Consider the following 72,089-nt stretch of genomic DNA (forward strand, 5'->3'; position numbering starts at 1 on the left):
GTGGAGAATACGGCTGGGAAGCCTGCTAATATCTCTCTCATCATAAACATTAACTTTGCAACCACACAGAAAGGATGAGAAGTCAGTTTACACCAGATAAAGCAAAGACAGCTAGAATCTGGTAAAGTGAATTTATAGAGTGAATATATACAAAAGGAATGTCCAGAGATGTTTTTTTTTTTTTTTCCTTCAGGGAGATTATATAAATATTTTCTAGAATTTCTTCATTATCATGCAGTTTAATGTGAGGGTCTTTCAAAATGTTCACTGAAAATGGAATTAAAAGATGAGTTTATTTTGCTGCAAAACATTTTGAAGTCCATGTGCAGTGTTTATATAATATGTATTTTGCATGAAATTTCTGAAAAATCCTTATGAATGAATTCAAATGCCTTTGCACTAAAATAAAGTTATATTTAAATTTCATTTCCCATAAACTTTCTGATGTGTATGTATAAAAGTAGTCATGATATAGAGAATAAAGAGTTATCACTAATGGGAAGAGTTATGCATCTGATTAGTTTCAGTTAGGCTAAGGCAGGATGGAAAAGGGATGGTCAGCATCCCATGGAGCTTTCATATAACTGATTTCATAAAAGCTTCTTACCTACTGTGCAATAATAACCTAAAAAATTTGTCATTTTTTATTTTTAATATCTTGGAGAAAAACAAGATTAAATAACTTAAAGATCTTGATTTGGAGTAAAGAAACCTTAGTTTTAGTTTCAGATTGCTAATTAAAGTCACAAACCACACAAGGACAATTCAGTCATTGAGGGAATGTATATTTGATTGGTCCCATAATATGCTGCTCCGTGTGGCTGGAGGCGTCTTAATTTGTGTAAATATACCCCATAATGCTCTCTCTTAAGGACCCAATCAACTATGATGCATTTCTCAGAAGATATCCCTGTCATTAAGCAATGCCTGACTAAGTTTCTTGGACAAGGGAGAGGGTGCAAATAATTGGGAAGAAACAATACAACTTGGCTGGCACCGCAGCTCAACAGGCTAATCCTCCACCTAGCAGCGCCGGCACACGGGTTCTAGTCCCGGTCGGGGCGCCGGATTCTGTCCCGGTTTTCCCTCTTCCAGGCCAGCTCTCTGCTGTGGCCCAGGAGTGCAGTGGAGGATGGCCCAAGTGCCTGGGCTCTGCACCCAGTGGGAGACCAGGATAAGTACCTGACTCCTGCCTTCGGATCAGCGTGGTGTGCCGGCCACAGTGCGGTGCACCGGCAGCAGCGCGCCGGCCGCAGTGGCCATTGGAGGGTGAACCAAAGGCAAAGGAAGACCTTTCTCTCTGTCTCTCTCTCTCACTGTCCACTCTGCCTGTCAAAAAAAAAAAAAAAAAAAAAAAAAAAAAAAAAAAAAAGAAAGAAACAGTACAACTTGGAAGCTGAGGCTTTGTCTAAGGCAACCGGGGAAAAAATGGCCATGCACAAAGTACAAAAATATTAAGTAATTTTATGAAGCTTAGCTACTTTGAAAAGTCAATCTATAGGGCAAGAATCAGATCACAAATGAAGATTTTAATATATCAAAGGTATTTACTTTCATGTGGTTTTCTTCCCACATAAAGGCGTATTTGGTGGTAGGGGAAGGGGTGGAGGTTGGGGAGCTACATGTATCGAGGGCAATTATATAGATTCACAAGCTTTCTGTGTTACGATGCTCAGTTATTTTGGATAAATGTGGCTTTTATTAACTTTTTGCACTGTTAAAAAGGATTATATTTTATTAGAAACTAACTGTTAAGCAGAGATCTTTCCAAATAAGGGGTATTCATATGTGATAGGATAAAGGTCAAGTTGAGAGAATTTGAACACAAAAGAAGATGAGAAAATCTGTTTTAGAAATGGGATAGGTTCAAGAACTGTTGGACCCTTGGTGTTTTGGAGCATCAGTTCCAGGACCCCACACTGTCACCAACATCTGCAGATGTTGAAGTCCCTTATATAAAATGGAATAATGTTGACATATAACCTTCACATATCCTCCTATAAGCTTTAAATCATCTTTAGATTATTTGTAGTATTAATACAATTTAAGTACTATATAAATAATTGTGTTGGTAGGGAAATGACAAAGTAAAATCACATACATGTCCAGTACAGGTGCAGTGATAAAAAAATATTTTATATACGGGGCTGGCACTGTGGGGTAGCAGGTAAAGCCACTACCTGCAGTGCCAGCAACCCATATGGGCCCGGATCAAGTTTTGGTTGCTCCACTTCCAATCCAGCTCTCCGCTTTGGCCTGGAAAAGCAGTAGAAGATGACCCAAGTCTTTGGGCCCCTGCACCCATGTGGAAAGACCTGGAAGAAGATCCTGGCTCCTGGCTTCGGGTTGGCACAGCTCTGGTTGTTGTGGTCAGCTGGGGAGTGAACTAGCGGGTGGAAGACCTCTCTATATATCTGCCTCTCCTTCTCTCTCTGTATAACTCTTTCAAACAAACAAATAAATCTTTAAAAAAAGGATTTTATATCCAAGGTAGTTGAGTCCATGGATGTAGACCTATGGGTGTAGAGGATCAAATATGTATCTGTTGACTCCAAGGACATCTAATTTTCTGGATTTTTTTTAAATTTACTTATTTGAAAGGCAGAGTGATAGAAAGAGAGAGAGAGAGAGAGAGAGAGAGAGGAGAGGAGAGGAGAGAGAGAGAGAGAGACTCTTACATTAATTGGTTCACTTCCCAAATGCCTGCAATGTCTGAGGATTAGCCAGGAACCTGGAACTCCATCTAGGTCTCTTCCATGAGTGCCTATAATCTGCTGCCTTCCCATGTGCATAGTGGAAACCTGGGTCAGAAGCATGGAGAAGCCGGGATTGGAACCTGCACTCCAATACAGAGTGCAGGTATCCAGGCAGCAGTTTAGCCTGCTGAATCACAATGCCTGCAGCGATTTTCTGGTTTTAAATCTTGATGTTCAGTGACTTATGAGGGGCTTTAGGAAACCTTGTAACTGAGCTAACTTGATAGTCTCTAATTTGGTAAAATTTTAGAACTAGAACTTTGGAGAAGGAAAATAATTACTCAGCTCATACTAAATTGGGTGGTGGGCATGCTTTGGTGTAGGGCATGGAGTATATTTCAAAATTTTCTACTCCTTATCCAAACAACTAAACAACAAATGAAAATGTCTTTGGTTAGAGTGCTGGTGAAAATATAAAACGACTTCAGATAATCACAAATTTAGTGTTAAAAATTTTGCAGAGCAAGTGGTCTAATGGATAGCCAAGGGTTTCACTTAATTCAAGCTTGTTTTTTTCACCCTGTCATGCCAGTTGGTTGCTCTGCTAGACCCTTGTTGCCAACTACTGCCATAAACCCTCTCTCTCTCTCACACACACACACATACACACACACAAACACATACATACACATTTTCTATCATTCTAGTTGTCTATTGTAGGTAATTTAGATAGAATACTTACCAGGCCACCCTGTCATTTAAGGGAAGGAGATGTAGGCCTGCCCAGAGTTTATAGTTAAGAAAGCACAGTGCATTTATGGAAGTTGTTCAAATTCCACTGCAATAATTGTTAAGATGCTTTCCTCCTGACTCCAAAGTCCAGGAATATTATGACCCAGAACCCTTCACCTGAGTAAATTTCAAATTTACAAAAATGGAAATTACTAAAGTTATGTGGGTTATGAGCAGCACATTTGAATAGAATTGTGCAAGACTGGTAGCTTTCATCCTACGTTATATTCTTGTGTTTTGTGATGTGTGGGACTATGAATTGATATTATTGAATCTAGAGTAAAGACAGCATGTTAAAATATTAGCTTATATTTTAATTTGAACAATGATGCACTTTGTTTAAACTCCAGTCTTTCAAATGGACAGAAATCTGAATGCTTTGAGGAGGGAGTTAGTGGATGTGCAGGGGGTCCCCCTCTTCTGGGGCATTGCCGAGGAGTGGGCTCAGGTGGAGTCATTTGAGGCCCGCCCAGATGACCTGCTGATCTCCACCTACCCCAAGTCTGGTAAGCTATTTTCATTTGCTTGAATTTGATGATTAGAGAATGATTCATACACATGAACCCACTGATCTTCAGGTAACTAGTCGTGTCTAATTTGAATTCATTAAACATTTGTTGAGAAAACATTACAGTAGTTACTGGATTATGTTTGTCTTAAATTAGACAAATTCACTTCCTATTCTGAAATGCTTGCGATTTGATAGAGATTACATTTGAGAGAAAAATTAATGTTTTCTTCCTTTTTAAAATTCAAATAAAAATGTTTGAAACCATATAATTTAATGCTTTGGATACATTACAATATATAAAAATAGTGAAAATGAAATTAAAACATAAGTTTACATTGGTGCAAAGAATTTTGAAATCCATACATAGCATTTTTCTCTAATATTTATTTTCATGAATTTTTTGCATACCCCTTGCATATATTCTAGGGTGTGATCATAACATTGGGTATACTAAGTATATATAAGTATGTGAATATATACACCTTCTCTATGTTTTAAAGTCTAAATATTTTGTATATATTTATATATATATAAGTAAATATTTTCTGACTTCAATATGCAATCTTTGGAAAATATAAAATGCCTCAATATGAATCAGGAGTTTTCCTTTCTTCTTATTTACTTAGGAGTGAGTTTTCTAATTCATCCACAGATAGATGTAGAGATACAGAAGAAAGACAATGCTCTCTCTCAATTAACTTTCTTGATTCTGTAATAGTTCAACTGTTTTAATTACTAAATGATTTAAAGTTGGCTTTCCTTTATATTTCTACTTCATTCTTTAATGGAATAAGTTCTTAATAAGTTCACTGACTACAGGTCTTCTTTTTAGACTAAAAGTAACAAAATTATTTCAAAGTAAAGTGTAACAATTTCTAGGAAGAAAGCCCTAAATGTGGGTTATTTTATTTTGGCAAAATTACTGTATAAGAAATGGCTCCTTAAACCAGAAAATAAACACATTCGCTATACAGACCTTTGTAGATATTTTTAAAAAAGCTTGTTTTGGCAAAACATCTTTCTTTTTTTTTAACTTCTTCATATAGCTCTCTGAACAGTTCACCAGTTCCACATTATTTAAGACCAAAACCATTTTGCATTTTCTTGTTGAAATAGGGAAGGGAAGACAGAAACACATGCTCTTTTGTTTTGCTTTGGGGAATGTTATCAAAAACAGGAAATCATTAAGGTAATCTTTGGAAATTGCCATTATATATATAGCTCAGCTACAAAGATGCTCTTTGAAGTTTATTTTTTTGGACATAATAAAAGCTAGATAGTCACACATAGATTTTTTATTACTTATTTGGAAAACAAAAACACAGAGAGGGAGGGAGCCAGAGAGACAGAGATCTCCCATTTGTTGTTTCAGTTCTCAAATGCCCAAAACAGCTATGGCAGGGCCAGGCAGAAGCCAGGAGCTGAGAACTCAATCTGTATCTCCCATGATACACATAGCTTAATCCCATGCTTTTTGATACTTTAAAAAAAATTCCCTTTACAAGCTACTGAAAACATATCTAAAAGTTATCACATTGATTGATTTGTGACATTCAACCATCCCTGCATACCAGGGATAAATCCCACTTGGTCTGGGTGGATGATCTTTCTGATGTGCTGTTGCATTCTATTGGCCAGACTTTTATTGAGGATTTTTTCGTCTATGTTCTTCAGGGATATTGGTCTGTAATTTTCTTTCTTTGCTGCATCTTTCTCCGGCTTAGGGATTAAGGTGATGCTGGCTTCATAGAAAGAATTTGGGAGGATTCCCTCTTTTTTTGACTGTTCTGAATAGTTTGAGAAGAATTGGAGTTAGTTCTTCTTTAAATGTCTGGTAGAATTCAGCAGTGAATCCATCTGGTCCTGGGCTTTTCTTTGTTGGGAGGGCCTTTATTACTGTTTCAATGTCTGTCTCAGTTATGGGTCTGTTTAGGTTCTCTATGTCTTCCTGGTTCAATTTAGGTAGATTGCATGTATTCAGGAATCTGTCCATTTCTGATAGATTTCCCTGCTTGTTGGCATACAACTCTGTAGTAATTTCTGATGATTCGTTTTATTTCTGTGGTGTCTGTTGTTACATTTCCTTTTTTCATCTCTGATTTTATTGATTTGGGACTTTTCTCTTCCTTTTTAGTTAGTTGAGCCAATGGGGTGTCAATTTTGTTTATTTCTTCAAAAAAACCAGGTCTTCCTTTGGCTGATCTTTTGTAATTTTTTTTGGATTCAATCCTGTTGATTTCTTCTCTGATTTTAATTATTTCTCTTCTCCTACTAGATTTGGGTCTGGTTTGCTGCAGTTTTTCTAGATCCTTGAGATGCGTTGAAAGCTCACTTATTTAGCGCATTTCCAATTTCTTGATGTAGGCACCTATTGCGATAAACTTCCCTCTCAACATTGCTTTTACTGTATCCCATAAGTTTTGATATGTTGTGTTGTTATCCTAATTTACTTCCAGAAAGTTTTGGATTTCTCTTTTGATTTCTTCTATAACCCAGTGTTCATTCAGGAGCATGTTATTCAGTCTCCATGTGTTTGCATACTCTCTAGGGATTCCTGAGTTGCTAATTTCCAACTTCATTCTGCTGTGGTCTGAGAAGCTGCATGGTATGATTCTAATTCTTTTCAATTTGCTGAGACTTGCTTTATGGCCTAGTATGTGGTCGATTCTAGAGAAGGTTCCATGCACTGCTGAGAAGAATGTAAATTCTTTAAATGCAGGATTGAAAGTTCTGTAGATATCTGTTAGATCAATTTGGGCAATGGTGTTGATTAAATCTGCGGTTTCCTTGTTGATAATCTACGGGGTGGGGGGGGTGTATCAATCAATGTGATGTACCACATTAACAAACTGCAGAAGAAAAACCATATGATTATCTCAATAGATGCAGAGAAAGCATTCGATAAAAATCAGCACCCTTCCATGATGAAAACTCTAAGCAAATTGTGTACAGAAGGCACTGGCAAAGACTTCTTGGAAAAGAACCCGGTGGCACAGGCAGTCAAAGCCAAAATTAACTATTGGGATTGCATCAAATTGAGAAGTTTCTGTACTGAAAAAGAAACAGTCAAGAAAGTGAAGAGGCAACCGACAGAATGGGAAAAAAATATTTGCAAACTATGCAACAGATAAAGGATTAATAACCAGAATCTACAAAGAGATCAAGAAACTCTACAACAACAAAACAAACAACCCACTTAAACCCACTTAGGAGATGGGCCAAGGACCTTAATAGATATTTTTCAAAAGAGGAAATCCAAATGACCAACAGGCACATGAAAAAATCTTCAAGATCACTAGCCATCAGGGAAATGCAAATCAAAAAAAAAAAAAAAGAAAGAAAACATATCTAAAAGTTATATCAATACCTTGTTAATTTTGTTATAAGAGACCCAAATTATCTCTTATATGAACTAAATCACAATCTGGTGTTTTTTTCTTTCACAAATGATGGCAAACAAACTGTTCTAATTCAGAGCATACAGTAGCTGAATCAGTATCTTTTTCAATCAAATTTCATGTGCCACATTTTGAACTACTCAATGATAGGAAAGAAATATGCTACAATTTATTTGGAATTTTGTGTGTTCTCTCTCTCTTTATCTCTCCTCTTTGTGAATCATTGTTTGAGATGCAGCCAGATTAGAAAGTAAAAATTTCAAGAATAGTTTTGGTTTGGCTCAACTTTTTAAAAAAATACTATAATTGTCTATGATAGGATAGAGGAGATTACCTAAAACTCATGATTAGGGACAAGAAGGAGAAAGAGATGACCACAAGAAAAGACTAAACAGGAGCTGAAGGTACTTTAGCATCTGGAGCTAATCCAAACATGCATCCATGTGTATATCGTTCTTCAAAAACGTCGCTATATATATGAATTAATTGATTAGTTGATTAGCTAAACTTTTGGTTGCCAGTCATAATTGTTCAACTTAGAGACTATAATTACACATTTGCTAGGAAGGAAAAAAATGCTGAAAGTTAAAGATATTTTTCTCCTGTACTTCATAATTAGTTTTTAAAAAGATTTATTTATTAATGTGAAAACAAGAGCAAAAGAGAAAGAGAGGGCAGAGGAGAGAGGGAAGAGGGGAGGGGGAGAGGGAGAGGGAGAGGGAGAGATATTTTAGATGTACTTATTCACTCCCCAAGTGACTGCAACAGCCAAGATTGGACCAGCTCTTCAACTAGTTGAAGAGGTCTAAGTACTTGGACCTTCTTCCACTACCTTCCAAGGCACTTTAGTAGGAAGATGAATTTAGCAGGAAGTAGAGTGGCTGGGACTTGAACTGGCACTCTGATATGGGATCAGACATCACAAGCAGTTGCTTAACATCACTATGCCACAACACCTGTGCTTCCTAATTATTTTTAGCATTGCCTCAATAAACTGAATGTCATATGTAATTAAGTACCCTAAATCTTCATATCCTTTAGATCAAAAGGCTGGTGAGACACAATATCATAAAGGTCAGAGACTTGATCCACTCTAGGCAATCAGGATGTACTATCTTTATAAGTGACACACTGATTGCCATATACGAAATCTCAACATTTCTTCATTTTCCTTTTTCACATTTTCAGCCATTCTACCAAGTGTTAAACTTTTCCATCTGAAGCATTCATTGCCAATGTCCAATTACTTTTCCATATAATTAATCGGTCTCACTGAAGTTGACTGCTTCCCCCAATCCTGTGTCATTTCAATCAGAAATGTGCTCTGTCATTATTTATACGCTGGATCCTTATTTGCCCCCTTTTCAGTTTTTTTTTTCATGTATTATTTGCTTTAGATTTTACATACACACACGCACACACACACACAAGATGTATTTTTATATTCAAGATATTTAAGGATATCTCCTAGGAAAGGAGACAAGAGATAAAGGGAGTAGAAATTAACTGCACATGTGTTTTAGGTGTTGCAAAGTTTCTCAACATCTACAAGATGCCATTTCATTTCTCTTATGCTCTTTTCAACAGAAAATTTAGAATTTCTCCCACTTTTGCCTACAGGAACAACCTGGATCAGTGAAATACTGGATTTGATCTATAACAATGGGGATGTAGAAAAATGTAAAAAGGATGCAATATATAAACGAGTGCCTTTCATGGAATTTATAATCCCAGGAATCTCAAATGGTATTTTCTTTGCATGTTTCTTTTCACTATAAGAGCACATCTCCCTATCTTTTTGTGATGTCTGGAGGAGTTGTGTTGGACTATGATACAGACAGAGACAGTTGTATCATAAGCATCTATTAAAATAAGAACTGTCATTTGATTATGCCAATAATCTGGTACCCAAAGGTATTATCTGTATAACAGAAGATTTTGATGTAGCATAATTTTCTGAATGAGAATGTGGAAATATTTAAGATTTAAGTATTCTGTGATCATAATATGAAAAATTCAGCATTTGATTCCATCTAGACTTCTATATGTTACTCTTCACAAACTCAGGGTAGTGGATTATAAGAATATATGGTCATGCATTATCAATTTTTTTTTAAAATGAAACACCTCATGGCTTTATTTGGTCTTTGAATTTGAATATGAGAGAGCTGGAAAGGGATTTTGAAGTCTTCTAGTTAAATTTGGTGATCTCATAAATGAAAAAAGGAAGATAACTGAAAAAAATCTGCCCCTCTTGACTCTTGACCAATTTATGAAGCTAATAATGCCATTCTGTACATTGTCAATAAAATAGTTTAACTAAACAAAATTTTTTTATCTCATTATAGATTTCAGGAATATATGAAGCAATAAAACTATGTAACTACATGGCTACATCAAGCCATATAGTGGATTTAGTGTTGAGAAAGACTTAGATTGTGTTATAGATAATCCTTATGATTCCCCATTTCGTATGTAGTTTGCTAATTTTTCTCTTTGTAGGTGTGGAGCAGTTGAACAAAATGCAGTCTCCCCGGTTGGTAAAAACACATCTACCCGTTGATCTTCTCCCTTCTTCATTTTGGAAGAATGATTGCAAGGTAGTAAACTTTGATGGAAAAAGATCCATTGTGTGGTAAACTCTTTTACTGACTGTGCAGAAAGATAACATGAGGGCTTGAATCCCTTGGATAAGCCACTGCACGATTAGTAATGTGTCTCCTTTATTTCAAACATCAAAATAACACCAATGGATTACAATCAGTGCCCAAACTCTTGAGACCCTGTCAGATTTTCTGTCATTTTATCCAAATCTGTCAATCACTCTTCTACTAGTTTTAAAGATAGATATTAACGTAACACTAAAACTGCTTCTCTATATTTCAGCATAATTTTGATCTGGAAATATGGGTTTATTATATTTATTGATAGCTATGTATTAATGCATTCATGGGCTGACTATAAGCTTTTTAATATGCATTTTTATTTGAGCATTACATTTAGGAATAAAAGTGAGTAAGTCCTAAATTTAAGCTTGGTGGCTTTTTGCAAGATGAATATGCCCATGAAACCAGCATACAGATCAATAAAGAGAGCACTACCAGCACTCTAAAAGCTCTGCTCCTGAACACTGCAGTCAATAACGTTTACCTCTATTCATAACCACTATCTTGAATGTTTTCATCATGATTTTGTCTGTAATTATAAAGCATATTCTGTTGAACATTCAATTTATTTCAGTTGACATAATATTTGTGAGAGCTATTCTTTTTTTATTAAACTTTTATTTAATGAATATAAATTTCTAAAGTACAGCTTATGGATTACAATGGCTTACCCCTCCCAAAACTTCCCTCCCACCCACAACCTCTCCCCTTCCAATCACATCATGATTCATTTTCAATTCTCTTTATATACAGAAGATCAGTTTAGTATATATTAGGTAACGATTTCAACAGTTTGCCCCCATATAGCAACACAAAATGAAAAAAAATACTGTTGGAGTACTAGTTATAGCATTAAATAAGAGTGTACAGCACATTAAAGACAGAGATCCTACATAATATTTTTTTAAAAAATTAATTTTCTATGCCATTTCCAATTTAACACCAGGTTTTTTTTTCATTTCCAATTATCTTATATACAGAAGATTGATTCAGCACATAATTAGTAAAGATCTCATCAGTTTGCACCCACGCAGAAACACAAAGTGCAAAAATACTGTTTCAGTACCAGTCATAGCATCACTGCACATTAGACAACACATTAAGGACAGATCCCACATGGGATCTAAGTACACAGTGACTTCTGTTGCTGACTTAACAATTTGACACTCCTGTTCATGGCGTCAGTAATCTCCCTAGGCTCTAGTCATGAGTTGCCAGGGCTATGGAAGCCTTTAGAGTTCACTGACTTTGATCTTATTCCGATAGGGTCATAGTCAAAGTGGAAGTTCTCTCCTCCCTTCAGAGAAAGGTACCTCCTTCTTTGATGGCCCCGTTCTTTCCACTGGGATCTCACTCACAGAGATCTTTCATTTAGGTCTTCTTCTTCTTTTTTTTTTTTTTCTCTTCCATGGTATCTTGGCTTTCCATGCCTACAATACTCTCATGGGTTATTCTTATAGTGTTATTTATTTGTTTGATGCAACTTGCTGGGTCACAAAATGTGAGCAAAATTAGATTGTTAGATATATATTCTCTGTCTCCATTCGTATCTGCTATATCAGAGATTATGGAGGTATGGTCTAGAAAACTGGTTTTTAACAAGACACCTAGAGTTTGAGAATCATTGATATAAGACATTCTTCTATGTGTATGTTAAATTTCACAACTTTCTGATTTGTAGTACTATCAATTGTCAGTTGAATTATTGCCAGTTGTTGGTCATTAAAATAGTGTTACTATGCACATTATTATACAAGTCTTTTATTGTTTATAGGTACAAATTTCTCCAGGTTGTGTATCTTTGGATAGTACTGCTGGATCCTTTTTTTAAAAACTTCTATTTAATAAATATAAATTTCCAAAGTACAACTTTTCAATTACAGCAGCTTTTCCCCCCCATAACCTCCCTCCCACCCACAACCATCCCATCTCCCACTCCCTCTCCCATCCCATTCTTCAGCAATCGATTCATTTTCAATTATCTTTATATACAGAAGATCATCTTAGTATTTGCTAAGTAAATATTTCAACAGACTGCACCCACAAAGACACACAAAGTATAGAGTACTCTCCAACTTTAGTAGATATTTTCTAATAGTTTTTTAAAACATATGCACCAATTTGTAATTTGATCAGCATTGTTTAACAGTTGAGATTAACATGACATATAGCTAAAATATTTAATTTTAGCCCCATTGGGAGAAGTCTTGTGGTATCTTATGGCTGTATTTTGTATTACCCTAATGGTTAAGAAGGTGAAGCCCCTCTGTATGTCTTGTTGATCAGTTAGCTATCTTGACTTCTGAATTACTTTTTTAAGACTTTTGCTTCCTTTTACTATTAAAGTAGATATTTTCTCTATATATTTTCTGGACATAAGTTATTTGATGATATAAATGCACTTCTTCATAACTTGACTCACTCTTTTATTTTTCCTTTGTCACTTTTTTCATAGTGTATTTTAAAGAAGTTCTTAATTTGGAGGTAGGTCATTTTGTCAGCTTTTCTGTTTATGATTAGGACTTTTTGTGTCAGTTTTAAGAGGTGATTTCTCCAAAGTCATGAAGATATTCTATCTTTTGTTTACTGCTAGGGGCTTTACTATTTCAGTCATCACATTTAAACCTAAGTATCTATAACATGAATAGTGCTAGTTATTTTCTTCTGTTAAAATTCCTAATAGAATAGTAACACTGTCTCTCTCATATATACATACACAAACGCATTATTTTCCAAATTTTTGTTGCTCATATATAGGCATGAAATATATTTTATATTTTCATCTTTATCATTCAACTTCGCTAAATTCAATAGAACTGTTAGTTTTTTTGTATATTCCATTCAATCTTCCATATAAATGTTCAATGTTGTCAACAAATGAAAATATTTTTATTTCCTTTTCCCAAAATTGATGCATTTTACTTCTTTAGCTTGCTGTGTTGAATGGACAGAACCACTAATATATTACTAGATAGAAGGGTCTAGAACAGATATATCGCCCTTGATGTTAGGAAAAGTCCATTCAGTACTTTTATTATTTTGCCTTATTAACATGATGGATTTCATTGATTTTCAAATGTTAAAACAAGAGCCAGCGCCTTGGCTCAACAGGCTAATCCTCTGCCTTGTGGCGTCGGCACACTGGATTCTAGTCCTGGTCTGGGCACCGGATCCTATCCCGGTTGCCCCTCTTCCAGGCCAGCTCTCTGCTGTGGCCAGGGAGTGCAGTGGAGGATGGACCAAGTGCTTGGGCCCTGCACCCCATGGGAGACCAGGAGAAGCACCTGGCTCCTGCCTTCGGATCAGCGTGGTGCGCCGGCTGCAGCATGCAAGCCGCGGCGGCCATTGGAGGGTGAACCAATGGCAAAAGGAAGACCTTTCTTTCTGTCTCTCTCTCTCTCACTGTCCACTCTGCCTGTCAAAAAAAAAAAAAAAAAAAAAAAGTTAAAACAAACTTGAACACCTTGCATTTAGTTATGATACACTGCATTTTATATACTTTGAGATTCAATTTAGATTTTTAAAAAAGTTGCATCTTTGCTCATGAAAGATGCTGGAATGCAGTTTTCTTTTGCTGTAATATCTGTGTTATTAGATATAATATCTTTGGAATCTGGATAATGCTGGTCACACTAAGTGATTGGGAAATTATATTAGTCAGCTTTTTAAAATTATTTTTTCTATAATGAAATACCCATGACAAACTACTTATGAAGGAGGGGTTTCATTTAGGCTCATGGTGTTGGAGATTCATTGTCCATGATGAGGCACCTTCATTTTTTTGATACCTGGTGATGGTGTTCTTGTTAGAACACACATCTAGAGGGAGAGTCATGTCAATGTCAATCCTTATAAAAACACCATGATTTGACCTTGGGGATTCCACTGCAACAACCTAGTTATTTCCCAAAATTCCCCATCTCAACATTAGAATTCGATTGAGTTTCTACCCTTCTGGCATTATTAACATAAATTTTTGAGACCATACTTTTTTTTTTTTTTTTAGTTTTTTAGTTTTTTTTTCTTTTTATTTAGTAAATATAAAGTTTCCAAAGTACAGTTTATGGATTACATTGGCTTTCCCCTCCCCCCATAATTTCCCTCCCACTCGCACCCCTCCCATCTCCTGCTCCCTCTCCCATTCTATTCTCATCAAGATTCATTTTCAATTATCTTTATATACAGAAGATCAATTCAGTATATATTAAGTAAAGATTTCATCAATTTGCACCCACACAGAAACACAAAGTATAAAACACTGTTTTCAGTACTACTTATAGCATTACTTCACATTGGACAACACATTAAGGACAGATCCCACATGAGAAGTAAGTGCACAGTGACTCCTGTTGTTGACTTAACAATTTGACACTCTTATGGCATCAGTAATCTCCCTGGGCTTTAGTCATGAGTTGCCAAGGCTATGGAAACCTTTTGGGTTCGCCGACTTTGATCTTATTCCGACAGGGTCATATTCAAAGTGGAAGTTCTCTCCTCACTTCAGAGAAAGGTACCTCCTTCTTTGATGGCCCATTCTTTCCACTGGGATCTCACTCGCTGAGATATTTCATTTAGGTGTTTTTTTTTTTTTGATTGTTTGTTTTTTTTACCAGAGTAGAGACCATACTTTTAACATATGGATATTTGGGGACACCCAAACTAATATACAAACTATAGCAGAAATATTTACTCTTTCTCAATTTTCTGGAAGCATTTGGACAGAATTTTAATCATTTCATTCTTAAATATTGTGTATAATCCACCAGTGAAGGAACCTGAGCCTTCAATTTTCTTCGTCTGTAGTGCTTTCTTTATTGAAAATTACAAATTTAAAGTATTTAAAAAAAGAAGAATATTCATATTATATATTTTCCCTTGTGAGAGCTGTGGTAATTTATATTTTTCAAAAGCTAATTATTTCTTTTCAGTTGTCAATTTTTTGCAATAAAGTTGTTCATAATATTTTAATATATTTTAACATCTTTATACTCTGTACAGAATTATTTTTCTAATTTTTTACATTTTCTATTAGTTATTTGAAAAAGAGTGATGAATCTAACTATAATTTTTCCAATTCTTAATGGACTTTTATCTGCCTCAGCTTCTTATGAGCAAAATTATTGAATATCCATATAATCAAAACATTTATGGAAATGTGACAATTTATGTGCCAGATATTGTGATAAGCATTTAGATACAAACATAAATAGGACATTCTTGGCCATCTAACAGCAAATTTTTTTTGTTTAATATCTACAGATACTGTTGAATTTCTTCAGCACATCAATTACTTCCCTATTCTCATATTAGGCAATGATTTAAAACAACTAGTAACTTTCATCCCATATAGCTTAGACTACCTCAAATAGAATAAGAAAAATATGAGTTTATATGGAAAATAATTACATATCAGCAAAATAAGTGCTAGTAAGTAGATGAGATGAAGAAATTCTCTGAAGCAAATATGTCCAATCTACAAAGAAAAATGTGATCAGCATTGTAAAGAGAGAAGAAGTTTTTTGCTTTTTTTAAGGATCACAGGACATTTTGCAGCAAGAAAATGTTGTGTGCATGGAGTAAGGATTGTAAAACAACAAGGTCTGTCAGAGATCTACAAGTGGGTGCACAAGGCTAAGTACAATGTGTAAATGTAGAGTAGTGGAAATAAATCTGGGTTGCAGGCTGTCACCAAATTCCTAGGTCCAAGAAAAGTGATCAGATAATGTCTTCACTCAAAGAATATTAATAAAATAAGCTTAATAAAATAAGCAAAATGACTGTTGTCTTTTCTTTGAGAAGTTGGTGATTTTGCATTCACCCTTGCTGTAATTATGGAAGACATTTTTGTATATGTGTTTGTATAACTTTTTTTCCTTCCAAATCTAATAAGAATCAAAAGATGTAATGAAGTAGGGATATGACTTATTATTTGAATCTCAGAGGTAAAAAGCTACACAGGCCCCCAGAAATGCATGTCTTGCAATTAGCTGCACTGGAGGACATCATTTAAAATCCTCCTCTCTGCACTGAAAAAAGCCAAGATTTAGTAAACAAGTTGTAGGTGAGGATGATCAAAAAAGAAAATCATTGATTAGTTCATGGCTGTAGTCTCTTGACATTGAAATAGATAGCCGGCGCCCGTGGCTCACTAGGCTAATCCTCCGCCTTGCAGCGCCGGCACACCGGGTTCTAGTCCCGGTCGGGGCACCGGATTCTGTCCCGGTTGCCCCTCTTCCAGGCCAGCTCTCTGCTGTGGCCAGGGAGTGCAGTAGAGGATGGCCCAAGTGCTTGGGTCCTGCACCCCATGGGAGACCAGGAGAAGCACCTGGCTCCTGCCATCGGATCAGCGCGGTGCGCCGGCTGCAGTGCGCCAACCGCAGCGGCCATTGGAGGGTGAACCAACGGCAAAAGGAAGACCTTTCTCTCTGTCTCTCTCTCTCTCACTGTCCACTCTGCCTGTCAAAAAAAAAAAAAAAAAAAAAAAGAAAGAAAGAAAGAAATAGGAATAATCTAGGAATGTTTGTAGGATTTATTATTTTCTTAGAGGTTCACATCAACAAAAGTCTCCAAGTCTTACAACTCTATATTCAATCTTTTGAAAATATCTTTCCAGCCATTCTCTGTCTATTGCAATCTTAGCGAATATAACAGCTACTATGTCTTCTGCTTTTTAGTTGGAAGAGAAAGAAGATCTCTGATCCTACTTATACGAAAGAAGATTTTTCCTGAACACATTTTCCCTTAAAATTGTATTTTTGGCATAGGTGGCAGGGTCCTCAGTAGCAAGTGTGCTTCTTGGAAGAAGTAGGTGTCATGGATTTCACTGGATTTGTATGAAAACCTAATTCCCAACAGCTATAATAAAGCCAAATTAAAGGGCAAAACAATGGGGAAAATACCTCTATCGCATTTCTAAGATCTCCAGCTGTCCCTCCCATCATAGTCTCAGAAGCCTAGAACAGCAGAATTGTCTGCTACAACAGGAAATCCAGCTCTGAAAATCTTGCTGGTGAAATTATCAGAGGCCCCTGCAGCTAGAATTCAAGCAGGTCTAGGGTTGGCTCCTACTTGTGGCAAATCTTGGTATTATTCATCTGATGCTTGTCCTTTACAAGCGCAGATGGCAAAAGTTAAGGGATCATGGTAGCTTCTACTAAGATTTCAATGGTCAGCCTGGGAAGGCAGGTGGAGTTTTGCTGAAGGACTGCAGCACCTGCATGGAGTAATGTATAGTGGAGCTGTGAGAAAAGAGTGGCAGCGGAGACCCCAGGAAAGTAATTGTGCCAGCCAAGTGATGTAGTTACTGAGAAAAACCATAGGAAGTGTGCTGAGCTGGCTTGAGAAAGAAGACGATATCAGCAGGCATCCTTTGAAAGCAGCCATGTGGGCAGAGACCAGTAGAACTGTGGAGGCAGAGGAGCCTTCACCTAGATTTCAAAGGGGGCTCAGACAAGCATTGGAATCACTGGAAAGGATCCTCCAGTCGGGCAAGGCCAAGAGTGGAAATAGGATTGGAGTTGACACAGACAGTCTGCACCATGGCATTGCCAGGTGGAGCTGTACAGATGAAACTCCCACCTGTGGAAACTGACACCTGGACTGCCACCAGTAGAACTGTAGGAGTGGGGCTGCCCAATATTTGGGAGCCATGAACCCAGCACCGTGTGTGTGTCTGGGATTCTTGATGTGGAACTTTAGGGCTTAATGTCTGTCCTGCTAGTTTTTAGTCTTGCTTTTTCTCAGTCCTTTCCATTCCTTGTCTCTCCTGTTTGGAATGGAAAGGTATTCCCTGTGTCTGCGACACCATTGAATTTTGGAAGTAACATGCTCTTGATTGTACAGGTTTACAGTTAAGAAAGATTGCTTTGGGCCTAAGATGACAGGTGATTGAACCATAGACTTTTGAATTAATGAGGGGCTAAGTTAAGACATTGGACTTCATGGGATGGGATGAATGTATGTTAAATGTGAAGTAGACATGAGTTTTGGAGAGTCATGGGTGGAGTGCCATGGTTTAAACAGGATTTGGTTTCCCAGACTCAACAGATGTTTAAACCCCCAAAGCCTTATGTTAATTGCTAATGAATTAATGTTGATGGTTGATAAGGTGGGGACCTGATCTAATTATAGTGGCTAGTGGAAAGTCTTTAGGTGAGAGCCTGCCCTGTTTATTTAAGTCAAGTGCAGCCTAGTTTCTCTCTCTGCTTCCTGGTTCACCATGTAGTTGCTTGTCCATTTGATTTGAACTTGTCCACCTGAATTTGAACTCTGAAGCTCCAAAACATAAGCCAAAGTTAGCCTTTTCTTTCCCAAGAAGCTCCATTTGGATATTTAATTAATTAAAGCATTGAAAGGCTGACAAATGTAACCATAATTCTCATATACTTCATTTCTCAGGTTTCAGGAGATGTTCTCAAAGGCTAAAGAGAAATCAAGGATGTGAAGACAACTCATTGTGTTAAATCAATTAACAGCTATGCACATGCTCTATTGGTGCAGATATAAATGCCAAGATGAGTAATATTAAAAAGGAAATAAACATTTTATCAATGTAAGAGAAATTTACATATTATTAGAAAATAGAAATGAAATCTGATGTCTCTTGTCTCCCAACAGATGGTCTACATGGCACGGAATGCCAAAGATGTGGCTGTATCTTACTATTATTTCTACCAGATGGCAAAAATGCATCCAGACCCAGGCACCTGGGAGGAGTTCCTGGAGAAATTTATGGCTGGGAAGGGTGGGTCCAATTCCTCCCTTAATAGTGGAGTTCTATAATAAGATGTCTTTTATTCAGATATAAAGTTTAAATACAAAACTTGTATTTATTATAAACATCGTATGTACCCAGCACTCCACTAATGCATTGGGAGACTATAGAGGAAGCAAAATATATTGTCATCTCTTTCTATAAAGGACTGTTTGGGACTATGTGACCCTCAGATTTCTTAGTCCTTAGTCTCATTTTTCCATCATTACTGCTATTTATCTAAGTATTTTCCTTTCTTGCTGCCCTTGTTAGCTTTAATTTTATATGTATTTCTTGGACACTCTTTTCTCTACTTTCACTTTTATTAAACTGAAAATTCTGAGTGTAAGTTTTGTCCCTAAGATTCTGTTCCTCTATCCCTGGATTTTATTATTCAGGAAAACATTTTCATATCAATGGTATAACCCTATTAGCAATTCTTATGTAAATACTGTATTATAAAAACTTTCTTTGAGGTAAATGCATGTCAATGGAATCTGGGATAGATTTACTCCTGCCACTGCTTGAACTATCCTTTGTCAGTAAAATATCATCCTCATTGTTTTTATTATTAAAGGTGAATTATTCTTAGTTCCAAATACCCTCTACTTCCTCCATAGCACTTTAAAAAAAATATTTACTTTGATTTTATTTTTAAGACAAAAGGCAGAGAGACAGAGACAGAGAGACATCCTTCATTCTCTGATGTTCCCTAAATGCACACAGCAGCATTGGCTGGGCAAAGCTGAAACCATCAGTTGGGAGTACAATCCTGGCTTCCCATGTGGGTGGTAGGAACCCAACTACATGAGCTTTCCCCTGATGCCTCCAAGAGAATATATAGCAAGAAGCTGGAATTGAAAGTAGACCCAGTGTCTAAACCCATGTACTCTGAAATGGGATGCTGGCATCCCATGTGTAGTGGTAACTACTGCACCAAAAACCTGACGCCACTTCGCTTTCTTAACTTCTCCATTCTTATGACTTCCTGCTCCCTCTTTTCATAACATTCATTCTCTGCATTATTCAGTACCTGCCACATTTCTTTTACAGTTTTTATTTAATAGAAGATATATTGTATATAGGGGCTACTGTAACAAAATAGACTGAGTGACTCACATCTGAAGGCTGGAAGTTCAAGACCAAGGTGCCATAGGATTTCTTTCTTCAGAGGTCTTTCTCTTTGGCTTGTGCATGGTCATCTTTGACCTGTGTCCTCATGTGGTCTTCCCTTTGTGTGTGTGTCTATGTACTAATTTCATCACTTTTCAAATTGAATTTGTGCTCACCTTCATGACCTAATTTTAACTTACTTCCACAACGACTTAATTAGTCTTCAAATACAGTTGTAGGCTGAGGTTCTGGGATTTAGGATTTCAACATATTGAAATTTATAGGGACAGACTTCATCCACAGAACTCTGCCCTCTTCCTCCCACCCTAATTCCATGTTCTACTCACATGCAAAATACTTTCAGCTCATCCTAAAAGCCCTAAAATCTTAGCCCAATCTGACATCAGTGTCTTATCTAAATAACATTTATCTATGGGTGGTACTTAAAGTATGATTTATCCTGAGACAAAATCCCCCTCCAGCTGCAAATCTATGAAGCCAGATAACAAGTTATCTGTTCCCAAAATACAAGGATAAGACAGGCATAGGATACACATTCCCATGCTCCCCCACTCAATACTGTCTCTTCTGCCTGATGGGTCCATGGTGGTGGTGGTCCCACTCCATCAGCTTTGGAAAGCTGCCATGTCCATGTTCCTGAGCCTGGGCCCTGTGGGCCTACTGTGGCAATGACAGTGCTGATGGCTTATGACTCTTCTTCAGAGTCAATCTCTCTTTATTCTGATTGTTCAAGCGTGGTTGAAGCCAGGATGCTCTGCTGGCTTATTACCTGCATGTAGAATCCCAGTCTTCCCTCATTTCATTCTGCCTTTGCTCTCTTCATTCCAAGCTGGCAGAGTTTTTCCTGAGATGGCTGTTCGGATCTGCGGTTCACATCCCTAATCTCGTTAATAAAGATTTTCCACTTCCAGCTGCACCCTTGGTGTTCTCTGTAAAGTACACTTAATACAAGTATTTTCTGGTACTATGAATGAATGGAGAAATTTTCTTCTTCCAGTTCTGATTTTATATTAATAATGCCTTTTCTATTATATCTCTCATACTGCATTATACTATATAAGCAGCAAGGATAAACCAAAATAAACCTTCAACATTTTGCTTAAAATATACTCAACTGAATGCCCAAGTTCATCACTTATAAGCTCTACTTCCTAAGAAACACTAGAACACAGTTTGACCAGGTTTCTTTTTTCTCCACTTTGTAATAAGAATTTCTTCTTCTAATTTGCAAATAACATATTTTTCACTCAGTCTGAGACTTCACCAGCATCCATTTAATGTTCAAAGTATTTCACTTAATCTCTGTGTGTTTTTTTTACCAACATTCCGTTCAGGAGGAAATATGTATCAGATGATAGTAGAAGCTTTCTGTACAACTTTCTTTTCTTTTTGAGTCTTCACCACAAGGTTTAAAATCCGTATTTCTACCCACTATGTCTTAAAAGCAATATAGACCAGCATTTTGTCACAGTGACTTAAATCCCTGCCTACAATACTAGTTTCTCATTTGAGCTCCTATTCAAATCCTGGCTGCTCAATTTCCAATCCAGCTCCCTGCTAATGCACCTAGGAAAGTAGCAGCAGATAGTCCAAGTGCTGCCACCCACATGGAGACCTGGAGAGTTTCAGGCTCTTGGCTTTGGACTGCCCCAGTCCTGGCCATTGTAGTCATTTGGGGAGTTAATCAGCTAATGGAACATCTCCACCTCTTCCTTCTCTTTTTCTATCTCTGCCTTTCAAATAAATGAAATAAATCCTTAAAAAAAAAAAAAGAAATGTAGAGATTTTCTAGCTCACACATCAAAACTCTTCTAGACTCTCTCCATTATCCAATTTCAAAGCCACCTCCAAGTTTTTGGTATTTGTTACAGAAGAACCTCACTTTCCAATTTCAAAATCTATACCAATTTGCTAAAGGTGGCGTAACAAAATTCTATAAACTCAATATAAACAACATAAGTTATTTTCTCATAGTTCTGGAGGCTAGAAGTCCAAGATCAAGGTGTCATCATGCCTGATTTCTTCTGAGGCCTCTCTCCTGGGCTTGTAGATGGCTGTCTTTGTTCTGAATGTTTTCTTCTTACAGGGACACAAGTTGTATTGATTTAAGGCCCACTTTCAGGATCCAATTTCTAATTTATCTCTATTATGACCCTATCTCCAAATACAGTCACATTCTGAGATACTAGGAATTAGCAGCTCAACACAGTTAAAACCATAACAGTTAAAACTCATAACAGTTAAAACCATAACAGAAGTCTTTTTTTCTGTCCAAGTAGTTGTAATCCAATGAAAAAAAGATTATTCCACATTCTTCTGTGAGAGTTACCATTCCTCATTCTTGAAATACTATGTAGTCAATGTGTATTGATAATGATAACTTAAAGTGACATTTGTCGTCTTGCTTCCCATAAATAGTTGTGATTTTACAAACATTTTGTCTTCAATTTCAGTATGCTTTGGTTCCTGGTATGACCATGTGAAGGGCTGGTGGGAGAAAAGAAAAGATTATCGCATCCTTTACCTATTTTATGAAGATATGAAAGAGGTAAGAAGCAATTATGGAATTTTTTTTTATTTTTGAAAGACATCTGTGATTCAATTTTGTATCACACATTCCTTCCAGTTGGTCTATTCATATGGCTGATCTACTGCTTCATTAACTGTGTCTTAAAAATAGATTTTGTTTCCATTTACTCCTTCTACTACTGTTGCTTCCCACTCTAGTCCAGACATTTATCCCAGCTCACTTGGATGACTCAGATTGCTTCTATTATCCACTCAGAGATGATGTTTTAAAACCTAAATTAGAATGCTCATATATCCACTTCCTTTTACTATTTTTCAGTGGATTTGATCCATACTGTAATATGAAGCCATTTAGATAATTTACAGACTTTGACATTATTTAGTGTCATCTATCTCTCCAGCTTCTCCTTGTACTACCTTCCAATTCCTTATTGAGTCTACAGTAGACATATTCTTTTTACTATTTTCCCACTAACCTTTTCTCATGATGAAAGTATTTATCACCTAAATTCTGACTCTTACTGGCATTGAGATCAGTATTTAGGTTTTTATTTTATTGTTGTTACTACTGTGAATTACCTGAGGTTTGGTAAGTTCTGAAGAAAATAAGTTTATTTATGCTCTTGGTTCTAGAAATTCAAGGACAGAGAGCAAAGTCTTCTGATGCCCTTCTTTTTGGCAGAGTTGTGAGGTGATGCAGAATATTACATGACAAGAAACAGAGAGCACATATATGTGCTTGTGTCTGTTGGTTTTCTCTTTGTATTCTAATGAAGCCATCAGAATTGAATCTGGTGCTGGTTGGAATGGGGGAGGGGGGAGAATACACCCTAATGACTTCACCAAAACCTAACTACTTTCCAAACATACAATCTCAAAACATTATAGTTGGATCAAGTCCCTGCCCTCCTTAAAAACATTTATTTGTTTTCATTTGCTTGAAAGCCATAGAAGGAGAGAGGGAGGGAGGGAGGGAGGGCTGAGAGAAAGAGAGAAGGGAGAGTGTTTCCATCCATTGGTTCACTCCCCAACATCTGCAATAGCCAGGACTGGGTCGTTCTCTGATGTGTGTAACAGAATCATTTGAAACATCATGTACTGATTCCCAAAACACATTAGCAATTAGCTGGATGAGAAGTGGAGCAGCTAAGACTCAGACTGGCACTCCTACAAGGGATGTGGGCATTCTAAGCAGAAGCTTAACCCACTGGCCAAAACGCCTGCCCCTCCATCCTCTTAATACTTTACAATGAGGATTAAAATTTAACACATGAAGTTTTGGAAGACACTCAAATCATGTTTAAATCATAATTTTTTTTCTGGCCTCTAGGGTTTTATATCTTTCCCTTAAAGTAAAATGTAATCATTCATCTCCAAAACTCCTCACATCTTAATTCAGTCCAGCATTAATTCAAAGTCCAAAGTCATATCTGAGACTTCATATAAAATTTGTTTCATTTGTGAGCCAGGAAAATTAAAACACATTATCCATGTCCAGCATAAAAAGTAGGACTGTTTCTACAAAAAACTTTCCTATTCTCAAAGAGAGGAATATATAAGTAGGATGGAGTAGTTGGCCCCAAGAAAAGCCAAAGCCCAGAGGCAAAAAACTTAAACCCTAATCTTGCACATGGTGGCAAGGGGAAGGCTTGGAAGGCATCCAGCCTCCTGGCTTTGCTGGTTGCAGGCCAAATGGCTGCTCTCTGCAAACGCAAGCTGAGATCAGCAGCTTTCCCAGGTGGTTGGGGCACACTGCTGGATGCTCCACCTTTCTGGAGTCTCCACTGCAGCTACATTCCCACAGCTCTACCAAGATGACCCCATCAGCAGCCTTCTGAAGGACACAGCCCTGCATCAGCTTCTGGCTGGCTTCCCAGGCTCTCCTTTGAAATGCCAGTGAGAAGAGCCATGACCTACAGTCTCTGCATTCTGCATGCCTGTAAAATCAGTTCCTAATGGATTCCAAGATCTTCCACTGATATAAACTGTGCCTGGGCCTGCCTGAATGAGTGCTGCAGTGGCTGCAGGGAGCTCCACCAGAAAGCCAGAACAGCAAGGCAATCCTGGGCTCAGGCAGTGAGCATGTTTAGAGTGGTCTGGTGTCTTATGAAATGAACCTGTTCTGGTCAGTTTCTGGGTCTGTGATGGGAGGGTGACCTCTAATATTTCTGAGATGACTCCGAAGCCTTTTTTTCTGATTGCCCCGCTGCAAAGGCACTAACTCCCTTTTATCTGTAAAGATCTCTTAAGCAAGCAATTCTCAGCTAAACCCTTCCACACTTTTATTTTGCCCCTTCCCTGACCAGACTATGAATTTCCAAAATCTTTCTTCTTTGCTTGTTTTTGTTCCCAAGTCTTACTACAAATATAACTAAAAACATCCAATAATATCCACACCAAAATCTAAATGATTTGGTTTGAAATTTTGTCCAACAAATACATTAGCCTATCATTTTATAGTTTTTTTCTTCTACAACGTCTTTCAGTATGTATACGCAGTGCAGCCAGGTTCTTAGTTACAATATGACTTTAGTCCAATTCCCATTGGAATCTGCATTTTCATCATCATTCTGGCCATGTTCACTTATTCAGTCTCTCACATGTTCTAAAACCTATTCAGAATTTTCCATGATGCTCTATTTAACTTTATTCTAGACATTTATAGCCTGCTTCATCAAATTATTCCAACTTTTGCAATTCTCCATTTCCAAGGCTGCTTTCACATTGTTGGGCAGAGTTACAGCAACAGGCCCATGTTTCCATTATTATTATGACATGCTTGAGGCTGGCATTGCAGCTCACTAGGCTAATCCTCCACCTGCGGTGCCGGCACCCGGGTTCTAGTCCCGGTTGGGATGCAAAATTCTGTCCTGGTTGCTCCTCTTCCAGTCCAGCTCTCTGCTGTGGCCCGGGAGTGCAGTGGAGGATGGCCCAAGTGCTTGGGCCCTGCACCCACAAGGGAGACCAGGAGGAAGCACCTGGCTCCTGGCTTCGGATCGGCATAGCACGCCGGCCGTAGCAGCCATTTGGGGGGTGAACCAATGGAAAAAGAAGACCTTTCTCTCTGTCTCTCTTTCTCTCACTGTCTAACTCTGCCTGTCAAAAAATGCTTGAGTAGGTTTTTTTTTTTTAACTTTTATTTAATGAATATAAATTTCCAGTGTACAGCTTATGGATTACAATGGCTTCCCCCTCCCATAACTTCCCTCCCACCCGCAACCCTCCCCTCTCCCGCTCCCTCTCCCCTTCCAGTCACATCAAGATTAATTTTCAATTCTCTTTATATACAGAAGATCAATTTAGTATAAAGATTTCAACAGTTTGCACCCACATAGAAACACAAAGTGAAACATACTGTTTGAGTACTAGTTATAGCATTAAATCAAAATGTACAGCACATAGTAGGTTATTTTTACAAAAAGAAGTGTTTTATTTTTGACTCATGATTCTGGAGGTGCAGGGTCAAAAGGTCACTTCTGATGCTCTTGCTGGCAGAGATCTGAGGTGTGGCACATCATATGGCAAAAGACAGGGAGCACATGTGTATGTCTGTGTGTCAGTTTTGTCCTATTCCTTTATTTTTGTAAGTTAATTAATACTTAATCACCGGTATTCTATCCCAATGCACTTATTGATTGCTAATATCTCTCTGCAGGTCCCACTCCTAAACAACATAGAATTAGTTTCTATCCTTGAAGAGGGCCCTCAAATCATATTATTCAAATCATATCTATACACATAGTAAAAACTGAAGTCTGTGCAGGTGAAACCTTATTTATCTTTGTACATTTGGTCAGGGATCTGTAGCCTTGAATCACCCATATCTTGATAGCTTAGGTTTTGTAAATTCTTTTAAGAAAGAAATCTCTCCTATCCATATCTGAGTTGAGAAATCTATTCCGAGTGTAGGGAAATCACATCACTCAGCTAAAATAACTCTTTAGCTAGATTCTCAATTTCTTATACATCTTTAAAATTAAAAAAAATATATATATATATTTATTTATTTATTTGAGTTACAGAGAGAGGGAGAGACAGAAAGACAGAGAGAATTCTTCCATCTGTTGGTTCATTTGCCAGATGGTGTCTATGGCCAGTGTTGGGTCAGGTTGTAGCCAGGAGCCAGGGCCTTCATCTGCCTCTCCAAGATGGATCATTCAGGAAAGCTAAATTTTTGTTTGTCTCTGACTGATTTCTCCTTATTACTAAGATTATACCTCTCTGCCTTAGAACACTTTCCTGATGGGCAACAGGACACAACACTTTGGCCTGAATACCATCCTTTCATTGTATCTAATATGCTTTCCTATGGCCAGTCTGAAGCACATAGAGGGGATATAATAAGAAACATTTCTTAGGGATTTCTCCTCCTCACCATTCCCTAGTCTGGGGAATTGGTAAGGTTTTATTTTCCTCCTCATCTACTTCTATTATCAAAAATCTATATAAGTGTGAAAGGAAGGATATCTTCTTTACTCCATAAGAAACTTTTTGTTATAGGTGATCGATTTATGATGATAGATGTGCTAAAATAGTATACCAAGTGGTTTTGAAAATTACTTCTAAGGATAATAGTAGTTTACTTTGTCTTTTGCTATTCTCCAGGTCAATTCTAGTTTTGAGTGTGAAAAATTGAATCTTGTTTTCTTTTTACTTTATTTATTTTTTTGACAGGCAGAGTTAAACAGTGAGAGAGAGAGAGACAGAGAGACAGAGAGAAAGGTCTTCCTTTTCTGTTGGTTCACCCCCCAAACGGCTGCTACAGCCGGCGTGCTATGCTGATCCGAAGCCAGGAGCCAGGTGCTTCCTCCTGGTCTCCCTTGCGGGTGCAGGGCCCAAGCACTTGGTCCATCCTCCGTTGCCTTCCCGGGCCACAGCAGAGAGCTGGACTGGAAGAGGAGCAACCAGGACAGAATTTTGCATCCCAACCGGGACTAGAACCCGGGTGCCGGCACCGCAGGTGGTGGATTAGCCAAGTGAGCTGCAGCTCTGGCCTCTTTTTACTTTTTAAAATAAATTTTAATATCCTTTCAGTTACATGGTTGTCTGGTTTAACCAAGGATAGAATAAAAAGTTGGAAAAACAAAATGAAAAGTGCACGCTAAAGCCTAAAATTGTCTCCTGCAATACAATGGCAAATGTAGGGCCTTGTTAAAACCATTCTCTTGCCTGTGGCCAGATCTACCAGTAATTATTGTTTTTCCTTCCTAATTTCTTTAGGATCCAAAGCTTGGAATGCAGAAGTTGTTACAGTTTCTAGAGAAAGACATGCCAGAACAAACCGTGGATAAAATCATTTATCATAGCTCTTTCAATGTGATGAAGCAGAACCCTACTGCAAATTATACTACAATGGGGAAAGAACTGATGGATCATTCTGTGTCTCCTTTCATGAGAAAAGGTGAGGATGTCATATACTAGTTTGTGTTCAGTTTTCTAGACACATAATGAAAAGTGTAGGTGGTCAGATAAGTTGAATATTATAAGAGTTAGAAAGAGATTGAATATGCTGAAAATAGAAAAAAAATTAAAAACCTTAAGGGAAAAAATATGTGGCTAATACATTCTATCTGCTGCAAGTCTAACATGCAAGATGAGCCATCTGATGAGAAATGCTTCTTCAATAGGCTGTGCATCAAAAAACATGAGTCTTGGCACCCATTGTTATATAAGAAGAATGTCCTTAATTTTTCCAAATTATCAAGATCTTTTCCTTCTTAAAAATTTTACTGTGCTAGGCAATTAGCTTAAGTTATTTTATTTTTAAAGATGTATTTATTTATTTATTTATTTATTCAAAAAGCAGAATGACAGAGAGTGGGGAGACAGTGAAAGAAATCTTCCATCTGTTGTTTCACTCCCCAAATGACTGCAAAAGTCGTCTGTGTCACGTTGAAGCTAGGAGCCAGGAACCCTACCCTGAAATCCCACATGAGCAGCAGAGGACTGAGTACTTGGACCATCCTCTACTGTCTTCCTAGGCACATTATCAGAAAGTTGGATTAGAAGTGGGATAGCCAGTTCTCAAACCAGTGTTCTGATATGAGATTTGCACCACAACACTGACCTCATTCAAATTATTTTAGACATACTAATTAATGAAGCAAAATGTCAAGTCATTAAAGTTATTGTTAGGATTAGTGTAAATCATTGCATCATCACCATTAAAATCAATACATCGCATCATACACAAAATAGATCTTTAATAAATATATGCTGAGTGAAGAGAGAGAGAGAGAGAGAGGGAGAGAGAGAGAGATGTTTATAGTCTTAAGTTATGTTGTTGCTTACAAGAAACAATCCCAAGAATCTCAGTGGCTTAACACAAGACTTATTTAAGTAGCATGTTGGTGAATTCTGGTCACCTGTGGCTGCTACAGTTTTGTTTGGTTCTCCTGGTATCAGCTTTTTGTGTCTTCTGGCTTTTTAAAACCTATACTTAAAGAGCTGCTCATATGTGAGATATGTCCAATATCACAACTGAGCAGAAGAGCAAGAGGGCTGATGGGAACTTGCAATGTCTTTTAAAGTTTCTTTTCAGATGTGGTGTATGTCACACATAATAAATTTCATTGTTCAAAGTACATAGAAATCTCATGTCTAAAGTGAATGAGGAAGGAAGAATCATATAACATGATGATGGGCAGAGATGTGAAACTTATGGTGAAGAAGGGATTGAATAATTATTAACAATAATAAAATCTGAGACAGTTTTGGAGAGACAAGTGTTGTAGTGAGAGGCTATAAAGAAACTATTAAGGGTAATTTCAATTATTATTTGTCTTCATAGATCCTGAAGGCTTTCATTTTAAAAACTAGTTAGGAAATAAGCAGGAATGTGGATAAACCTTTCTGAGAATAGCCGCATCTCAACCAGTCATGACTGTGCTTCACAGTAGGCTGTTTGGCAACATTTGGAGGCGTTTCTGATTGTCACAACTGGAGCTAGGCTTTTGGTATTGAACAGAAAGATGCAAAAGATACTGCTAACCACCCCATCATGCACAGAACAGGCTTCCTGACTCCAACGAAGAATTCACTGGCTCTAGAGGTCAACAATGGAGATCCACACAAATAAAATGGAAAAGTTGAGAAACTCTGAGCCAAATTGGCATATGGTTATCCCTCAATATCTGTAAGGTATTACTTCCAGAAACTCCTTGGGATACAAAAATCCATGGATGCTCCAGCCCTCCAGTCTTCCATGTGATAAAATTATACAGTATTGACATTTAGCCTATACACATCCCTCTATATGCTTTAGATTGCTTATAATAACACGGTTGTTCTATTGTATTGTTTAAGGAGTAATGATAAGAAATGCGTGTGTACATGTTTAGCGTGTTAATTTTTTTTCTGAATAGTTTGAACCCATGGTTGATAGAATCCACAGATCCAGAGTCCATGAATACAGAGGAGTGACTAGTAATTGTGGCATGTTTGCTTTCTTTTTTCCTTCTAAATTTCAGTCTCTAAATGTGCCGTCTATGTTATCCTGTGGGATATTCTATTAAAATACCATTTTTTTTAACCAGTAAGTCATTCCAAATATAGTGTCCTATATTAGTTAAAGGGTTTTGATGTCATTAATATTTTGAAGACTGAGCCATCTTCTATGAAAGAAATTTAGTTAATTATATTTAATCAAGAAATTTCTAATCTTTGTTTCATATATTATCATTTGCCTTTGGAAATTATCATTTTAAGACTACTAATTTTTTTTGTTTCCTTTGTTAGTCAAGCTCTTGAAACCTTGGAATCAGTATTATGAGACATTGAGATTTTTCATAGTGACATTCCTTTAAGCTATGCAAATAATCATTTCTTTACGTAAAGTGCTGGAAAAATCTGTGGGGAATTTTGGAGAACTAAGAAGATGTAGGAATCTAGGGGTGCCATAAAAAGAGGTGAAGATTTGATGATGGCACAGATTCTAAAATAAAATGTTTAGAAAGATGTGTTGTGATTCCAATTAAAACAAATTCCACAAGAAAAATTTTGCAATAATCTCAAATGTTCAATTTTAAATTTTCTTTTCAGGTATTTCAGGAGACTGGAAAAATCAATTCACTGTAGCTCAGTATGAGAGATTTGAAGATGATTATACAAAGAAAATGGAAGAGTCTACACTGCAGTTTCGGTCAGAGCTCTAAGAAATATTTATTCTTCTTCATCCTTTAGGGGGCACCTGAAGTCAAAGAAAAAATATCTTAAAAGAGTTTGTGAAAGAAAATTCTGCATGTAATTTTCCTTATTTATTTAAATAAGTGGTTTATAATAGAACAATAAAAACAATTCAAAGTCTACATAGGATAATCCAATGTTGTCTGTAGGATTTTAACTACTTTCCACAATGTTTAAAAAAAATTAAACCACACAATAAAATTTGAATCTATAAAGTTACCTACTCCACTTTTCTTATTTTTTTATTTGAGAGAAAGATATAGAAATAGAGATAGAAATAAAGAGAGAGAGAGAGATCAATCCTGTTCACTGATTATGCTGATCATTTCCATTTTAATGGTCTCAGTTGTTCAAACTTATTTCATATGACATCCCTAGTGTGTCCTCCTTTGTTCTGTCTCTCATTTTCTCATATGCCTGTCATTGCAGATCAATTATGCTCCCTTACGTCTACCTAATCTACACGTGAAAACATTGAAAATCGATCTATGACCTCAAGTCTCATTATTTGTGGCTATTTTATGTTGATGTTATAATCTAACAGTTTCCAAATCTTTTAAAACCTTCAGCATTACGATGTTCGGAAAAAGTTTTGGGTATGCTCTAATTATATATATACATTTTTTGGTAAGTTTCACATTTGTGTGTTGCAAGAATACATGAAGCACACTGTGAAATATACATATATATTAAAATGAGATAAAACAGGAAAAAAATCCAAAATATTTTATTAACAAAATAGCATGCATTTGTTTTCACTAAAATATTTTTATGGTAATTCTTCAGCATGAGGGATATGTGATTGAAATTATTTCATTATTTTGTCAAATCTTAGTTTTGCACTATGATTTAGAATTGTGGTTCCAAATTTGGATACTTTCAATATTTTTTGCTGTTATTATGTTGAAAAAAATAAAACCCAAAATACCCAAACAGAAGAAATGCAAATTTTCCTGTACTTAGAAGACAAGTACTCAGTTTCAACCTTAATCACCATACTAGGAAAAAATTTTCTACTGAAATTTATTGATGAATTTCTACCTTCATTCTACCTTCATGGCACAAAATATATCATTAATACAGCATTTTTATTTTATTCTTAACAGAATTATGAAAGAGAGTTAAAATTGTTTACCAGTTTTGTGAAATGTGTAGGTATAAATTTTCCTAAGTGATACTTTTATATCATTTTACCAACAGAATCTTAAACCATTTCTTTTAATTTACTTTTGACTTAATTTTCAGGAATCCTGGGTTGCTCATGATTGCCTACATCAGATTTTCCTGAAATCATAGAATTTGACAGGGATTTTTTTTGTCATAGAAAGTCAATATTTTCAAAAGACTCCTTTAAAATAAATAAAAGTGAAACTCTTTATTTGAATAAATATTTGCATACACATATACATAAATGTAATAAAAATAAATGAATATTTTCTTCTTGAGCCACATTTCATTAACTAGAGTACTCCTTGTCATGCAGTCTTGCTACTTTGGAGATTAGTCTTTTCAATCACAGATAACGATTCTCTACACTCCAGGAAGATTTGCTCGGCTAGTTTTCTATTCACTTCTTTATCATCAATTTGGTATTATTTTCAGAGACTCCACATCAAACTACCTTCCTATGGTTAAGCATTACTCATCATTTTATTTTTAGTCATCATGCTGTTACAACCCAGGTTTCTGAAGCATGCTGTTTGTCTCCAGCACAAAGTACCTATGACTAATTTTCCTTAATCTTTCCTCTTAGTCAGATGTTATCTTATGTCTTAAGACATTATTACTTGTCAAAGACAATTTCATAAAGCTCGTTATGTCAGAATATCTCATTTCCCTTTTATGGTCAGTCCACATAAATCAAATTTTAAAAGAAATGGCCAACACTACTAATTCTGAAGTATCTAAAACATCGAAAAATCCTAATCCTGCATGACCTAAGGGAAGTTAGTATGAGCCAATCATCTTAACTATTTATTTCATGCATGGAAATTATTGTGAAATTCTGCTGCAGCTGGTGACAGTTGCTCAAAATATTCCTGGCAATGGCCATTATTTTGTCCATAATATCAAATCCAATATGGGTTACCTCTTTCAGGATCTCCAAATACAAAGTATCATGTTACAGCCAGAGCTCTTCTCTAATTAACTTCTGGACTGCCTCTTACTGTTTTGGCTATGACATTGTTCTCTCTGTTACTAACCATTGCTCGTTAAACCGCAGACTCTTTTATCAAATATGCACTATTGGGCAATACAGAGAAATGAACTACTGATACACAAAACGTCTTGGCCATATCTCCATGGAATCATGCTGAATGACAAAAGTCAATCATAAAAGGTCAGGTACTGTATGATTCCATTTGCATACCATCCTTTGAATGACAAAATTATTTGAATGGAGAACTAAGTAGTGGTTGCTAGAATTTAAGGTGCTGGGTGGAATAGGCACATATGTGAAAGATGAACCTGCAGGATTCTGTGGTTTTAGAAATAGTCTACATTTTAACTGTATTCACACTATGGTTAAGATACTGTACTATGGGTTAGCAGGATTTTGGAGAAAACTGGGTGAAGATCATTTGGGATCATTGCAAAATTTCTTTAAATTTCATGTGAATATCCAATCAACATAAATTTTCTTAAGTTTAACTAAAATAAAACTAAAATAAAACAGCAAATGATAGTGATTACAGCATGAAATAAAATCTATTCAAAGAAAACCAGGTATAGAGCAATTTAGAGGGATCCAAGACTTGGTATAGGGTCATGCTGAAGGGACGTTCTAAAGTGAAAAGTATCAGGTTGTTATTGACACTTGACTATCTATGCATAACAGTCACTTGATTTGCAGCACTAGGGATATAGAGATAAATAGGCCCTTCTATTAAAATATCCATAAACCCGTGGCATCAACAATTATTAAACAATTATTAAACAGGTGCTCTGCACAGCTGTTAAGATCCCACTTGGGATATCCACATCCTGTTTCAGAGTTCTTGAGTTCTTGTCCTGGTTCCTTTATTTTTTCTTTATTTTCTTATTAAAGATTTTTTTATTTATTTGAAAGGCATAGTTTACAAAGAGGCAGAAGCAGAGAGAGAGAGAGAGAGAGAGAGAGAGAGGTCTTCCATCCACTGGTTCACTCCCCAGTTGGCTGCAATGGCAGGAGCTGTGCTGACCCAAAACCAGGAGCCACAAACTACTTCTGAATCTCCCACGCAGGTACAGGGGCACAAGCACTTGGGCCATCTTCTACTGAAGAAGACAGCTAGATTGGAAGTGGAGCTGCTGGGACTCGAACCAGTGCCCATATGGGATGCTGGCACTGAAGGAGGTGGCTTTACCCACTATGGTACAGCACTGGCCCCCTTGGATCCTTTCTGATCCAACTTCTGGCTGATGCATACCCTTGGAGACAGTAGATGATGGCTTAAGAATTTGGGTTTCTTCCATTCACAAGCAAGACTTGGATGGAATTTTGAACCCCTGACTTCAACCTGAACCATGGAGGGAAGACCTCTCTGTCTTTCAAATAAATAAGTAGAATAAAAATTAAAAACAATAAACAGAAATTTGCTCAATCAGCTATGGTGACCATGACAGAGTGTCATTTGGCAAAGAGAAAGAATAGGGTGAGTGTGGTGTTGAAAGTTCAGAAGTGGGAAGCATTTGAACTGGAGATGGAAGAGGAATTGCCTAAGAGAATGGACACGGGAGAGAATTCCACTCCAACAGAACAGCATCATGGAAACTGGGGGTGAAGAAACAGTGGATGTGCTTAGAAAGTGGCCAGATGCTGGTGTGGCAGGTGGAGGAAGTGGATCATGATGGAGGAAAGTCGCTAACAGAGTCAGTTTCCTGAAGTACACCAAAAATTATGTGAAGAAGCCTGGACTTAAATGGGAAGGGTATGGAGGGCCATGATAGCTTATAAGGAGGACAAGTATGAACAAATGGGACTTAATATTGATTCAGAATATCGTCTTCTATGGCTTTGGACAATTTTATCTTTATTTTAGTTCAAATGAACCTACATTTGCTGAAGAGTGTTTTTAATTGGCATGGCAGAAAATATCTCTTCTTCCTCAAATTGTATTCATGATACTTTCTAGTTGAATCTGATCCTTTATTGCATAATTCTCTTACAATGCAACATGGGATTTCTTGGACATCTGACCCTTATCAATACTCACCTAATCTATATCCCCTCTCATGGCATGTATGTAGGGGTAGTGATACCTGTTCTGGTAGATTTAATGAACTTATGCACTGCTGAGAGGAATACTCCAGGCAGGTATTTTCAACATGGAGTTTTGGGGGACAATATTTTCCCTCCAGAGTATATGGGAGTGGATAATTCATTTAGTAACAGGTTTTTATTTACTAATTTTATTTTCAATTAAAATTTTTTACATAGATGAAGTATAGAGATCTGTTACATAGACGAGGTATTGTGTGCTCCTAAACTGCATGCCTTTTAGAATAGGGTCAAACAATATTGACTACTTCCTTTAAAGCTAGACCTAGGGATAGCAGTTTAGATCAGTGGTTAAGGCATGGACCACTTCCTTTATTGGAGTTTCTGAGTTTCATATATGCAGATGTAGGAACAGAATGATACTTCCCATACTACCCTCATTCCCACCCATGCTCCCACCCTTCTTACTCCTCCCTCCCCAACTCCCACTCTTAATTTTTACAAAGATTTATTTTCAGTTTGCTTTACACTTGTAAGATTAACCCTACATTAAGTAAACAGTTCAACAAAAAGAATGAAGAAAAAAAATAAAACACTGTTCTTCAACAGTTGAGAAAATGGCTGCCAAAAATTCGTCAAATATCAAAATATCAATTTGATTCCAACAGATTACCTTTTAGGTACTCTATTAGTTACCACAGAACAGTGAAAACATATGCCATTTGCCTTTTTGGGACTGGCTTATTTCACTCAGAATAATGTTTTTTTCCAGGGAATGTTTGTTTATTCAAAATCATTTGTTTATTTCTTTATTTTAGGTTATTTCTTTTTCCATGTGCATGTTGTAAATGATGTCTAACTTTTTATTAACTAATTTTCCATTATTTTAATGACTTTTTTGGTAATCTGAATTTTTTATTTTTATGTAGTAGAATATTGGAAATATTTTCATCATGGTTATAATTCTGTTATGAGTAAGCAATCTTTTAAACATGTATATATATATAAATATAAACTTATCATTATACCTTTATATTTTATCTTTTTTGAAAAGCAAAGAGACAGAGAGAGAGCAAGACAGACAGGCAGAGACAGATACACACATTGATGTTCCATCAGCCCATTCAATCCTCAAACGCCTGCATCAGCAGTTGGCATTGGGCTGGGTCAAGGCAAGGGATTCAGAATTTATTTCAGGTCCCCCCATGCGTGGCAAGAACTTGTGCACTTGAGTCATCACTGCTGCATCTCAGATAGCACACTAGCAGGAAGCTGGATTGTGAAGTGGAGCTGGGACTCAAACACAGGCACTCTAATAAAGGATGTGGAAATCCTTGGTGGTGTCTTAATTGCTACAACAAATATCTATCCCCAAATTTTCATATAAACTGTTTAGAACTTCTTTTATTCAAAGATTTACTTCAGTTATTTTAAAGACAGAGCTATATAGAGAGGAGAGAGATAGAGACAGAGATATCTCTCATCCTCTGGTTAACTCCCTAAATGCTGGTAATGAACAAGGCTACGCAAGCCCAAAGCCAGAAGACTGGCTCTCAATCTGGGCTTTCCATGTGAATGGCAAAGACCCAAGCATTTGGGCCATTTTTTGCTGTTTTCCAAGGACACATAACAGTAAACTGGATCAGAAGAGCAGCTGAGACTTTATCCAGGGCTACACACAATGCCAGTGTCACAGGCAGTGGCTTAACCCACTGCACCACAACACCAGCCCCAGAAACTTACTAATATACTAATTGTACATTACAGTTTTTTGGGTCTTCATTTTCGTTTTTTCTAATCTTTGTTCATTTTGCTCTTTACTTCTATTATTAGAACAGCAAGAAATTTTTACCATTTTAAACACAAACATAGTGGGCATATTTATATCCTTATCCTGGTGTTACAGAGTCCTTATCTGAAGTATCACTGCTAATGTTTACAACAGATTAGCTTACTTTTAGTACTAATGTGGGAATTACTTTCATAGTACTTTTATATTTAAACGAAACTTTCATTCCAGAGAGAATATTGGTTTTCATATATTTTACTGGATTCTGTTTGCCAACATTTTTTGTATTTTTTGCATCTATATTTGGTATTTTTTGCAAATATATTTATTAATGAGACTGGTCTCTATATTTTCTTTCTCACATTATTATTTTCCTACTTTGATTAAAGGTGCCCTAAGCCCATAAAATAAGTTTGGTCATATAACCTGTTTTCTCCTTCAAAATATGTTCATACAAATTATTTTGCCATGAAATATTATAATTCTTGTATTAAATCACCTGGCTTGGTGATTGTTTTCATCTACACTTGATAATTTTCATTGTAGAGAGCTTTCTCTGGTTAAAGTTATTACTAAATATTTGTAGTTTTTTGTGGCTATTGTGAATGGGGTTTCTTTCTTTCTCTTTCTGTGAGTTAATATTTAACATATAAAAAGCTACTCTTTTTTTGTATATTTATTTGTAACCTGTAACCTTACTGAAATGCTTTATCATTTCAAATAGCTTTTTGTTGGAGTATTTAGTTTTTTCTGCGTATAACATATGTCACATGCAAACATGGATAATTTGACTTCCCCTTTTCCATTTTGATGCCCTTAATTTCTTTCTCCTCCCTAATGGCTCTTGCTAAAACCTCCAATACTATATTGAATAAGAATTGCAAAAGTGAACATCCTTGACTTGTTTCAGATCCAGATCAACTTTTCCCTGTTTTGTATGATATTGGTTATTGTTTTGTCACATACAGTCTTTATAATTTTGAAGTATGTTCCTTTAATACCTAATTTGCAGAGGATTTTTATAATGAAGGAGTGTTGGATCTTATCAAGTGCTTTCTCTGCATATATTGAGATGACTATATGGTCTTTTTTTTTATTCTGTTGATGTGATTTATGACATTTATTGGTTTGTGAATGTTGAACCACCCTGCATTTCTGGGGTAAATTACATTTGCTTGTGATATATGATCTTTTTGATGTGGTTTTGGGTTCAATTTGCTACTATTTGTTGAGATCTGCACATCTATATGCATTAAAGATATAGGTATCTAATTTTCTTTTCATGTCTTGTCTTTGGTTTTGGAATCAAAATGATGTTGGTCTCATAAGAAGCATTTGGCAGAGGTCTATCCTGTTCAGTATTTTGGAATAGTTTGGAGAGTGTTGGAGTTACTTCCTCTTGGAATGTTTTGTAGAATTCAGTAGTAAATCCATCATGTCTTGGACTTTTAATTACACACACACACATACACACAGACACACATATATAAACATACATACATATATAATATTTATGATTTCTGTGTGTTATTGCTGAATCAAATCTTTAGTCAAAATATATTGTACTTTATCTCTTTTTTACACTTTTTGATTTAAAGTTTGTTTTTTGTTAAAGATTTATTTATTTATTTGAAAGGCAGAGTTACAGAGAACAGAGGCAGAGAGACAGAGAGAGGTCTTCCATCCATTGGTTCACTCCGCAAATGGTTGAGTGGCTGGAGCTGTGCCAATCTGAAGCCAGGAGCCTAGAGCTTCTTCTTGATCTTACACTAAGGTTCAGGGGCCCAAGAACTTGGGTTTGAAATGAAACAACCAGGAATTGAACTGGTGCACTTATGGGATGCTGGCAGCTGTAGGATGTGGCTTTACCCTCTACACCAAAGCACCAGCCCCTAAAGTTTGTTTTATCTGACCTCAGTATAGCCACTTCTGATGGTTTTTCATTTCCGTTTGCCTAGTATACTTTTTTCCAACCCTTCACTTTCAGTCTGTGTGTATATTTTTTGTGAAATGAGTTTCTTGTGAGCAGTATATACTGTGGTCTTAGTTTTTTTTTGTTGTTGTTGTTCGTTTTTAATCCATTCACGTAACCTAAGTATTTTAGTTCTTTTTTAAATACATTCACATTCAAGATTAGTATTGATAGATAAGAACTAAGGCCTGTCATTTTTTTGACTGGATACTGATTCTATCTGCTCTGCTAATAAATTTGGTGATGTCATGTGTATTCATGTTTACTTGTAATACAGGACACCCCTCAGAATTTCTTGTAAGCCTGGTCTGGTGGTGGTGAACTCTGTCAGTTTTTGCTTATCTGGAAGACACTTTATTTCTCCTTCAGTGTTAAAATGAAGATAATTTGATCTTTGAAATTTTTTCAAGACCTGGGAAATTTCAACTATCATTTCATTTAGCAATTTCACAACACCTTTTCCCTTCTCCTTCAGGAATACCTATAATACTAATAATTGGTCATTTAATGATATCCTGTATTTCACATGGACTGTCTTCACTCTTTTCTCTTTATTTATTTATTTGTTTTTGATTTGGTTATTTTAAAAGTGTTGTCCTCGAGGTCAGAAATTCTTTCCTTCACTAGGTCTATTCTGCTGTTAAAGCTCTCAACTTTTATTAAATCTCATATTTTATATTTCATTGACTGAAGATTCCATCTCCAAAATTCTATTTGGTTCTTCTTAATGAGTTCTACCTCCTTAGTAATATTTTCATCTATGTCATTCATTGGTCTCCTCATTTCTTTAACCTATCCATATTCTCTTGCAGCTCTGAGTTTTCTGCAATCATTATTTTGAGTTCTGTTTCTGTCATTCCATAGATTCCCTTCATTTCAGGATCTAACTCTGGAGGATTGTTGTGTTCTTTTGGTGGGGTCATATTGTGTTGGCTTCTTCATGTTTCCTTTGTTCCTGTGTTGATGTCTGTGCATCTGATAGAATCATACCTTCTTTATGGACTAGGTTTTATTGGAAAACAGCTTATGGTTTAGCTGCAATGTGGGGTATCACTTGGCTTGTTGCTTTGGCTTTGGTTCTAGGTGGGCCCAGGATTATAGCACCTGAGTGACTTCTTTTGTTTTAATCAACGTCACTTTTTTCTGTAAGTGACACAGTGGTCTAGTCTGCTATAGTTCCTAGGGATAGAAGTGTGTCTTTGGGATGAATATGGGTTTCCTAACATGTGTCTCTTTGGTCCACAGAGAGTTTGGTGTCAGACTCCCTGATTATGATAGCCAGGGCTTTGCTCTTTGAGCTAAGTGAAGCAAGGTTGGCTGTCTTCTTGTCCCACTGGCAAGTCTGAGTGATGCCAAGGCTTGTGGAACCAATGCAACCATCTAGGGAGTGAACCAAGGATGTCTCTCCCTCCCTCTCTGTAACTTTGCCTTTCAAATATATAAAAAGAAAGAAATGTATTTGGTTCATGCTTATAATGACTAGAGGAACAAACAGCGTGATGCCTGCCTCTTGGTGAAGGCCTCTTGATTGCCTCACAAAAACGCATAAAAGTAGAAAGGGAACTGGATATGAACAGAAGGAGCACATGTGTGAGCAAGGAAGCAAAAAAATCCAGTAGAGATTACAGGCTTGCTCATAATGAGGAGAGAGATTGCATTGACCCCTTGTAAAGGGGTCTAATTACCTCCTGCTGAGATCCCCTTCTAAGGATCCCTTTACCTCTCAAAATGGAGACCAAGTTTCCAGCAGAAGAACCCTTGGGAGACAAACTATATCCAAATCACAACACCTGATAAAGAAAATATGGTGTGTGTGTGTGTGTGTGTACTTTTCAGACCAAAAAGGGAAGACAATCTGTCACATGCTACAACATGAATGAACCTTGAGTACATCATATTTCTTGAAATATACCATTCACAAAAAGACAAACACTGTATTATCTACATGAAGTGTGTGGATAAATTTAAAGCAACAGAAGTAGAGTGGTGCTCATAATATAAGTATACTTAACTCAAATAAAATATACACGGAAAAATGGTTAAGATAGTGATTTTATATTATATGTACTTTCTCACGATTAAAACAAAAAATTTGAAAAATTTGTGATATTACTCTCAGGAGGGCAATGCAGCCCTAGAAGAGTTAAAATGGTTGCCCTGATTCACAAAACTGATAAATGCATTTGGGATTTAAAGCTGGGAGTCTTCTCTAGGGCCCACCTTCTTGCCTTGTGAGCCCTTTCCCTCATTTTTCAGTGTGCCTGCCACTATCTCCCAACTTCACAAAATGGACCTGGTTAGTGCAATCATCTGTTTCACTGACAAAGTTGTTAAAGGGCCTGAGATAAGGTTTCACAGGTCTCCAAACATGCTTGTGTTGTTTTCCTTTTGGTTTTCCTGACTCTTCCCAAGTCTGCGTTGGTACGAACACCAGGGCAAGGGCTTAGTTATATTTCAGTTTGAGATGAGTGCCCTTAACACAACTCATTCAAAAAACGTAATCTTAGACAGTATCAGGGGTAGTGGGGGTGGAGGGCAGAAGCATATGCCTGGGTCAACATTTCTTTCCGTCTGCACACACCACTAACTTCTTGCTTTCTTTTTCTTTCTCTGCAGACATGTGACTCAGCATACAAGGGACACGAAAAAAAAAAAAAAGAAAGAAAGAAAGAAAGAAAGAAAAGAAAAAGAGCTGAGAGAATGTGGAAATAATTAGACAGAAACCAAATGCATTCTGAGACACCAATTCTGTCTTCTCAGTTTCTGCTGCCTAAATAGTGAGTTCATGTTTGGTACATATTGAATGTGCTATTTTTCCATGATATAGAAAACCAGTGTTTTTTTTCACATGAACACACAAACATACAAGCACATGGTCTCCTGGTCAAATTAATTAGAAGCCACTCTGATCTGATCTGGAGAAGCTTGATCCTGCATGTGTTTTTCCTCTTCCTTATTTTCTGGATTCTTGGCAGCCTCTAAAGCCAGGGAGAATTTGTGTGTGTATTTATTTTATTATTTGATAGCTATGAAGAGAGGAAAAGAGAGAGTGTGTGTTCCTATTTGCTGATTCAATCTCCAAATGCCTGCAAAGGAGAGGGTTGGGCCAGGACTGAAACTGGAGCTATAATGATGCTAAATGATTCATTTCATGTCTTGGCTTATTCCTTTTCTTTTCCTTACTTATTCATCTCAATTTGTGCTATCATTTTATTCTTAGAAAACTGATACAAAATTGCTGTTCATATTGTAGTCCATGTACAAGTGCCATGTGCTGTTGGTCTCATCTGAGATCTTGTTAGAAATGCAATTTTTGGCTTCAAACCAGAATTGGAATCTCTATATTTTAAAAATATTCTCAAATAATTGGCATACACTTGAAGATTTGAAAAGCAAAACTTTAAAACAATTTATTTTAAGCCTATTAAACTTCTTATGGTTTATCTTGGTCTATTTTGGAGAATGTTCCATGACCACTTGAGAGGAATGTGTGTTTTCCCTCGTTGGTTGGAATGTTTTATAAATTTTTATTAGATGCTGTTGTTTGCTACTGTTGTTCTGCTCCTCTACACCCTTGCTTATTTTCTGTCTGTTTTGGATGCTGGTGTGGATTGTAAACATCCCCAACTGTTGATTTGACTATTGCTAGTTTTAGCTTTAGCAGTTTTCATTTTATGTGTGTTAAAGCCACACTGTTTTACATTTGGAACTTAGACCTGCTCTGTTTTACCAATGAGTTAAACTTTTAATCATTATGTAATGTTTTTCTTTGTCTTTAGCAATTTTTGACACTGAAATCAACTTTGTCTCCTATTAATATGCCCACTCCTGCTTTTCTCCCTTCACTTAAAAAAAATTCATTACTATGAATACATATTGAATATTTATGGAATATAGTGAAATATTTTAAAACATGTATGCAGAAATCTTTTATTAGCAAGTATAATTGTAATTTTATGGGATACAGTATGATACATATCATCATGTATATAGAGAACATACTATGTCAGAGCAATCCGCCTTTCCATGTGCTTATGTTTGTACAAGTTCCTTTTTTTAAAGATTTTATTTTATTTGAGAGGTAGAGTTATAGACAGTGAGAGAGATTAACCCACTGTGCCACAGCGCTGGCCCCTTGTACAAATTTCTTTAGCCATTCTTTAAGACAGGACTACCAGCAATAGTTTATCTTAGTTTTACTTCATCTGAGAATGCCTTTATTTTTTTCTTGCCTGAAGAATTGTTTTACTGGATATAAGATTCAGAGTGGACAACACTTTTATTTCTGCACCTGACAAATGTTGTGTCACTTCATTTTATATTCCATGGTGCTAAAGATCCTCAGATTTGTACTTCCATTTTGATTCCTATCATGAATTTCAAGCCCATAGGTGTATTAAATTTAATATGCTCCTCTGGCCTCAGAATCAGCCCTTAAGGCATTTGGGTCTGGCTGAAAAGCCCATGAGAGTTTTGCAGGCATGAAAAGCCAAGACATTGTGGCAAAAAAAAAAAAAAAAAAAAAAAAAAAAAAAAAAAAAAAAAAAACAAAACCACCACACCAAACAACCTAATGAAAGATCTCTGCGAGTGAGATCACAGCAGAAAGAACGGGCCATCAAAGAAGGAGGTACCTTTCTCTGAAGGGAAGAGAGAACTTCCACTTTGACTATGGCCTTGTCTAAATATGATCGGAGTCGGTGAACTCAAGAGGCTTCCATAGCCTTGGCAACCTATGACAAGAGCCTCAGGTGATTACTGATGTCATAATAAGAGTGTCAATTGTTAAATCAACAACAGGAGTCACTGTGCACTTACTCCCCATGTAGGATCTCTGTCCTTAATGTGTTGTACCATGTGAATTAACGGCATAACTAGTACTCAAATAGTACTTTATACTTTCTGTTTCTGTGTGGGTGCAAACTGTTGAAATCTTTACTTAGTAAATACTAAGTAGATCGTCTGTATATAAAGATAATTGAAAATGAATCTTGATGAAGAATGGGGTGGGAGAGGGGTTGGGAGATGGGATGGTTGCGGGTGGGTGGGAAGTTATAGGGGGAAAAAGCCGCTACAATGCAAAAGTTGTACTTGGGAATTTATATTTATTAAATAAAAGTTAAAAATACAATAAATTTAATACACTCAAAGTTAAACTTGTTTTTCCAATGATTTTATTTGTCCATTCGATTTGCAAAGCCAGAAAGTAAATTGCCCTTTTTGACTGCCTGTCCTGTATCTCGGATGTCCAATTGGTTCCTGTAGCCTATCTATTGTGTCTTTCAAATGTTTCCCTCTTGTACTTTCTAACTACCTTTCTCTTAGTTCAGGAATTCAAAATTGTCCAGATGGTCTTCAGGGTGAAGCAGTATTAGTTCAATACCACGGAAAGTTCCAAGGCGCTATTCTGGGACTATTAAATTAGCCAAACACACACACACACAATCCTGGGAAATATGTGCAAACCAGCTGAGCACACAAATTAAAACATTTTTTGGATGCTTAGACCTATAATGGAAGATACAAAATTGCCATCTTTGCAATTATGTGCCCAAACCTAATACCATGTCCAGCACATAAACAAGGGTTCAGTGGTAACTTGTTGATTGAATTGTTGATTGGTTAAATGAATGAGTGAATGATAATTACAAATAATGTCATGGCACTGATCCTACTTTGTATAACAGAAATTTTGACCCATATGAAGAATTTCATTCTGTAAGTATGTCTCTCAGAAATTCCCAGGGTGATTCTCAGACCTTATCACAAAGTATCTTTTGAATTTTTCAGTTTTCCATAAAATCTCACCTTTTGGGGGCTCATCCCGTGAGGCCTGCATGCTGTCAGCATGGGTTGGGCGATGGCGCTCTATGACAAAAAGCACTGGAGACAAGTTTCAGTGAACTTGTCTGTTTTATTAACAACCAAGCACGCCTTTTAAAGGGCAGGAGGAGGGATGTAACTAATTCAGGGCAGCACTAATTCTATAGGATAGAACCCACATTGGCACTGCTATGCTTCTCCAGTCAGCTTGAAGGTCATGTAGCTAGGATAGCTTTCCAGGTGGCTCTAATGGGCCTGGGTCACACCCTAGAGCTGCATACCTGAAAGGCAATTACAGGACTCTAACAGGGAGAAAGGGTGGGAAAAGTGCCTGGGGCTCCTGCTGCCTGCCAGTGGTCAGGTTGTGGGGTCCTTCCCTGGAGGCATGGTGTGCCATGCCCTCTCAACCTCCTGCATGGACAGAGCAGGTAGACTCCTCCCCAGGTACAGGATCACCCACAACCTTTCATTTCCATTGTTTGCAGCCCATAAAGAATCTGTGATTGAATCATCTCATTGGCTATTTATACAGAATTTGAAATAATGAGTGTCAATGTGCTGACACTGCACAGCTACAAAACCGCTTTAACAAAGTAGGAATGTCTCTTGAGTGTTTAATTAGCTAGAGTTAAGTTACAACTTCTTTATGAGAGGTGAAATTGTGCCTTAGCTCTATTTCCTGAACACGAGAGCAGCATTTATTATCTTTATTCAAAGGGCGGTTTCAGGTTCTGACTGTAGTCCCCTTTTTCCATAAGGCTTTGAAATACATTTCCTGGGCTATACTGCTATCCAAATCCTGAATCAACCACCATGTTGTCATCCATAAGCTGTACTTTGGAAATTTATATTCATTAAATAAAAGTTTAATAAATGAAAAAAAAGAAAGTATTTTTTCTTGACATATAGTAATTTTTAGCCATGTTATGCATTAGTCTCCTTATGGAATAATATAACAAAAATAGCCAAACAAAATTATAGCACATACATAAGAATAAATTTCAGGAAATATCTAATGACTTATAACATGTATGTTGGCATACATTCTCAATTGCTGAGGTGAAAGTTGAAAATTTAACAGGAGTCAGAGCCTTCTGCTTTGACTACAGCTGATTTATAGATTGATGTCATCACTGATGATTTGAGAATTGCCAGTGCATCTCTAAAATGTTCTCTGTGTACTTTTCAATCTACGTGTTTTCCCACTACAATCTTTTGGACTTTTCAGCACTATCCTTATTTCTGCCCTTTTGCTCATTCTAAGCACTGAAGCAAATAGTGCCAGAACTTTTCATAGCAGGAATTCCCTGCCAACACACATCCATGTACATTTACACACATACAGATGGCCAGCGCTATGGTGAAGCTGGTAAATCTGCCACCTGCAGAGCTGGCATCCTATATGGATTCCAATTCTATTCTCAACTGCTCCACTTCAAATCCAGCAACCTGTTAATAGCCTGGAAAAGCAGTGGAAGACGGCCCAAAGTGCTTGTACTCCTACAATCACATGGGAGACTCGAAAGAAGCTCTTGGCTCCAGGCTTTGGATCAACCCAGCTCCAGTCTTTGCAGCCATTTGGGAAGTGAACCAGCAGTTAGAAGACTTTTCTCCATCTCTGCCTCTCTCTCTGTAATCTGCTTTTCAAATAAATATATACATCTTTGAAATAAGTATTTCTAAAAACATTTCATTTATTAACAAGACAAATTTTATTTTTGTTTGATCACTGAATATAATTTCCAGTTTTTTAAAATATTCAATCACATGAAAATTGTTGCTGACCCATGATATATTAGTAGGGTGCAGAGGAAGTGGAAATTAGCTTAGTATCTAGATTAAAAGGGCCTATATTTGTCCCATAATAGTGACCAACCCTCTCTCTCCTCTGGAAGTAGTGGTAAAGAATACATATGAGTGGTCAGATTGACTTCAGGTTTATCCAGGCTATACCACTCCCCAAATCTATTACCTAAGGTGCATCAATTAATCTTGTAAAGCTCTGTTTATATTACTGACAAAATGGGAGATTTGGGGCAAGAGTTTTGGGGGAAGATTATGGTAAATGACCTGAAGGCATTTAGGATATTTTCCCATCATAAATAATTTATTGTTTGTCTAAATAGTCCCAGATTACTCCATTCACTCATTTATATATTCAGTAAACATTTAATGACCACCTATCCATTGATTGTTTCACATATAAGAAAGTTCTTCATGAATAACTGTATACAATACATATTTTTAGTGTATTCAGTGACAAATCACAGATACAATTGCCTTAAGAATGTCACAAAGTAGTTCAACAGTCATTTTCATAAATGAATTCTGAAAGTGACTCAGTGTAAAGAATGAACAAAGGTGCCAGGCACATTCAATCTTGAAGGATTTTTGTGTTTGGTAAATCAATTTATCATTTAGTCACACAATAACATGGGTAATAGGGAAAGAGTCAATGTCCAGTGTTTATATCTAAGCTGGAATAGAGGAAAAGCTAAGCTTTGGTCTGCATTTATTTTGTCAAAAATTTTCTTGTGAAACTAATATGTTTGTGTCTACTGTATAATTTATGTGCAGATCAGATCACTGGGAACCTTTACATATAACTCTTTTTTGCTTACATCTGTGTTTTTTTTTCTTCTGTTTTTAATGGCATGCTTGCAGATGCACTACCTCAAATATATTCTTGTTGATCCTTCACATACATTACAAAAAGCTATTCCCATCGGGTGAACATAAAACAAAGTATAATACCCAGGGAATTAGTTGCTTAGGAGAATGTTTTTCATTTAAAGGATTTACAATTTTTGTTGAACCATCATGAAGTGAAATAGTTTATCATCCAATCATATATATTTAATATTTTAGAAAATAAAGTATTTTCTTCCAAGAACACTGGTAGTACATTGAAAGTTCATTCATTTTAAAAAACAAATGTTTATAAGCATTAAGTATGAGATAAAATAACTTATAATCACCAAATTTTACTTTTAAAAGTGATTCATGAAGTTATGTGTTTGATGTTAAAGTTATTCTTTGGAACTAAATTACAATAAAGATAAAATCCTAATGCACTCAGGGAAAATAGGTATCTTCCAAGTACCACAGCATCCTCATTTACAAATTCTGGGAAATGCTACTTATCAGCTTGTGATTTTATAGTTTTGTTGTACTTATGTCCAGTTCTTTGTACAATTTCCAAAAGTAACTCATATATTCAGATATACTGTGACTGTTACCTCCAGTGTTAAGCGAAACTTCATGACCCAAGACAGTCACGGAAAGTCAAAGAATCTCTTTCAGGGAACTTTTATACATTGTACAGCCCCTGAATTTAGACAAAAAATTAGCCGTCCTCCAAATGTCTCTTTAGAAGTTAGACCCTGTGTTCAGTTATAAAACACTTTTTTAGATGGGCAGATACTTAATTTAAGAAAATGATGTTTTAAAGTATCCAATATGAAGTGAGTCTTCACATCTTTTAAAGTTTTCCTTTCCTCTTATATTTAACAGGGATCACTTTTCAGTTAAAATTTAAACACCTAAGAATAATTGTGTGCTAATTACAGAGTTCAACCAATAGTACTAGAACAAAACAAAGAAAAAATACTAAAAAGGATAAAGTATTACATTGTACATCAACAGTCAGGACAAGAGCTGATCAAGTCACTGTTTCTCATAGTGTCCATTTCACTTCAACAGGTTTCCCCTTTGGTGCTCAGTTAGTTGTCACTGATCAAGGAGAAAATATGATATTTGTCCCTTTGGGACTGGCTTAATTCAGTCAGCATAATGTGATCCCTGTTTAATATAAGAGTGGGAATAAGAAAAGGAGGAGATGTACAACTTGGGACATGCTCAATCAGACTTGCCCCAAATGGTGGAGTTAGAAACGTGCCAGGGGATTCCAATACAAACCCATCAAGGTGGCATGTACCAATGCCACCTCACTAGTCAAAGTGATCAATCTCAGTTCACAATTGATCACACTGATAGGTCTAAGAGTCAAAGGGGGCCGGCGCCGCGGCTCACTAGGCTAATCCTCCACCTGCGGCGCCGGCACACCGGGTTCTAGTCCCGGTCAGGGCACTGATCCTGTCCCGGTTGCCCCTCTTCCAGGCCAGCTCTCTGCTGTGGCCAGGGAGTGCAGTGGAGGATGGCCCAAGTGCTTGGGCCCTGCACCCCATGGGAGACCAGGAGAAGCACCTGGCTCCTGCCATCGGATCAGCACGGTGCGCTGGCCGCAGCACGCCTACCGCGGTGGCCACTGGAGGGTGAACCAACGGCAAAAGGAAGATCTTTCTCTCTGTCTCTCTCTCTCACTGTCCACTCTGCCTGACCAAAAAAAAAAAAAAAAAAAAAAAAAAGTCAAAGGGATCACACAAACAAGACTAGTGTCTGCTAATACTAACTGATAGAATAAAAAAGGGACTGAACGGTCCATCATGGGAAGCAGGATACACAGCAGACTCATAGAATGGCAGATGTCCTAAATAGCACTTTGGCCTCAGAATCAACCCTTAAGGCATTCGGATATGGCTGAAGAGCCCATGAGAGTATTTTAGGCATGGAAAGCCAAGACACTCTGGAAAAAAAAAAAAAAACAAAAACAAAAACCAAAAAACAAAACAAAACAAAAAAACCTAAATGAAAGGTCTCTGTGAGTGAGATCCCAGTGGAAAGAACGGGGCCATCAAAGAAGGAGGTACCTTTCTCTGAAGGGAGGAGAGAACTTCCACTTTAACTATGACCCTGTCGGAGTAAGATCGAAGTCGGAGAACTCAAAAGGCTTCCATAGCCTTGGCAACTCATGACTAGAGCCTAGGGAGATTACTGATGCCATAAACAGGAGTGTCAAATTGTTAAATCAACAACAGGAGTCACTGTGTACTTAAGTCTCATGTGGGATCTGTCTTTTATGTGTTGTCCAATGTGAAGTAATGATATAACTAGTACTGAAACAGTATTTTTCACTTTGTGTTTCTGTGTGGGTGCAAACTGATGTAATCTTTACTTAATATATACTAAATCGATCTTCTGTATATAGAGATAATTGAAAATGAATCTTGATGTGAATGGAATGGGAGAGGGAGTGGGAGATGGGAGAGGCACAAGTGGGAGGGAAATTATGGGGGGGGGAGCCATTGTAATCCATAAACTGTACTTTGGAAATTTATATTTACTAAATAATAAAAAATTAAAAAATTTTTCCTTTCCTATGTGTTGTTGTTTGTAATTTGTAAGGATAGCAGGTAATTGGAAGAATCACTACACAGTGGCCTAAAGTGAGAAATCCGCTGCCATTTACAAGGAGGAAATGTTTGGAACAGCGTTTCAGTTCTGCACAGAGATTTACAAAGCCTAAGTCACAAACTGGAGGACGAGGAGAGGACCTGCAGTTTCTTGACATAAGGGCAGTGACGGCTTGACCTGGGCAAGCAAAGGATTTATAAAGAAGAAAAACATGTTTTTAAAATACTCTTTTTTCTTCATATTAATCAGGCTCCAGTTTTGTGCCTCTGATTCAGAGGTTTCCTGTAGCTAAGGCCTTTTGTGACCCTCTGTAGGCGGTCCTTGGCATTTCCTATACTAACGCTGAGAAATTTGTTTATCCTACTCTGTCACCCGTATAATATAATCTGTTAACATGGTCAGGAGGTGCTGTTTCACACACTAACTCCTTCTTAGCTCTGCCCCAATTCCTCTCTGCTAATATGTGACCCAGGACACTACGCTCCACTGCTATCTGCTAGGTTTCAAGTTGTTCCCTGAGTCATAGCTCATCTTTCTGCAGGGCCTCTATTTGGATAGCAAAGTTCATGTCAGAGATCATGTGGTTTATGCCTCAGAAATGATGTTCCTCTACCTTCTTGAATTCCCAAGTCTTCCTAGGCTTCTTCCCTGGGAACTGTAGCTGTGCTATGAGCACATGCCCCACAGATGGAGGCCTTCTTCCTGTAGACTGACCCATTCACCCCAACAAACCCCTCTGAATTTCTGAGAATCACCTATTGCCACACTCTGGTTACTCATTTCGGAACTTCAGCTACATCATCTTGTGTCTGAACAGGTTGAGTTCTCTTAAAAGCACCTGAAATACCCCAGCTTCTGGAAATTTTCCAGGCTGGTGCCAAAGACTGGATCTCCACTTTGCTCTCCTGATCCAATGTCCCTTCTTACTGGCCTGCACCAATGTCTATCCATCTGAACTCTTTGATAAATATTTCCTAGAATGTCTGTTTCTCACCTCCAGCTTTGCCTTAGGTGTAAGTATATATACCTTGATGTGTATCAAGATTTTTTGTTTGAAGATCGTATCGATATGGGCCAAATTACATTCCAAATCACAGTTCCCACACTGAATCAGAGTTAGAATGCCCTCGTCCCCTACTTGTTCTAGAGTGCTTGTGTGTGTGTGTGTGTGTGTGTGAGACGCATTCCAGGCCCCCTGAGCTATAACAAGATGGTTATGTCTCTAATTCCATTTTTCATAAACTTTTTGGAGCCCCCCTCATACAGTAATTTGTATTCACAGATGAATCTGGTTCAGCCTGAAATAGATGGGAAAGCTCCTCTTTTTCAATTGCAGCACAGGTTGACAGTGTCAACTGCAAACTTCATAGAAGTGGCATTCTTGTGATCTGGAGGTAGTTGCTTCTACATATTTATAATAACATGTATTATAAGGGTTTTTTTGAAGATTTTATTTATTTATTTATTTGAGAGATAGATTTACAGCAGACAGAGAGAGACAGAAACTGAGAAATAGAGGTCTTCCATCTGCTGGTTCACTTCCCAAATGCCTGCAATGGCCATAGCCAGGCCAGTATACAGCCAGGAGCTTCTTCTGGGTCTCCTACCTGGATGCAGGGACCAAAGCACTTGGGCCATCTTCCACTGCTTTCCTAAGCCATTGAAGAGAGCTGGATCAGAAGATGAGCAACTGGGACATGAACAAGTGCCCATATGGGATGCCAGTGCTACAGGTGGAGGATGAGCCTACTATACCACAGCCCCAGTCCCTGTATTACAAGTTAGTTCGCAGAGTGAAACTTGTTTTCATCTGCCATAGAAACATTTTGAAGGACTTAATCTTGACTGGAGGTATTCAGAGCTAGTTCCAGGTTTCTATTAACTCAGGCCAATAGAGAAGTAGACTAAATCATCATGTATTTATATGCTTTATTATTTTTATAAATGATAATGTGGCCTAAAAATGCATGGGTTTCTGACACTGTTCTACTACTAAAAAATAATCTTCTGAACTGGCTTTTAGTTTGCATGATAGATTGGCTAAGTTAAATTCTTTAACTTGTTGGATGAAATAATTTCTACTTTCTCTAGTTTTCCTAAGCACCTGATCCTTATCCAACAACAAAAAAGAGCTTTATTCTCCAGATATATTTCTATATATTCAGTGTAGAGTAGAAGAAGCAGAACTCAGATTTCCCTTTACTTTTTTTTTGCAGTTGTTGCCTTTTATGTAGTTCTTTATTCTGTGGTACAAATCCTGCCACCCTGATTCATACACTTGCCAGTTCACTGTTAATACCACACAGGATCACTCCTTCTAGACCTCAGCTTCTGAAGTTTTGGAGATGCTTTAAAATCATTCAAAAAACAGCCACAAAATTAATTTTCCTAAAACAATACTTTTATCACCCTTTCAAAAAAAGGAAAGTTAAATATGAGTTAGGAAGGTAAGTTAAATTTTTCAGTGGGAATGTTATTATGTGGGGAAGTCTATATTGCTTTAGTATTTGAATGTTGTACATATTTGCATTTGTATTCTTGTAATAAGAACCTTGGAACAATTGCAAAATGGCATGCTTTGGTATTTTGTTTTTCAGAAAATTCTATTGAATGCATAGAAAAGGAAACAATTGAAAGGCCAGTATTGTGGCACAATGCAATTAAGTCACCTCTTGTGATGCCAGCATTCCACTTCATCATTGAACTTGTTTAAGTTCCAGCTGCTTAACTTACAGTCCTGAAAATCCCAGTAAATACATGGAAAGTAATTTTCAAATGTGCTGTGAAAGTCTCTATTATTGGTAATGACAAACACGAGTGTGTGGATCAGAATTTGGGAAATGGTTAATTAGTAATTAAAGACAGATCTCTCTGTCTTTAATCTCATCTCAGTGATCAAGGAATTGAGGATCATAGTGTTTACTCATTAGTTTACAACAAGAAATAATTTTTAACAATTATAGAATGCATCTCAACAAAATAGCATATATGTTAATTACATAATTTGAAATAAAAGCCTATGATTTGTAGAATGATCTATAACTACTTTTATTATTTTATTGTTAATTTATTAAACATCAGATAATTATGGAAATATTTGAAGTCAGTGTCTGAGACTTAAAACTGGGATTCAAATCTAAGTCTGTTTGACTCCAAAATGTCACTCTTAACCATTGCATGACAATGTTTAAAATTATATATAATAATTATATACATATATGCACTTTGGATATTAGATTACTGCTCAAAACACTGCCATAGAATGAATAAGCAAGGAGCTGCAGCTGACACTGCAAATTTCCCCAGCTCTGTTCACTGTCAGAGCCTGGCTGTTGCAGAGCTCATACCACAGAATGTGTGAAGAGCAGATTTGTGAATCTTTTCCTTCTGCAAACCATCCTAATTTGTGCTTGTTTATGGTTTTAAATAAACATGGCAAGGGCATCATTTAGATTATTTTAGGTTAATTTGAGTTTCTATTGTTGACAACTAAAGTTACAAATTAGAAAGGAATGTTTCTGGTCAAATGCATAGAGTACCAACAAGTGATTAATAAGATCATTTTTGTAATGCAGCCCATTCATTAGATGGGCACTGACTGTACTCTGTCCTGTTCTTGCCTATTCTGGGAGGAAGAGAACAAGTCACCATAAATTTGATGGAGAAACTTCTTATGTAACTTGAAATGTGGGACAAAAAAGGAGTAAAGAACAAAGTATTTCTTTGCAACTTAAGCCCTCTATACCCCCTCCCTTCCTCTAGTCCTATCAGCAGTAGACCCAAATATGCTGTGAGTACTGGGAACATAGATAAGGAAAGTAGGATTCCTGTGGTGCTCCCCAGAGATTCTGCCTCAGAAAGCCTGGAATGAGGCCCCAGACAATGTATTTTATAAGATGACTCCAGGGTTGTATTATTGTTGTTAATTCTAAGAAAGAATATTAAATTGCTCTTATTTTCCAAGGAACTGATAGATATAAAATGGATATTTACATTTAACAGCTACAAAGACACACACCCCCATTGCACTGATTGGATTCAAATGCAAAATATAAAACCAATGGTTTAATATAATTTGAAAGGAAAAAGGAAGTTCAATGAATCACACAGCTCAACATGGGGCCTTCATGCAAAGGGGCACTGTGTTTCAAAGTAAAGAAAAAAAGTGAGTATTTTCCCAGTAAGCTTGCTAACTGTGGAAACTATTCATTATCATGAACAATTAGGATAGATTGCATTGCATAGACAACATTTTTGCTTGCTTCCTTGGAAATTATTCCTTCCTTTGCATGAAAGTTAAGATTCCACATAGATTGGCATGTGTGAAAATTATACTCTCCATTGTTTTGCCTGAATGCATATTTCAGGTCTCAATAAAATCTGCTTTTATCTTTGTTTACTTTTTTATTTAGGTTTAATTTTATTTCTTTTTTTCTGATGGGAATTTCAATCTTTCTTTAAGGTTTATTTATTCATTTGAAAGTCAGTGTTAGTGACAGAGAAACAGAAAGGGAGACAGATCTTCCATCTGCTGGTTCAGTGGCTGCAATGGCCAGGGCAGGGCTAGGCCAAAGCCGGAAGCAAGATCTCCCATGTGGGTGGCAGGGAAGCTCTTCCCCAGGTCATTAGCAGGGAGCTGCATCAGAAGGGGGCAGCCAGGACATGAACTGTTTTACCTGCTGTGCCACAATCCCAATAGCAATAATTTATTTTCAGCTTTTTTGTTTTCTAAAATATGCATTTAAATATGATTTACATTTAAGCTTTTTCATCTGCACCCTATACATTTTGAAATATCATGATTTATGATGTTAGCCCTAAGAATGTATCTTTTTAAAAAGTTGTATCTATCTATCTATCTATCTATCTATCTATCTATCTATCTATCTTTTTAAAAAGTTGTATGTATGTATGTATGTATCTATCTATCTATCTAAAAAGCAGAGTGGCACAGACAGAATTCTTCCACCTGCTGATTCACTCCCCCAATGACCGCATCAGCTGGGGCTGGGCTGAACTGAACCCAGGAACCCAGAACTCCAGCCTGGTCTTCATGGGTGGCAGGAGCACATGCCATTTGGACCATCTTCTGCTCCTTTTCCAGGCACCTTAGCAGTGAGTTGGACTTGAAGTTGAGCAGCTGGGCCTTGAACCTGCACTCTGATATAGGCTGCCAGATTCACAAGCTGTGACTTAACCTACCGCACCACAGCACTGGCCCCTAGAAATGCATTTTATTTTATTTAAAAAAAAAAAAATTGAAGATAAGAAGAATGAGGTTCCCTAAGATGAAATGAATTTTACAAAATTGCAGCTGGTATCTGAAAGAGTCAAGGTCAAACTCAGCTGCAGTTATTCTAAACACAGTGTTGTTTGTTTACACAGAGGCTATTAGCATGTCTGAAGGTTAGACATGCCAGGGCTATCACTTTGCTGTTGGGAGCAGGAAGCAAGCAGGCAGCAACTGACAGCTGTAATGGTCATCTCACCATATATAACTATACCAAATCATTGTGTTGTGCACACAGTTTTTATTGTCAACTTTATACTGAATCAAGGAGTCACAGATATTCAGTTCCAGGACATCTCCTGGCCCTTCTGTCTGCATCTTGGTATCATCCACCAATGCCTGTTTGCCATGGATGGTTGGTGGAATCGTTGTCTGGACCTTAGAATCATTTTCCAATTCCTGTCACCTTTGGGTACCAGAGAGAGTTGAAAACTGCAGCCTCTCTAAAGAGGCTTATCATGTCATAACTGCACAAGCAAAGAGTAGCATTAACAAAGCTTTAATGCCTGTAGATAGACCCCAAAATATTGTTCTGTATTTTTTTGTAAAAGGGAAAAATCTTAGCCACCATCTTTTGAAGACACGAAGTTGGGCCTAGTTCCTGTGCAGGCTTTCTCCTGGTTGACTTATTGTCCTGTGTAACCTTCCCTTGGAGTGCTTGTTCTCTGTGTTTCACTTGACTGATAAAGTTCTCTCAACCTTGGAGAGGAAGCCAAAGCTGCGTTGAACAAATCACTGTGTTATTACAGGTCAAGGAGTCTCAGTTGGCACCACAGATTGTCACAGCCAGTGTGGGATTCTTCTACTGGGGCTCTGGGCCAAAGAATCTGCAGCCTGGGTTGCAGAAGGGTCATTTGGTGAAATGAAATGGCAGAGGGAGACAGCATGGTGTGGGGAGGCAGCAAAGGCTTTCCTGGCAGATACACCAGGGTTTTCCAGTCTCTACCAATTTCTAGTTCTTTGATCTTGTGCAAATTATCTACTATCCCTTAACCCAGTTTCTTCAAGTACTTGAAAACCAGAACAAATAGCACCTCTGTTAAAGAAAGATTATAGTAGCATAATATCAATGTAGGAATTAAATGAGATAATATAAACCCAGAAGTATGTGGCCTATGGGAGGGGTTCAGTAAAAACTTCCTTCTTCTTCCCTTGGAAACAGGCTCATCTACCAACTGACACATGGCCTGAGAAGGTGAGAGTGGGTGAGAAGTAAGAATTGGCCATTTTGAAATGGGGCATAGCTCATCCTGAAACTCTCATGTACATGATAGAAGAATCAGAATTAGAGAAGTTGGATTCAAGGCTTAGGTATCCCAGTGATTTTCAGGCTGTGGCTGAGGAACACAAAGAGGTTGAATAAACTGGGGGGAAATATCTGGTGGTCTGACTGCTCTGACTGCTGTGCAAGGACAGAAATGCCCTGTCTTGTTCCAGTCATCATAGTAGTAGGTTTCTTTGTATTTACCCCAACCAACAGGCACATCCAGCTAACAGCCCTTAACAGTGGCAGCAGTAATTCCATGGAGTTCTTGAGACCATTTTTCTCTGGCTCTCCACCACTACCACACCTCTAGTCCCTGTAAAGTGATTCTGAAAAATTAAGATTGTGAAAAAATATAATCCGTTTTAAAAAGACAGAATTGGTTTATGCTCTGAGCTAACACAAAAGTCTCATAATTAGTATTAAGAGAGTTACCTGTTTTTCTAATATACCTGCTAACTCACAAGTTCATCTATTTTCTTAGATGTTTATTCAGGAAGAATGAAAGTCAGAAAGGCTAAAAATTAGTGCCCAGAAGCAATTCAGAAAGACACAATTTCATCTCTGAATTATTATGAAAAGAAATAGAGCACACATAAGCACAGACCAATATATTCATGCATATCACAGTTTATGTCTTTGTCTTAATCTACTGAGCCATGTGAATAATAGCATTTTAAAGTTGTTACCATCTGTTCTATGCCTTATCATTTGTCTCAACTAGCTGACTGTAGACTGAATCTAATTTCTCTCACCTTATTATTTTCATTTTTACTGCTCATAGTTTCTCAAGCCAACATCTTAAACTCAATTTGGCTGTGTCTTTTTGAGAGTAATTACTATAGTGAGAATGTTGTTACAGTACTTATATCTATGTTTTGTGTTTATCTGAAATCTTTTGTAAAATGGTCCCAAAGAAATGTTTGACTCTTAAGGATGTAGTTAGGATTACGAGAGATTATAAAAAGCAGCTTCATAGCAGTTCTAGAGACCAAGTGATATTTTAACTCCGATATTCCTCCCAACTGCGTGATTCCAGTACAAAAGAGCTTCTAGTGCTTTCTAGCTAACAGGTTATCAGATTAGGCTGTGCTGTCCTTTAAGTCTGCCAAAAATCTTAAGGAATTGAAAACTGAGAGGTGGCGAAGGTGGGAGAGATGTGACGAGAAGTGAATCTCCCACTGGTTGTGGCAGAACTGCTGAGATTGTCTCTCAAAGGAGTATGATTGTTTTAGTTCTGAGTTGTTCTTTCATCTTTGACTTATGCTGCCCCCCGAGAGATGAAGTTCAAGTTTCCTATTGAAGTAATAAACTTGGGAGAAAGGTTAGCATGTTCTGCTCACCTCTGCTTTCTTCTTCAGCCTGTGTTGTTTTCCAAAGGATAAATGCTCCCGACTGTGAAGTCAAGTAATTGTCTTTGGCTGACACCTAAAATTATATTTCTTCCAGCTCAGCCTCTGTGAGTAAGAATGGTAATATTTTCGCTCAATCTTTTTTTTTTTTTTTTTTTTTTTTTGACAGGCAGAGAGAACAGTGAGAGAGAGAGACAGAGAGAAAGGTCTTCCTTTGCCGTTGGTTCACCCCCCAATGGCCGCTGCGGCCGGCGCATTACGCTGATCCAAAGCCAGGAGCCAGGTGCTTCTCCTGGTCTCCCATGCGGGTGCAGGGCCCAAGCACTTGTGCCATCCTCCACTGCACTCCCGGGCCACAGCAGAGAGCTGGCCTGGAAGAGGAGCAACCGGGACAGAATCCAGCGCCCCAACTGGGACTAGAACCCGGGGTGCTGGCTCCGCAGGCAGAGGATTAGCCTAGTGAGCCGCGGCACTGGCCGTGGCTCAATCTTTAACCCTTGTTTTATTTCTGAAGATTGTACAGATTGTACAAAGCTGGGCCAGGAAGAAAAGTGTTAAAGTGTTAGCTATCATGGGTCCTGCAAGACTCCATTTGTGCATGGGACGAGAACATTTTAAAAATGAAGTAAACATGAATTTTCTGATTAAATATACATATGGAAAGGCTTTCGTGGGTACAGAACCTTTCGTTCTGTTCCTTATGCTTAGTGTATTGAGGAGAGATTATATTGTACTAGTTTCAGTTTCTGCAGCTGTGGTTATGTGATTCAGTGGTTTTGGAGGATATCAAAGTCCACTTGTGCTGTGATGACAAAATATCACAGATTGATATTTAGTAAGCAATAGGAATTTAATTCTCACAGTTCTGGAGCCTAGAAAGTCTGATGACCAAGACAGAGAGTGAGTCAGTAATAAAAACCCTCCCAACTAAGAAAAGCCCAGGACCAGACAGCTTCCCTGCTGCAAATTACTATACATTTAAAGAAGTAATTCCAATCCTTCTTAAGCTATTCAAAACAATGAAAAGGGATGGAATCCTCCTAAACTGCTTCTATGGAGCCAGCATCACCTTAATTCCTAAACCAGAAAAAGATACAAGAAAGAAAGAGATCTACAGACCAATCTCCCGGGTGAACATAGATGCAAAAATCCTCAGCAATTATTTCTTATTCTGATATGTCCAAATCTTTAAATTCTGCTTCCATTTTAATTACAAATCTCTCCTTAATTTTTTCTATCTTCTCATATATATATATTTGACAGGCAGAGTTAGACAGTGAGAGAGAGAAAGACAGAGAGAAAGGTCTTCCTTTTCCATTGGTTCAACCCCCAAATGGCCGCTACGGCTGGCGCGCTGCGCCGATCTGAAGCCAGGAACCAGGTGCTTCCTCCTGGTCTCCTATGCGGGTGTTGGGCCCAAGCACGTGGGCCATCCTCCACTGCCTTCCCGGGCCACAGCAGAGAGCTGGACTGGAAGAGGAGCAACCGGGACAGAATCCAGCGCCCCAACTGGGACTAGAACCTGAGGTACCAGCGCCGCAGGTGGAGGGTTAGCCTAGTGAGCTGCGGCACCAGCGCTACCTTCTCATATTTTAATACAAGCAGTCAAGCGAGGCCATGCAGCACCTTCTACACTTTGCTTAGATATTTTTTCCATCACATATATTGATTCATTACTTTCAATTTCTGCCTTCCACAAAGTGGTAGGGTACAGACATAATTCATCAAGCTCTCTGTCATTTTATAAAAAGGATGTCCTTTCCTCTGGTTTCCAATAAGATATTATTCTTTCCTAAGACCTTATCAGATTGGCCTTTGTTGTCCATATTTCTACCAGCACACTGATCATAACTATTAGGTAATCTGAAAGAAGACTGCATCTCTCTCATCTACTTGCCTTTTCTGAGCCCTCACTAGCATTGCCTTTAATGTTGGGCAACAGAAAACCATGCTCTTCCTAGCCCAGCAGGCACTTCTAAAATTGTTCTAGCCTGTACTCAGTACATAGCTGCAAAGCCATTTCCACATTTTCTGGTATATGTTAAAGCAGCGCACCTCTACTTTGTACTAACTTATGTCTTAGTCCATTTGTGTTACTGTAACAAAATACCTGAGACTGGGTAACTTATAAATAGCATGCTTTTTTTTCCTGACCATTCTAGAGGCTGGGGTGTCCAAGATCAAGATTCTGGGCAGTTTACATGTTTGATGAGGGTGGAGTCTTTCCGCTTCCAGGATGATACCTTATTGTCCTGGCTCAAATGATGGAAGTTTGATGGGGAAAAGGAGAAAATTTTATAAAGGTCTTAGTCCCGTTCACAAGAGAGCAGCCCTCATGCCTGTATCACCTCCTAAAACTCCAAATCTCTAAATTATAGCACAATGGTATTGAGTTTTAACACATGAATTTCTGGAGATATTCAAACCATAGTATTATGATTATGGTTCCTGTGGGTGAGTTAGTTTTGTTTTTAAGATTTATTTATTTAATATTTGAAAGTCACTGTTACAAGGACAGAGGGAGAGACAGAGATCTTCCATCTCCTGCAGTTGGAGACCATTATGCTTAGTGAAATAAGCCAATGTCCAGTCTTGGTCATTGTGGCCATCTTGGGAGTGAAACATGATCCAGTAATTGGAATCATGTAATGCTAACCAGAATTTATTATTTATGTACCTGGCTGTTTTTACTTTTGTACCAGGCTGTGTCTTAGTTGTTATTTGTTTTGTATTTGTGAAACTGTTTCTATGTTTTGTTGATAAGTAGTAACATTTGGATGATTTAAAAAGCCATAGTCAATCTTTCTTGTTTATGCTCCAAAAGGCATTTTAGATTTTTACTAGTTCAGAAAAATCTCATCTAGATTCTTCTCTCAGATGCTTTGTCAAAGCCTTATTTTCTGCTCGTGTAGTTTTGTAATAGCTTCATTTTTTTTTTAAATTTAAAGCTGAAAACTCTGGTTAGCATTACATGATGCCTATTACTGGCTGCATGACCCTGATCAGTTGGTTACCATGTCTCATTCTATATCCAAATTGTTAAAAAAAAAAAAAAGGAAACCCTCATAATGTTATTAAGAAAACAGACTAAAATGTTAATGATTTGCAAAATTTCATTCACAATACATAAAAAGAATTATGAAATGATAGATGCTATTATTAATTATAGTATTTTTGGAATTATATAATGAAGCTATTATTAAGACTGTTAGGGTTTGATTCAGAGTTACTATGTTCAAAGCATGGCCTTACCACTTCCTGGAAGGGTAATATCCATCAGCTGACAATCCCTCAGTCTCAGATCCTCCTCTCTAAAAATAATCAAAACTACATGGCCACTTATGAGTTTGTAAATGAATGTAAAATTAGCATATATTAAAGCTCTTACATCTGTGATTCACACATATTTCTTTTCATTGGCAGATTTTAATCAAGAGAATGAATATGTCATCTATACATAGCTACCTGGCAAAACACAAATTTCAATTCTGAAAACAGCAGAATTGTTTTCAAATCAAGCATGAGGCCATTGTCTAAAAACACGCATAGCAGAATGGGGAACACACACACACACAGACACCCAGCAAGCACATTTCCCACAGAAGAGATAAAACAGGAGTATCAACCCCCAAGCTACTCACCTGTATAGTGAAGGAAGAAAAACATTTGAAAATAATATATTATTGAAGTTCTGATGCAGTGTTTATGTATTTTACATCAGTAAATTCATACTGGTTATTAATGAGCAGAAATGCATTTTCAACTTTTAAATTTAATACACAAGTAAGATTTTCTTTTTTTAAGATTTATTTGAGATTCTATTTATTTATTAATTTTCTTTATTTTGAAGAGTTTGTTTGTTTGTTTATTTATTTACTTTGTTACAGTCAGAGAGGGGGAGACATAGAGAGAAAGGTCTTCTCTCTGCTGGTTCACTTCCCAAATGGCCGCAACCACCAGAGCTGAGCTGATCTGAAGCCAGGAAGCCAGAAGCTTCTTCTGGGAGTCCCACATAGGTGCGGAGGCACAAGCACCTGGGCCATCTTCCACTGCTTTTCCAGGCCATAAGCAGAGAGCTGGATCAGAAGAGGAGCAGCTGGGATTTGAACCTGCGCCCATATGGGATGCTGGCTCTGCAGAAGGAGGTTTTGCCTAAGCCACAGTGGCAGCCCCACAAGTAAGATTTTCAAAAACCCTCTTCAGAAAACTGTCCAGATGGTTCATTTTGAAAAAAAAAATTAGAAAAGAATGGAGAAAAATCAGAAAACACATGGAGAATCTTGACTCATAGTTGTTTCTATGAAATCCATCTGTAGCATGTACACTGTGGAATGTGAAGTTAAATATGACTAATCTGGTATCAAAGTATGCTTAACACATTCAACAACAACAAAAAGAAATTAAGAAAACAACAGCAACAACAACAAAAAACCACAAGGGTATAGTTGAAAAATTCAGGCATACCTAGAAGTGGAAGGCAGCTACAAACTCCTCTTGCTTTAGGCAACACCTTGTTTTGTACCTGTGTTGATTCTGTTCCATTCAGCTTTGATGGACATCTTTAGCTTAAAGTATTTATTCAGAGGAGTTTCCCAGAGGGTAAGAATACTCTGACATGTACAACTGAGTACAGCTGAGCTACTGTGTGATGTGGCTGCTGAAATATAAGCTGCAATGCTCAGCCAGCGTGAAGACTCTCACGTAGATCCTTAAAGGGTAAGTAAAACCCGTGGAAATAAGCAAGAGTCTAACTCTATGCTTTATGCCTTGTTTACTAGAGACAAAAGGGGCATTGGGTCCTGAAAACCAACAGGAAAATTTGGCTATTCTTTATTCTAAGTGAAAATAATCTTAATGAATCCAAAGTCACTAAAAAGTGGTAAATAATTTCCCAACGATATTCATGTGTAGTTTCTCAATTTGTCCTTACAGCCAAAGACCATGAAGAATTATTTACAAAGTTAGAATATAACCAATAAAGGTTTTTGTAAATATTCTACAATGAAAAATTTTTCTTCCCCCTTTATTTTCCTTCTTCCTAAATCATATTATATTCTTGACCCTTCTATCTTATTGCACATGTAATTAAAAATAATCCTAAAAGCTTTACTAAGTTTTCCAGAGTATTCTGAGATTAAAAGCAATGTAAACTACTTATAATTTTTTTTAAGGATTTATTTACTCATTTGAGAATCAGAGTTATAGACACAGAGAGGGATAGACTGAGAGAAAGGTCTTCAGTGGTTCACTCCCCAGGTAGCAGCAAACAGCCAGAGCTCAGCCCATCTGAAGCCAGGAGCCAGGAGATTCTTCCAGGTCTCCCACTGAGTGCAGGGGCCTAAGCATGTGGGCCATCTTCCACTGCTTTCCCTGGCTGGAACAGAGATCTAGATCAGAAGAGAAGCAGCCCAGACAGGAACCAGCACTCATATGGGATTCTGGCCCCACAGGCAGAGGCTTAACCTACTAAGCCATAGCACCAGTACCTACTTATAATCTTTTAAAAAGTACATTTTCCATGAGCTAGCTTCTGTAATTTTAACCTTGAATGTAAGAGTTTGAAATAAAATACTAAGAAGTTCTTCTGTTTGGATAGATGATCTGTGTACACAGTCAAGTGAAGAAATCTGAATGTCACACAGTAGAGAGAAGAATGGGGTACGAATTCAGAACTGGAATTCTATTTCTTTCTCAGTGTTTATTTATTTATTTTCATCTACTTGAAAGGCATAGTGACAGGGAGAAAGAGAGAGAGACAGACAGATAGAGAGAAAGAGATGTTTCAGCCACTGGTTCACTCCCTAAATGCCTCCAACAGCCAGAGCAGGACTAGGCTGAAACTAGAAGCCACTAACCCCATTTGTGTCTCCCACATGGGTGGCAGGATCAAAGTACATGAGCCATCATCTGCTTCCCCCTGGGTTGCATGTTAGCAGCAAGCTGGATCAGGAGTAGAGTAGCTAGGACTCAAGCCAACACTCTGATATGGGCTGGGGGCATTCCAATTTGGCTTCACCTGCTGTGCCATAAACCCACTTCTGGAATCTGATTTCTTTTCTTTTCTTTTCTTTTTTTTTGACAGGCAGAATTAGACAGTGAGAGAGAGAGACAGAGAGAAAGGTCTTCCTTCCATTGGTTCACCCCCCAAATGGCTGCTACGGCCAGCGCGCTAAGCCGATCCAAAGCCAGGAGCCAGGTGCTTCCTCCTGATCTCCCATGCGGGTGCAGGGCCCAAGCATGTGGGCCATCCTCCACTGTCTTCTCGGGCCACAGCAGAGAGCTGGACTGAAAGAGGAACAACCGGGACAGAATCGGCGCCCCGACCGGGACTAGAACCCGGGGTGCAGCAGCTGTGTGATCATTGACAACTCACTTCATTTTCCTGTGGCTAGATTCTTCTTCTACATCACAATGTAGAATTCCCATCTGATAATCTGTGATTCCCATCTGATAATCACTGAGATTCTCCACAATCATCAAATCAGTCTCTGTTTTTACCTTCATTGGAAGAAACATACTTCTGGCTCTTACCTTCTGAAAGGCATAATATTTAGAAGAACAAACTCTAGCCTGCCTCTTGGTGAAGTTCTTACTATGGAACATGAGTCTAAGGTCTGAGGTACAGGAACTGTACCTACATCTGGACTATGTTTCAAGGTTACCAAACCCTGCAAACCCCTACCCATGTAGCTCTAACCCACTATAATACATATGAAGCTTTCTTCCCAAGTCCAACCTCTCAAAGGCAGGCCTTAGTTATAGCAGGTACATCCCAGCTTGACCAGTGGGAAAGGGGTGACTTTTTGATTGGAATGAAGAGGGTGGACAGAGCTTCAACTTGTCTCTTCATCTGTCCAAACACATTTATGTGAGGCATTTTTGGATGGTGGATGGTGTTGGGTGGGACTGTGAGCCAGAGGCTTCCATTTGTACCCTTGTCCTGACCTCACTGATGTTAGGAGTAGGCCAGATGTAGGCTGTTTTTTATTTGGTAATAATAAAAAGTGATAAATTATAAAATATTTTGCTTCCCTATGCTTCCCTGTGACTTAGTAATTTATTTTCTTGACCTATGAGTGAGTAGAGAAGAAATGTTAATTTGTTTCAGTTGTCTAAATAAAAGGTACACAAGTAATCAACAACAGGGCTTACCACCCTTGTCACACCAGGTTGGAATGCAGAGCACAAATTCTAGATAAATATTCTTGCATGGTGATCCAGGCATATGGAATAGTTTCAAAAATCATTTCTAGGGAAATGCTTTCTTTAAGTTGGACTGAGAACTATTAACACTATAAAATATGTTATAAAACAAGTGATTTACAAATGAATATCTTGACTACTGCTAGAGTGACCAATTACACTGAGAGAGCAAAGTAAGTTCACTTTTTAAAATTCTCCTGATTAAAGCAGTACCATTTAATTTAAATTCATCTATATGCAGAAACTTTTCAGAAGACTAGAGTATACAAATGGAAATGAAACAGTGATATTTTGGTAGAGCTGGGAAGTTTAGATCTGGTTTGATAGGCCTCAGCTCTGAAAGAGTCCTTGCAATGGAACAGAATTCTAAGGGATGAATACTTAGAACGTTCTAAGCTTTTACTGTCACTGCTAGTCTGCTTCCCATCCCACTTCCCTTTTCCTGTCTTGTAATTTTCTCTACATTGCTTACCATCATGCAACACACTAAATATTTATTTCATTGTTCATTGAGATGATGGATAACTTATATCTAGTAGGTAAGTGGAGTGAATTGAAGCCAAAGATTTCATTGTTATTTGAGAAGGGAGGTGCAAAATTATTGTACTTCCATAATGTCCTTATTTTAGTCTTAGTTTACACATGATTTCAGAGTGATCTTTATGCCTCATTTATCCAGTTATGGAGTGACTTTATCTGATAATGATGTTCTGAGTAATGTTTTATCTTGAGTAGAGAACATGGCCAAGGTGACAGTCCAAGGCCTACTACCAGCTGACAATGGTATGTTATACACTTTTCACTTTCTTGATATTAATTTGTATTTTATGCAATGTAATAATATTTTAATAAAAACATAGCAACATCAGACACAATCACAAATATAATACAAATACATTACATGTGTTTGTATTTGAAGGTGTTTTGAAAATTCATGAAAATATGCATTATATTTCTTTCCATTTCTATGAATTATTCTTTAATTAATTTATTTATTTGAAAGGCAAAGTGACACAGAGACAGGGTGAGACAAAGAGACAGAGAGAGATATCTTCCTTTCACTGGGTCACTTCCCTAATGTCCTCCAACAGCCACAGTGGAGCGAGATGGAAGCCAGGAGCCAGGAACTCCATTTGGGTCTCCAGTCTGGGTATCAGGAACCCATGTACATGGATCATCATCCATTGGGAAACTGGGTCACAAGTGTAGAATAGCAAGGACTGGAGCCAAGCATTCTGATATGGGATATAGGATGGCTGTGTCCCTAGTGGCAGCTTAACTTGCTCCTCCACAACTCAGCTCTGGCTCTGGACTTTTGGAAACTCCCTTGTATGCACAGGAACGAACATAATCTCACATATGTATAAGAATATGTGTGTGTACATACGTGTAGGAGAGTAGAAAACAAGGAGGAAAAGTACAATAAAATTAGCTAGGGGGATAGGAAAATGGGAAAAGCTAGAGAAGAGACGGAAAAGTTTTCCCACTTTTCATGAAATGCATTTAAGGTCTCTTGCTGGTTGCAATAATCATGTGTATGTAACACACACACACATGAATGAGAAAGAGGGTGCAATTTGAAAGCAAAAGAAATGGAACAACTTACAAGCTTAAGGAAGAGCTTAATTATAGACTGTGACCATGAATCCTTAAATTTTCTAATAAAACCCAGGACTTGAAGGAGCTATGAAAGTGACCGGAAAATTATATTAAAGTTCCCATTGCACATTGGATGGTAAAGAGAAAGGTATGAATAAAGAAACTAAATTCTACAAAAGATTTCCTCTTGTGGAGGGTGATAAATTATTTGATGTGTGGAATCCTGTTTATGATAAAGTTGAATGTAACCTTTGCATAACATAAATTTATAAATATAAATATGAAGCAACAGAAGTTACAAATGACCCAGAGAAACAAAATAAATTTAAATAGTAAATAATAGTTTTTTAAAACTAGGTCAATAAATAAATTAAAAAAAAAAAACATATGTACAGGGGCCAGCACTGTGACCTGGAAAAGTAAAGCTGTCACCTGCGGTACTGGCATCGAGTATGAGCCCCGCCTGTTCCTTTGCTGACCCGGCTCCCTGCTAATGTGTCTGGGAAAGCAGTGGAAGATGGCCGAGGTGCTTGGGCCCCTGCGCCCACTTAGGAGACTCAGAAGAAGCTCCTGGTTCCTGGCTTCAGACCCATGCAGCTTCCATAGTTGCAGCCATTGGGGAATGAACCAGAGAATGGAAGATCTCTCTGTCTCTGCCTCTGTCTCTGTCTCTGTGTGTCTCTCTGTAACTCTGCCTATCAAATAAATAAATAATTCTTCTTTTATGTACAAAACAGTTGATTACTAATCCTGTATTGAGACCTGTAAGAGGTTCCATAGCACCAAATAAAACAATTCTGAGGTTTTCCCCAACAAAAATTTAACAGCTCCAGCTTCTTCAGTGTTTTTCAAAATACAAAAGAAAAAAAGTAGAGGTCTTTTTTTGATGGCAAATCAGACCTTTTCGGGCTGAGGGAGAGAAAGCCACTTCACAAATGGAGGTGGGGGTGCTTCCGGGGCCAACCCTCTCAGCTTGCGCTCCTGCTGGCCAGACCCCAGACATCTCGCCAACGTGTCTGAGCAAGTGCCTGAGTGAGCAGGTGCCAGGAATGACAGGCCCCGGCTCTGGCCGCGTGGTTCACTAAGGGGTGCCTGAGGGGAGAATTGGACGCTGTGGCCTCCCAGCCCCCTCCCCCAGGTGGCCATGTGAGCAGAAGCACAAGCACAAGGCTACGGAATGCAGGGAGACCCCGAGACGGCCATGCAGAGTGCATCATGGGGTGGTTTTGTCCCCAAAGGGGAGCAGAGGATCCGAAGGCCCAGCACTCAGGCTGTTACTGCAAACCCCACACTAGGCATTCTCCCTGCTGTGTGTTCCAGTGTACTTGTCTTGTATTTTAAACTATTTTTAAAAAATGCACTGAGTTCGCATTAAAACCAACCACCAAATGGATCTTAGCAGATCTAACACCCAGAGATGCGTCCAGCTCTTAATTTAACACAGCCACAGACTCCTGGAGGGCAGGTGTCCATGCGCCCAGACCCCTTCTCAGTACTAACAGTGAGTTCATTTTCTTTTTACGATAATGATAATAATAAAAGCTGAATAATATTGCATAGGAGTACCAGAAACTGCCCTGGGGAAACAGAAACTACATTAAATACGAACCTGGCTGCAGGCTTCCTCTGCACAGAGACAGCAGGGAGCGATGCACACTGTGACCCACCCATGGATTCAGCTTCTGGCACTCAGAACCCCAGAGTCGCACCTGTTTGCCACCTGAGAGGACTGCGCAGGGTGGAGAGGAGGGGCTGGGGGTGGGGGTTCTCATTCACTTCTGGGTCTGGAGCTGATGGGATAGGCAGTCTCCGCAGGTGGCCTGAATGTACCATTTCCTGTGGAGTGCAGCCCCAGCTTGTCTGTGATTTCAGCTGTGTTCATGGCATCTGGGAGGTCCTGCTTGTTGCCAAACACCAGGAGGATTGCGGCTCCCAGCTCATCCTCAGCCAGGATCCTCATGAGCTCCTCCCGGGGGAACTCGTTCGCACACTCTCTGTCATTGCTATCCACCCCAAAGATCAAGCCTTGTGTGTTCTGGAAGTAGTGGTGCCACAGTGGCTGAATCTTGTCCTGGCCACCCACGTCCCACACCGAGAAGCTGATGTTCTTGTATTCGACGGTCTCCACGTGCAAACTGTGGTGGGGGTGGTGGTCACGATCTCACCGAGCTTCAGCGTGTACAGAACCTTCGGCTTCCCTGCAGCACACAGGCCCATCATCAGGATGCGCGTTTCCTTTTTGCCAAAAAGGCCTTTGAAGAGGTTTGCAAAGATACTCCCCATGGTCCTGCACACGTGGAAACTTCAACAGCCGGAGTCTTCGACAGCGGCTCAGAGCCAGGCGTCGGTTGCCCTTCCACGAGATATAAATAATTCTTAAAAGAAATCTGAGCAAGGTATGTGAGGAAAGTAGAACAGGCAGAAAACAAGCAAATAAATTAATAAAGCACAGTATTAGAAAACAGGTAAAATGAGCCTTCTTAATGACAGAAAATACACACCATATCAACGAGATAATAAACATGAAACTTTGAGCTACACTTATAGTACCAAATTAGCAAATTAAAAGTAACTGTATTGGAGATCATAATAATATCACCAGTGTGTTTGACCCAATTGAATGATACAACTTTCTTACGGAGAATTCACAGTGCTTCCATTCATCTAGACAACGTTTACCAAATTTGTCATCCCCAAAGAAAATGAAACATAAATATGAATATATTCCCAATTAAGAAATAGTATGGGTTATATTTTTCTGACCATGTGCAATATTATAAAACAATTATTACAAGTGAAAACAACATCACTTTCACCCTGAAATTAAACAAAGAAATAAATTTGCAAACAGGTTTTAGGTTAGATAAATTTCATAGCATTAATTAAAGTAAAAAGAAAGTCTATCCAGATACATTTATGTATACAAGATACTTTGCTATATTCACACAAATATATGATGTATAAATATATGTAAAACAAATATGTATTTTAAAACAAACTATATTTGTGTATTTCTGTATGCATAGATATACAAAACCAAGATAAATACACACAACATTTTTTTTACAAATTTTTAATCACCAGTTTTAATGATAGTCAAGAAAAGCTTTTTTCAGGTTGGACTAGTGCTATTTTAACTTAAAAGAGCAATACAAATATACTAATAGTTTAAGAAAATTTCATTAGCAGCATATAAAGTTCATTAACATGTTTTAAAATAATCTTAAATAGTAAAGTGGTATAAATTATTACTCCCTTTTTGCTATAAGCATTTACAAAAATATTCCATTATACTTAAAGTAATATACAACATTCTCTGATATAAACTTTGAGAGTATTAAAATAAAATGTAACTAGTTTCAAAATAAACTGGAAAATGCTTTTGTCTCAAACACTCCCTGGGTACTCCCTGGATTCATTGGAAAGTAACAAAACCAACAAGGGCAAGAACCAAAATCAGACACAAGATATAATAATCCTAATGTGTTTTAACATTTTTTGAAAATAATTTACATTTGAAATTTAATAAGAAAAAAACATTTTCCAGGTCTTAAAATACTATTACTTCAAAATAGTTCAATTAGGATTCTAAATTGATTCTAAGCACAAAAAAACTAGGAAGGACTTTTCATATAGAAATTTACTATACATTGTACAATTTTCACAATTTGATGAGAAAAATGTATAACGAAGCTAAAGCTCTCACGTTCAAAGATATGTGGGTTTTTTCTCTGTGTGTGTTTACGTACTCAAACTGAAATTTGAACATCTATCCACTATCTACAACATCTAGCCTTGAATTATATCCTGTGATTAACTTGATCTATCTCATAATAAATCTAATATAAAAAGGTTATAATTTCTTAAGATGTAAATTATCTGAATGGATAAGTTTGTATTTTGAACTTAAATTAATTCTGAAATCTGTGTTAAAACTAATAGGTTCAAAATAGCACAGATAAATTTTTAGAATGAAATCATGATTATTTTCCTGAGCAGATATCAAGATATATGATAGATAATAACATACAAATAATAAAATATAATGGAGTAACAATATAGAGCTAAAAAAAAGAGACAGAAAAAAAAGTGGAGGAGTAAGCATGTAGGTATAGCTAATATATCACGGCATTTCATGCCCTTGAGGAATTGGAGAAAATTATGGATTGTTTGATTAGTGACCTGAGACATGTGATTAACCACAGAGTATTAAATGGGTAACTTTCTTTCCTTTATGTAAAGATTTACTTATTTATTTGAAAAAGTTCCAGAGAGAGAGGGAGGCAGAGAGAGAAAGAGAGAGAGAGAGAGAGAGAGAGAGAGAGATTGATTGATTGTGCACCTGCTGCTTCATTCCTCCGATGGCCTCAGGATCTTCATCTGGGATGAAGCTCATCAGGAGCTCCATCTGGGTCTCTTGTGTGAGTGTCAGGGGCCCAAAAACTTGGGCCCTTTTCCGCTGCTTCTCTCAAGCCATTAGCAGGGAGCTGGATCAGAAGTGGAGCAGCCAGGAAAAGAACTGGCATATATATGGAATGCTGACATCACAGGTGGCAGCTTTACCTGCTACAACACAACACTGATCCCAAACTTTCTTTTCTGCTTTTATTTTTTTTTAATTTTTATTTATTTTACAGGTAGAGATAAAGATAGTGTGAGAGAGACAGAGAGAAAGGTCTTCCTTCCATTGGATCAATCCCCAGATGGCCGCTACAGTCGGCACTGCGCTGATCCAAAGCCAGGAGTCAGGAGTCAGGTGCTTCTTCCTGGACTTCCCTGTGGGTGCAGGAGTCCAAGCACCTGGGCCATCCTCCACTGCCTTCCCGGGCCACAGCAGAGAGCTGGACTGGAAGAGGAGCAACCGGGACTAGAACCCAGCACTCATATGGGATGCCGGCACTGCAGGCGGAGAATTAACCAAGTGAGCCACGGCGCCTGCCCCACTTTATTTTCTTATGATCAACAAAACCAATACATAAAAATATAAAGAGAAAAAAATCTATTGTCTTCTATTATGCATGACCTATATGAGAGATATGCTATCTATACAATGGATAATGTATTATGCTATATATAATGTAATAGTATATATTATCAGTTATATATTGTATTCTGAATCTCTGCATAGATCCTTCAAGACAAGAGGGTGGCATATACTAAGGATTTTTCATGTTATGAATTTGAGCTTAGTCATATACATGGTCTCCAGCAAAGGAATGCTGCTGTTACCTTCCAAAGAGAAGGGAATCTTCAACTGACTGCTAGGGTTAGGAGGAATATGGAAGTTTGAGGTTCTCAAACACATCCACCTGGTTGTCCGCATCCTATGCCTTGGCATTGGTATTGTAGAATTCTTGGAGAATTGCAAGCACTGCTAAAACTTCAAATGCATTGCCATTTTCCCAAGTCAACATCTTGCTTTGGGACATGAAGTTCTTTCTTGCCACAGTGCCGGCCCCAGCCATGGAGTCTTAACAAAATCTGCCTTAAAACTTCTTCAATATAACTATTTTGAATTCCTCAAGGGAGGCACTCTGAACAAGGATTTTGGAGAAACAATTTGTGTGAGAAGTAAACACTGATAACTCCACAAAGGAAATGGATAAAATGAGTTAGGGAAAAGGCCAATTGTTATCAAGTCGCTGTACACACATATGATGTAATTGACAAAATATTTCATA

The 72,089-nt window shown here is 37.6% G+C and overlaps 1 protein-coding gene and 1 pseudogene across 1 annotated transcript; one reads left to right on the forward strand and one right to left on the reverse strand.

Annotated features, from left to right (window-relative positions):
* The first annotated feature begins 3,846 nt into the window (after window positions 1–3,846).
* LOC133765691 (sulfotransferase 1 family member D1) lies at window positions 3,847–30,631 on the forward strand. The gene is made up of 7 exons (XM_062199230.1): window positions 3,847–3,994; window positions 9,018–9,143; window positions 9,900–9,997; window positions 18,680–18,806; window positions 22,403–22,497; window positions 27,699–27,879; window positions 30,519–30,631. The coding sequence occupies exons 1-7, from the start codon at window positions 3,847–3,849 to the stop codon at window positions 30,629–30,631; spliced, it is 888 nt and encodes a 295-aa protein (XP_062055214.1).
* Window positions 30,632–68,180: 37,549 nt separating this feature from the next.
* LOC133765348 (ADP-ribosylation factor 1-like) lies at window positions 68,181–68,691 on the reverse strand (annotated as a pseudogene).
* Window positions 68,692–72,089: the final 3,398 nt, after the last annotated feature.

This window comes from Lepus europaeus, chromosome 8 (assembly GCF_033115175.1).
Source record: "Lepus europaeus isolate LE1 chromosome 8, mLepTim1.pri, whole genome shotgun sequence".
Classification (NCBI taxonomy): domain Eukaryota; kingdom Metazoa; phylum Chordata; class Mammalia; order Lagomorpha; family Leporidae; genus Lepus; species Lepus europaeus.

Excerpts from the sequence above, each read along its gene's own strand:
- LOC133765691 (XM_062199230.1), top strand. The coding sequence starts at position 3,847 with ATGGACAGAAATCTGAATGCTTTGAGGAGGGAGTTAGTGGATGTGCAG. Across the intron at positions 3,995-9,017 it reads CTCCACCTACCCCAAGTCTG|GAACAACCTGGATCAGTGAA; the intron begins GTAAGCTATTTT and ends TTTTGCCTACAG. Across the intron at positions 27,880-30,518 it reads GTCTCCTTTCATGAGAAAAG|GTATTTCAGGAGACTGGAAA; the intron begins GTGAGGATGTCA and ends TTTTCTTTTCAG.